This window comes from Magnolia sinica, chromosome 17, assembly GCF_029962835.1.
Source record: "Magnolia sinica isolate HGM2019 chromosome 17, MsV1, whole genome shotgun sequence".
Taxonomy (NCBI): domain Eukaryota; kingdom Viridiplantae; phylum Streptophyta; class Magnoliopsida; order Magnoliales; family Magnoliaceae; genus Magnolia; species Magnolia sinica.
The window spans coordinates 67,109,919-67,172,419 of NC_080589.1; the positions used below are offsets into that span (position 1 = coordinate 67,109,919).

The 62,501-nt window shown below is 40.7% G+C and overlaps 4 protein-coding genes across 5 annotated transcripts; all 4 read right to left on the minus strand.

Annotated features, from left to right (window-relative positions):
- Positions 1-3,592: 3,592 nt before the first annotated feature.
- LOC131230596 (uncharacterized) lies at positions 3,593-4,105 on the minus strand. The gene has a single exon (XM_058226497.1). The coding sequence runs from the start codon at positions 4,103-4,105 to the stop codon at positions 3,593-3,595; it is 513 nt and encodes a 170-aa protein (XP_058082480.1).
- A 16,235-nt stretch (positions 4,106-20,340) lies between these two features.
- On the minus strand, positions 20,341-21,051 carry LOC131230597 (uncharacterized). Its single transcript, XM_058226498.1, has one exon. The coding sequence runs from the start codon at positions 21,049-21,051 to the stop codon at positions 20,341-20,343; it is 711 nt and encodes a 236-aa protein (XP_058082481.1).
- A 3,092-nt stretch (positions 21,052-24,143) lies between these two features.
- LOC131230993 (uncharacterized) lies at positions 24,144-32,607 on the minus strand. The gene is made up of 10 exons (XM_058227039.1): positions 32,456-32,607; positions 30,586-31,072; positions 30,364-30,494; positions 29,247-29,291; positions 29,109-29,162; positions 28,411-28,515; positions 28,114-28,320; positions 27,612-27,697; positions 25,238-26,307; positions 24,144-24,577 (listed from the first exon to the last, which is right to left on the minus strand). The coding sequence occupies exons 2-10, from the start codon at positions 31,070-31,072 to the stop codon at positions 24,309-24,311; spliced, it is 2,454 nt and encodes an 817-aa protein (XP_058083022.1). The 5' UTR covers positions 32,456-32,607; the 3' UTR covers positions 24,144-24,308.
- Positions 32,608-52,435: 19,828 nt separating this feature from the next.
- On the minus strand, positions 52,436-57,740 carry LOC131231639 (uncharacterized). 2 transcript variants are annotated; one of them, XM_058227895.1, is made up of 9 exons: positions 56,781-57,740; positions 56,452-56,486; positions 55,747-56,185; positions 55,525-55,655; positions 54,376-54,420; positions 54,236-54,289; positions 53,537-53,641; positions 53,241-53,444; positions 52,436-52,788 (listed from the first exon to the last, which is right to left on the minus strand). In XM_058227895.1, the coding sequence occupies exons 1-9, from the start codon at positions 57,061-57,063 to the stop codon at positions 52,645-52,647; spliced, it is 1,440 nt and encodes a 479-aa protein (XP_058083878.1). In that variant the 5' UTR covers positions 57,064-57,740; the 3' UTR covers positions 52,436-52,644. The 2 variants fall into 2 exon arrangements, with proteins under 2 accessions (XP_058083878.1, XP_058083877.1); XM_058227894.1 differs by having other exon boundaries at positions 56,577-57,740.
- Positions 57,741-62,501: the final 4,761 nt, after the last annotated feature.

Here is a 62,501-nt window from a genome sequence, read left to right on the forward strand (position 1 = left end):
CACATGTTCTGGAGCTTCAATAGCAGGCAAGCCATGTACCATGCTTAATGAGGACAGAACTTTTAGGCCACTGAAATTTAGATGGCCAAAGCGAAGATGCCACATCCAAGAATCATTGTTTACTTTTCCATAAAAACACTTCTCAAGCATTGTGTTTATATAGAGAGGAAACATACGATTCTTTGTCATCTGGACTTTTACAATCAAACGTCCATGCATATCTCTTATGGGAAGAGAAGAGTTCTTCATGTGTATGATATTCCCTTTTTCGAGGAGTTGTCTGAGACTTAGTATATTACTTTTCATGTTAGGCACATAGTACACATTGGAGTTATAGTTTGGAACACCATTCTTCTGAAAGATTTTGATTTTACCTTTACCTTTCACTGGTGTTTTTGATGAGTCTCCAAACGTTACATCACCATGAACTCCAGTGAGTTTCACAAAGAGTTTCTTGTCGCCGCACATGTGATTACTTGCACCCGTGTCGAGATACCATACATCCTGTTGATTACTACCTTTCTCTTGTGCAAGGAGAAGTGTGGAGCTTTCTTGTTCATGGCTTGATGCTTCGGCATAGTTGGATAGCTCGTCTTGAGTCACCGGCTTACTCCGGCAATCAGATGCATAGTGGCCAAGCTTGTTGCAATCATAACATTGGATGTTCTTTGTACTTCCTCGTCCACGCATAAATCTACCTCTACCATTTTCTATTCCACGGAAAGTGGTATTTTTCTACTGGTTTTGGCCATGGCTTTGTTGGTATCCGCGGCCTCTGCCTCTTGCACGATTGTTAGCAAAATGTCCACCACGTTGTGAACTTCCACGTCCATCATTGTTATCATTCAGAGTCAATCTTGACTCCAAAGCTTGTTCCATCGGCATGGAACTGGCATTCTTCTGCATTCGTTGCTCATGAACTTGCAACGATCCTATCAACTCCTCAATGGAGAGTTTCTCAATATCTTTTGATTCTTCGATCGCCACAACCACATGCTCAAACTTGGTTGTGAGGGATCGAAGTATCTTTTCAATAATTCAGATATCTTCAATCTTCTCATTATTTCTTTTTAAATTATTGACAGTTACAAGCAAACGCGAAAAATAATCAGTAATATTCTCACATTCCTTCATGTGAGTCGCTTCGAACTTGGCTCTTAATGTTTGAAGGCGACCCCGCCCCCCTCGATCTACACCCTTGAAGATGGTGCCAAGGGTATCCCATGCTTGCTTGCTTGATGTTGCTTCGGCAATCTTTTCGAAGGTTGATTCATCTAACCCTTGATAGAGGAGGAACAAAGCCTTGTTGTCTCTCTTCCTTTGATTTTTTTAGAGCGGTCTTTTCTTCATTGGTGAAGGCGACTTCTTCTTCCATAGTGGGTTTTTCATACCCATCGGTGACGATCTCCCATAGTTCTTGCGACCCAAACAACGCCTTCATTTGAATGCACCATTTTTCATAGTTGTCCTTTGACAATTTAGGAACCTGCGGTGGATAGTGCTGGCCATCTTTTTTTTTTTTTTTTTAAGGAGAGAGGGATGAACTAAAAGAACAAATTTTTTTTAAAAAAAATCTTCTGAAATCTGATTTATTTTTATTTTTATTTTTTTGCTTAAAATATGATTTTTTGCTGAAAACAAACTGTTGGATTTTTTTCAAAACTGATTTTTTTTTTTTTTTTTGAAAACCGGGAGTGCAGGATCTGCCTCTTGCTGATGAGGCCCAAGGATCGTCGGCTGTGATACCAGTTTGTTGGGTTGTAAACCCAATCCTTTGCTGACGAGCTGCGGCTACCTCAAAACAGAAAATAAACTTTTAAAAAGAAACAATGATATGCTGCTGTGTTAGAATCGTGTTTAAACGGAGATGAATACACGGTGCTGTTATAGGCTTTTCTTGTTACGTGAAAAGACTAATCTATCCCTGTCCAGATACATCCCAGGGGCAGCTAGAGAAAGAAAAAAATCTAGAAAAAATCTACTGTATATCTTCTCTTAGCTAGCAGAGTAAACTTAGAAAAAAAATCTCAACAGCTAGAAAGATCACACAGCTAGGAATCTAATTTTAGAAAGGAAATCCAATCTCACAGCTAGCAAAGCTAGCTCAGACGATGCTCATACGGTTTTGGATTTGCACAAATCCATCACCGCTTCCAACAACAGCCGGGTCTTCTTTCCTCGCTATTGCAAATATTAAAAATAATGAAAAAATTGAATTCAAATATCAAATATTTCAAGAACCAGTCAGGTTCAGCGAACCCATGACCTATTAAAAACTACAAAGGCATTTTTATCATATATGATGGAGTGCGCTTAATGAACAGCCTAGATCTTGTAGACAAGTGAGTCGCTGAGCTAGGGCTTGGTTCTTGCATAACACCATCATGGGCTGGTTTTGACTATTGGGCCGAGCCTGGGCTTAAGTTCTACTTTGCAGGCCCGGCCAACACTCTGACCAGTAGAGGTTTTTTTTTTTAAAAAAAAAAAAAAAAAAAATTATTAGAAGAGCAGCAATCACGGATAAGAGCTGTACACAAGTCGAGTTAGCTTAGTCAGCTTGTTCGACTTGACTCGACTTGGCTCAAAATTGGATTCATACTGAGTTGAGCTAATTTTTTGAGGTCGGAAAAATTTTGAGCTGAGTTCGAGCTTGCCTGGGCTCGACTCGGCTCAGTTCGAACCTCAACTCAAATCGAATCGGCTCAGTGACTTGGTAATTTTGATGTTGATGCTGCTCGTATTTGATGAAATGACTCAACGAAGTTTTGTTTCGGGTGCGTACATTCTTTGCGGGATTGACTGGTGGCGGGGAAAGAATGGATGCAAAACAAATCACTACAAAAAAAAAAAAAAAAAATTTACATTATAAGATTGCTATCGTTCTTGATTTTGATGCTGCTCACCAAGTGTTTGATGAAATACCTGTAATGTACTGTTAATATTTTGCATTATGTAAGAAATTGAAGATGCACTCTATTTTTTAGAAAATGTCGCACAGGCTCAAACTCAGCTACAACCGGCCCAAGCTATTGACCGAACTAAGCCGAGCTGGTTAGTCAAGCTCGAGGAGCAAGCGGAGCCAAGTTCGAATTAGGGTTAGCTATTGGCCGAGCCAAGCCGGGCTGTGCCAAGCTCGACTCGGTTGGACTCATGTACATTGGAGAATGTCTTGTGCACCACTGGTTGGAGATGAAAAGGAACCATTTGCGTGTTAGAAAGACTTGTAGAAGTGATTGTATGGCGTCCAATCCATTTAATCCATTTAGCAGATTCATCTTCCGCACTAAAATCTGTCGCTATATTTCATAAATCTTGTAGTGTATATTTAAGTAAAACTAGAAAAAAGTACAGTTGTTATGATATAATAATGAATACATTTCAGTACCCAAATCATAATACAAAACAACAAAAATACACAAGATTTCAATCTTTTACCTTAGAATAATACTTTTTAAAAAACTCTTGGGAGATAGAAAGGCAACAAGAGCACGAACAGATTGAAAGACCAGGAGCAGATTTGCCACTGCCAGTCCCCACCCCACGTGAAATCTCATCTCCGATCCGTGTTCTTCTGCCTTCCTAATCTCTATCTTCAACCATTCGATGATAGTAAAGAGCCGCTTCGTGTTGTAGAAGACAGGCACGAATGCCTGGACGAGAAGCGACGGGAGAACGTCAGGCCTTCCATGAAGATTTGGGCAGCGAGGAGGAAGCCGAACGGGACGGCCGCTTTGATTCCTTCCTTATCTCGTTTGTAGATACCTTGGAAGATGTAGACGATCGGGAAGAAGAGGCTGATCAGGGCTGAGATAGCGATGTAGAGGCCTAGGAGACGGCTCTTGTTGAAGACGGGAGGTTCGAGTTGTGGGGTGAGGATGGGGAATGCGACTTTTGAGAGGAAGTATACGTAGAAGATGGAGAAGATTACGAAGGCGTAGTCTTCGATGGCAACCATGCCAGTGGCGGAGAAGACTGTGACAAGAGCGAGGGCTTTGAGCTGGCGGAACGTGATGAGGCGAAGGCGGTTGCAGTCTTGATCGATTGGATTCGGCTCGTGGTGTTGTTCTTCCTTTGGAGGAAGGATGTCGCTGCAGGTGGGGGCCATGCCGCCAAACTCTTTTTTTTTTAAAACAAAAAAGAGGTGTTTGGATGTGGGAAGGAGAGATTTGAATTGGGTTTTTTGGATGTGGGTAGAAGAGATTTGAATTGGGGTTTTGGGTTAGAGAGGGAAGGAAGGAAAGGGTGAGATTTGAGTGGGCTTGTTTTTTGTTATCTTCCTTTTTGTTTTTAACGGTTAGCTATAGAAGGAAAGCGAAGAGAAGTGAGAAGAATGGAAGGTTGGATTAAAGAGAGTGGTTGGAAATGGAAAAAAAAATGAGAATTGGGATGTAGGAAGGAGAGAGAGAGAGGCAGGAATTACCCGGGTAACACCTTAGTGGGTGTCACACTTACCGTGGGGCCCACTTTGATTATCCACTCCGTCCATCCGTCTTTCCGGACCATTATAGGACATGGTACGAAAATTCAAGCACATCCAAATCTCAGGTGGATTATACCAAAGGAAAATGTGGTAATTGAACGCCTACCATTACAAGCTTTCTAGGCGACGGTAGTGTTTATTTTCCATCCAATCCGCTGATAAGGTCAATAAGACTTGGATGTGGAGATGAGCAACGAGTCTCGTCGGATCGAGTTATGGCTGAACACACTTGATCCGGTTTAGATATAGGCTTGACTCGAATTCGACCCAACCTGGCATCGAGTCCAGCATGCCTAACCTGATCCGAATCTTAGTATGGCTTGGACTAATCCGGACAGAGTCCGACCCAAGCACGGTTACTGAGTCTGGTCAAGTTGGCACCGAATTAGGTCGGGTATCCACGGGCTAAAATCACAAATCAAAACCTAATTTCACTTGCCTGAATTTCAATCTCTCCATTGCAAGCTCTCAATTAACTCAAAAGCGAGTTTTATATATATATGGGAAAAGGTACTATGCGCTCGACCTCACGAGTCCGTCCCATGGGGTCGAGCTGTGTGGGCCCCACCATGATGCATTTCGAATATCTACCCCATCAGTCAGATGCACCATTCCATTGTGGGCCTAGGTCTCAAAAATCAAGTCAATCTCCCACACCACATACAGAAGTGAGGAGGGGCCGTGCACCATTAAAACATTCATAATCATTTTTTGGGCCCACCGAGATGTGGTTTGCAAATCCAGCCCATCCATTATGTGTGTCCCACTTGGATGAGGGTTCAAACCAAGTTTCAGTAGTAGCATTCAAAACTCAGGTGGGCCCCACGAAGTGTTTTTATATGTTTTAACGGTGTTTTCACATGATTTTAGAGGGTATGGCCTACCTGAGTTCCGTATACGATTGATTTTTGGGATATCCCATAATTTAGAGGGGACCCATCAAATGCATAGTGTTGATGGTCGACACGCATCACGGTGGGGCCCACACAACTCAACCTCATGGGAGCTTATCATGAGGTCGCGCGCATAGTACCTTTTCCATATATATATATATATATATATATATATATATATATATAAGTCGACTTTTGGATCGAGTCGAGTCCGTACCAAGTTGAATTTTGAGTCGAATTATTGGGTGACTTGAACTCGACTCGGTTTGATTTCGGATTGGATGAAGTCAACTCGATTAGGATCGATTCACCCATGCAAAGTTTTTAATGGTCATTCACCACCATTTCCAGTGACATGGTGCACCTGACATTTGGATATGCGTAAGTTTTGAGAGCACGTCCTAAAATCAGCCAGAAAATGGATGGATGGCATGGATATACAACACATTCATTAAGGTGGGCCCCACACGGTAAGGGTAACATCATTACCCAATAATGCTAATCCGATTAGAAGCATAAAGCCCAGACATAACATAGGAGACGCATGTTGGGATGAGGTATGTTGGGATGCCATTTCGATACTATCCTAGCCTGTTTCGATATCCAGAGAGGCTGGGGATATGTATGGGCTTTATCCACACCGTACATCCATAGTTTCATGTCATTTTATGTTATAAGCCTGAAAATTAGGTATATCTAAGGCTCAAATGAACTACAAAATAGGGGATTGAACTCTTATTGTTGAAAACTTCTTCGGGCCATATAAGTTTTGGATCAAGCTGATATTTGTTTATTTTCACTTCATGTAGGCCTATGTTATTTTATAAACATGTTGGATGTCATTAACACCTCTCCTTGCTATGCTACGGTCCACTTGATCTAACTCATTTTTGGGTTCATAATCTACAATGATACGTAGAAATGGATGAACGGTGTGGATAAAAGACATACATACATCAAAAAGACAGGAGGGCGTCTTCTGAGAGGGATACCATTGGAGCCCACCATTATGTATATACCTTATATCCATGCCCTTCATCTGTTTTGAGACGAAGCAAGTCCAAAAGGGCCCATAATATTAGGGTTGTACACAAACCAGGCTAGCCCGATTAACTTACTCGAGTCGGCCCGAAAAAGCTCGACTCGACTCGACCCAGAACTGAGTTCGGTCCAGGATGGGTCATTTTCTTTAGCTTGAAACTGAATTCGGGCTGAGTTCAAACAAGTCCCAATTCGACCCGACTCGGTCCGAAACTCGACTCAACTTGGCATTGCTTAGGCTAAAAACCTTTCCCAAAAATTAAGGCCGTTCAAGTTACTTGCCAAAGCTCTTCCTATGGAATAGATGGAGCAGAGTCAAAAAATCAAGGCCGTCCAAATCGTGGGTCCGAAACTCGCCCGAACTCGCCCGATTGCTGACCGGGCCAAGTTCGGGCTGGACATGTTGGCCCGGTGACCGGACCGGGCTAGGTTGAGCCTAGTTCTACTCGGTTCGGCCCGATGTACACCCCTACATAATATAAGAAACATTGATAATAGACCATTAAACACTTCTCGTGGGATACAAAATTTTGGATCAAGCTGATATTTGTATGGTCTCTTCATCCAGGTCTTAATTTGTGACCTTATCAACAGGTTGGATGGCAAAAAAAAAACATTCCAGTGGACCTGTGGAGCTTTTAATGGTGGGGATTCAATCATCACTGTTTCCTTTAATGTGGTCCAATTAAGATTTGGATCTACTTTATTTTTGGGATCATGCCCTAAAATGAGCTTTTCAAAATGGATGCACAGTGTGGATTTAAAGAACATGCATTACAGTGGGCTCCACAAGTAGAATCCATCGACCACCCAAACCGGTCGGAGCTCGAACAGGCTAGGACCTCTGAGGGCCTATCATGATGTATGGGTTCATCCATACCGTCCATCTGTTTTTCTAATAATTTTAAAGTACAATCCAAGAAATGAGACAATCCAGGGCTCAAGTGGACCACACAATGATGGATCATGCTGATATTTTTGTTTTGCATTCATCTAGGTTTACCTGACCTTATGAACATGATGGAAAATAAAAATCATGATAGGTGCTTGGAAGGTTTCAATGGTGTGTCATTAGCATCCAAGCTTCCAATGGTGTGGTCCATTGGAGCCTTGAATCTGACTCAATTTTAGCCCTATATGCTAAAATGATATTGGAAAATTGGATGGACGGTGTGGATAAACCTCTACATCAAGGTGGGCCCTTGAGAGGCCCAACCTTCGCCACTGAAGTGACTTCACCAAGTTCCGTAGGACCCACCATGATGTATGTGTTGTATCCACACTGTCCATCCATTTGGAGAGATCAATTTATTGTACGGGCCAAAGATTGAGTCAGATCCAAAGCTCGAGTGGACCCCACCACAGAAAACAGTGGAGAGAGTGATGCCACCGTTAAAAATTTATAAGGGCCACAAAAGTTTTGGATCAAGCTGAAATTTGTGTTTTCCCTTCTTTAATGTCTATCTTAACTTATGAACACGTTGGATCACAGATAAACATCATAGTGCAACTTAGGAAGGTTTCAACGCTGGGTGTCACTCTTCCCACTGTTTTCTGTGGTGGGGTCCACTCAAGATTTAGATTTAACTCATTCTTTGTCTCATTCCCTAAAATGATATCTCCAAATGGATGGATGGTGTGGATACAACACATACATCATCGTGGGTCCCACAGAACTTGGTGACGTCACTTCGGTCTCGCTACTCAACATGTCAGTATCCAATCTGCGTCCGTCTTATTACACCTTGAGGCGGATTGGATACTTACCCCTCGCCTGTTCCGAGCTTGGTACTGGCTGGGCTTCTTAAGCCACCGTGATGTATGGCTTTTATCCACACCGTCCATTCATTTTGCAATGTCAATTTAGATTATGAGCCCAAAAACTGAGGCAAATTCAAGGATCAAGTAGACCACACAACAGGAAGCAGCTGGGTTAATGATGCCCACTATTGAATTACCTTCCTTAGGCACACTGTAATATTTATTTGCCATCCAATCTGTTCATAAGTTCATATAGGAAAACACAAAAAAAGATAAGTCAGCTAAAGCCAGAACCTTTTGTGGCCCATTTATAGTCAATCACCATTATTTAGTATGTTGTATTTTGTTTCAAAATTTATATTAAAAATGAAATTTCAAATATTTCGGTTTTCCTCTGCATTTGAAATTTTTGGTACTTTTGAGTTGTAGGTTTTGTCCCACATCGAATTTAGCAAAGAAAAACATCTTATATATAAGATAGACTTTTTGCCCCACCCTGATCGATAGCTCAAGTGGTAGACTGAGTGAAAGATACTTCGTTTCAACACTTGAGGTCTTGGTATCAATCCCTAGTGGGGGTGGCTAACACTAAAGTGTCAACTGATAGTGGGGTGTACTAATAAGCTTTAAAAAAAAAAAAAAAGGCTTTTTGCCTTAGGGCTTGAGCGTCATTCAGTGAGCATGTGAATTTGGTCATGTGGGAGGGCTATGCCAATAACTCTGATTTATGTCATTAACCACACGAGCACGCGTGCCGAGCCGAGTCAGCGTGTGCGACAAGCTGGGCTAGGCATCGGTGCGGGTGTACTCGAGCGTGTGTGTGTATAGGTACTCACGGGACTTTATTTGCAAGAGTGTACTCGCACTTGTGCCTTTTCCATTCCAGTTTCAAACATACCAAAAATATTTTCTTCTGTTGTGAAAACAAGTTTTGGTTGCTGAGTTCGTCGCTAAATCAACTTAGCATTTTCAAGTTAAACTGGAATCAAGGGGAGCAAATTCGATTTCAAGCCGAGTGACTCACGTCATACCTCGACTCAATTTAATAAGTCTTCTTTCTCAAATTTTATTTTCTTTTTAGCTCTCGATTTTTAATAGTCTATTTGATTCAACCAAATATTCCAACATGGTATGGGATGGACCACTTAAGCATTGGATCTCTTTCATTGTTGGGCTCATGCCCTAAAATCATCACTATTTCATGGACCACGTGAGAATTGAACCTCCTTTGTCATTGGGCTCATGCCCTAAAATGATCTGGCAGAATGGATGGACAGCCTGTATATAGAGTACATGCATCAAAGTGAGCCCCACAATAAGGGCTGCACCATCTTGGTTGAGGCTAAGGTGACACCTAGTCAGCTCTCACAAATTCCTACGACTGAGATAGAGGCCATGCGAAAAAAGCTATGGGCCCTACTCCAATTTCTGTGTGGCATCTCTTCCTAGTTCCATGGGTTGCTTATATTAAGATGGCATCTCAAAAATTATCAGATTGAAACTCGAAGTGGACCACACCATAGGAAGTAGTGGGTTTGGGACGCTCACCACTAAAACACTGAAGTTTTGGATCATGCCAATATATTGGATTTTCCCTTCATATGAGACTCAGATTATCAACGGTCTTGATTGCATATAAACATCATGGCAAGCCCAAAAAGGGTGTGACCCACTTTGAGTTTGGAATCTAACTATAGTTTTGGCGATCCAGCTTATGTGGATCGCAATCCATGGCTGTGGAACTCACCGTCGATCCAAATCCAGATCTCAGGTAAGCCGCCCAAAAATTAAGTCAAACCAAATCCAAGTCTCAGGTAAGCTACATTATGTGAAGAAGTGGCGATTGAATAGCCACAATTAAAAACTTCATACGGCCACAAAAGTTTTAGATCTGAGCTAATATTTTTATTTTTCTCTCATCCAGGCCTGTCTTATTTAATCGGTGATAAATAAACAATACGGTGGACCCTAAGAACCTTTTAATTGTAAGCACCTAAAATTTATATCTACTTCATTTTTTGGCTCATACCCTAAAATAAGTTGGCAAAATGTGTAGATAGCACAACACATACATCAAGGTGTCCATGCCACTTCATTTTTTGGCTCATACCCTAAAATAAGTTGGCAAAATGTGTAGATAGCACAACACATACATCAAGGTGTCCATGCCACGTGTAATATGGATTTTCTATTTTTTTTTCATGCACCCCACACACCCAAGCACATGCACATGCCCCTGCACTAACACGGCAGGTATTTCACCACCTATGGATAGTTGAACCCAAGACTTAATGTTGAAACTCTAGAGAGTCTACCACCAAGGCAAGGACTCGAACCCCAACGGAGATTATTGTGCCTTTTTTTTAATTTATTTTTTTCACTTTTGAGTCTAAGCTAATAAATACGCACATAGGGATCCTTACTCATGCTCTGGTGGTAGACTCTCAGGAGTTTCAACACCCGGTGAAGGGTTCAAGTATCCATCGGTGGTGAAATCCCACTAAGGCGTGGGGTTGTGTGCCTGTGTAAAAAAAAAAAACATGCACATAGTGCTTTTTCATTGATGCTAGACGGGATGTGTTGCCGGACACAATTTATGTCCAATCACCCTCCATTTGCTTTTCTGCTACAAATTTTCTCCCATCCAGGTGTTTGATGAAATTTCATCCCCGTTGTGTATCACTGTGGAAGAAGTTGGTTCTTTATGTGATGATGAAATTCTTCCCACTCATTCTTCAACCTTCTTTCCTTCATTGGTTCTTCTCCCCCAAAGGTATGTTTGTGCTTGCCCACAAAATGCTTGTTGAAATGTCCCAATCAAGGGTGTATGTATATATATATGGAAAAGGTTCTATGCGAGCTCGAGTTGTGTGGGCCCACAGTGATGCGTGTCGAACATCTACCCCATCAGTCAGATGCACCATTCCATGGTGGGCCTAGGGCTTAAAGATAAAGTCAATCCGTGATTTGTGTGGACCCCACCACATACAAAAGTTGAGAGGGGTCACCCTCCCATTAAAACATTCATAATCATTTGTTGGGCCCATCGAGATGTGGTTCACAAATCCAGCCCATCCATTATGTGTGTCCCACTTGGATGAGGGATCAGACCAAGTTTCAGACGCATCCAAATTTCAGGTGGGCCCCACCAAGTTATTTTATATGTTTTAGGCATGTCTTCACATGATTTTAGATGGTATGGCCCACCTGAGTTCCGTATATGGCTGATTTTTGGGTTATCCCATAATTTAAAGGGGACCCATCAAATGCACAGTGTTGATGTTCGAGATACATCACGGTGGGGCCCACACAGCTCGACCTCATGGGAAGTTCCCATGAGCTCTACCGCATAGAACCCTAACCAATATGCCAAAAGCCTCAGGACCGATGGAATGTGTTGGGATCTTTAAACCAATTGGGATGGTAACCGAATAGACATCAACCATATTTCTGCACTACCCTCCTTCGGGATGATGATATAATTGATCAATCTTGGAGGGATTCTTTCAAACAAGATGCAAAATGAGCAATAGTTATGTAGTAAGAGATTGTCATTTTAGTTCACGATCATATGCATTTCAAAGTGGCCGGCCTGCTTAAGTGGAATCCAAAAATAGATTTGGAAAAGAGAATGCCACATTTAAGGATATCTATGAAAAAGAATTTCACTAAAGTTGTTTGTTTTAGTTGGAAATCTATGGAAAAGAATCCAACCAGGCCCATTGGTTTTAGCACGTGATTTGGAAGGTTCATTTGTCAAGAAGTGAAAATAGACTCTAAAAAAACATGAAAATCTACTCATATCTTCTTCTGTTTTTTTTTTTTTTAAAGGACATGGAAACCCACTGCATGACATCCACTCCATCCATCAATTGGGGCAGATCATTTTAGATCATGATCCTAAAGATTCAAAGCTGAAATGGACCACACCACATAAAACAGTGGAATGGAGATGCCCACTATTGAAATCTTCCTAGGATCCATCATGATTTTTATATGTCATCCAGGCAATTCATAAGGTGAGTCCCACTAGAATAAAGGGAAATGCAAATATTAGACTAATTCAAAACTTCGCTGGCCCCTGAAAGGTTTGGATCTACTTGATTTTTGGGCTCATGTTATAGAAGAAGATAGCTCAACTGATGAACAGAATGGATATTGCCATACATCTAGGTGGGCCCCACTGTCATTTTCTTGTTGGGTGCTACATACGAAGATGGTGTCCCGGACTCAATGTTGGAGGAGGCTAGACTTCTATGTAATATTCAGCCATTTAAATTGTGGGTCCCATTCTGGATGGAGCATATATTTAAAATCACACTTATCAAACAATCCTACCCATTCAAATTGTGGGTCTCATTTTAGATGGATCATATCTCTAAAATCATGTTGATCAAGCAATCATAACCATTCAAGTGATGGGTGCCAAATAGATGGTTAAAAGGAAAATATCAAATGATCCAAATTTGGAGGAGAATATAAGATCCAAAGAGGCTTCAATAAACAACAGAGAGCCGTCCTTGTCAGTTGACAGGCCCAAATAGAACAACAGCAGACAGGCCTTATCAGGATAATAAGACCAGGATAGGCTGTTTTTGGGCTTGAACTTATGCAGCTACCAAAGGAGCCTCTAGAGAAATCTTGATCACTGGATGAGTGTCATGTGGTACAATTCCAACCATGCATGTATGATTCTGATAGCTTCTTAGGTCTATATAAGGAGGGAGAGGCCTTCATTTGTAATTAAGTCAAGAAGAGTTGTAGTTTGAATGTGTTGGAAATTATACAGATTAATGTATTTCTGTATAATGTGGAAACCAAAAATTGTAAAATAATCAGAAATCAGGACAGGCTAAAGCACGTCTGAAACACTGTCCTTAAAGCGTTATTTGCCCCTACTCAAGTGAATTGAGTATGCTGATAGGTTATAGGCAAACAGCTTCTATGATACGACGAGCCTGGAGTGGGTCTACGTTCAGCAAACACGAAGGCCCACCAAATAGAACTCAATTACACACTTTCTGACAGTATTACAGTATAAAGGAAAAAATTCCAAGAGAAGAAGAAAAGAAGAGAAAAAATAGTTTCGATTTCTGCACAGGTCAGTTCAAATCTTCAGCCACTGGTTCAGTTGAACCGTCCTAGACCATATCGCTGGTCTGTTCTTCAAGCTAAGGTTTAAGCCTTGCTACGTTGCTGGAAACACTACAATATATGAGTGGAGAGAGGCTGGCTGTCTTAGTTCGTATGGGTTTGCTGGAGTGAGTTGAGATGGATTGGAAACCCATCCAGGTCCTCCTTTTATAGGCTATGGTGGCTAGGGGTTATAGTCCAGAGACTTAAATTTCATTAAGCCATTTCTGGCTGTTGGAAAACTAGCCGTTTTCTGACTATTGTGCATGGGCCATTAAGCTGCTGCATGCTGACTGTTGTGAGACAACAGCTAGCCGTTTTCTAGCTATTGGGCTAGCCATGCAGCAGTTACAGCTGGACCCTACACTAATGGCTAGCTGTTACAGTTTCTGCTGTAACAGCTCTTTTCAATCCCTCTATTTATACTGAGAGATTTCTCTCCTAGTCATTCAGTCTAGTCTCTCTGCTAACCAGCCACCCGCCATAGCCACTTAGTCGCACCACGACTCGCACACGTCTCGCTCCGGTTCGCTCAAGGTCGCGAATGAACGACACGATGCGGACGTGCGAAGTGCGTCACTAGCGTCTCTACAGCCACACTACCTCACATGCCCACGCCCTTGCACCGAGCCCGAGCCCGAGCCCGTGCCTGAGACCGAGACCGAGTCCGAGTCCGAGACCGTGCCCGTGCCGGAGCCCGAGCACGAGTGCGCGCAGGGGCACTGGAACACGCAAGGTCTATAGTCCACGGACTAGATAGGTAAATATTATAATACTCCACATCCTTCATATAAACCACAGTTTTTTCTCTTCTCTTTTCCATGTGGGACTATTCCCAAAAATCCACAGAAAAGTGTTTTTCAAAACAACTTTTTATATTATATATTATTTTATTATTGAAATATATTTTATTAAAATCAATATTTTTTGCAACAATCTCCCACTTGATTTTATAAAATTATTTTCTCGGTTAAACAATACTGCCAGAATAATCAGCTTATATGCATAAAGAAAGATATTTTTCGATTTTAATCTTTCCTTAGTATAAGTATTTCAAAACTCTGTTAAAATAACTGATAGCCGCAGCTTTGAACCAGTTATTCCAAGATAACAGAATTAAAAATACCACACACATATTCGCTATGTGTTTGTTAGAGTTCTCACAATCTTGCTTAGCATATTTAATGGTCATGTGCTTATCCTAATTCGTGAACGATCCCGAGAGAAAACTCCTAACTCTCATGAGAGACGGCACCATTTCTACGTTCATATAGGTGAAATCCTTCCAGTGTCTCCGTTACTATAAGATACTTGTCTTTATAGACTAAATTTCATTAAGAGTTCTAAGACTCAACCCTCTATCGTAACGCTCAGCACTTATCTATTATAGATGAGATTTTATAATTTAGTGCTGAAAACTTTCCACATATCAGTGACTTGTTCTTACCCATTAAACCCAAAATTAGAGATTTTCTGACTTTAGGTTGGGTTACCATCACTGGTGGAACTTTAGTTGAAGAGTTTCAACCCCATCCCTCTAGATGTAGCCTTTACTACCTCTCTCGGTAAAGGTTTAGTGAAAGGATCTACCAGGTTATTGCTTGATTTCACATAAGAAATAGCAATGATTCCATCTCGAATCAATTGTCTAACATAATCATGTCGAAGACTAATATGTCTATACTTACCATTATAAGTGCCGCTATAGGCTCTAGCTAAAGTGGCTTCACTATCACAATGTAGTAACACAGCCGATATAGGCTTTATACAGAAAGGAATTTCTAATAGAAGATCCCTTAGCCACTCAGTCTCTTTGTCTGTTGCAGTCAGGGCTATAAATTCAGACTCCATAGTCGAATGCGTTATGCAAGTCTGTTTCTTGGATCCCCAAGATACAGCTACACCTCCTAGGGTGAATATTCACCCTGTAGTAGATTTGTTGTCCCCTGCACTCGATATCCAGCTTGCATCGGTATATCCTTCCAATACGGCAAGAAACTCTGAATAAAATAGTCCTAAGTCTTTGGTTGCTTTTAAGTAACCAAAGACTCTACTTATTGCATTCCAGTGTTCAGTGCTGGGGTTACTAGTAAACCTACTAAGTTTACTTACAGCATATGCGATATCAGGTATAGTGCATTGCATAGCATACATAAGACTTCCTATAGCACTCGCATATTTTAATTGTGCAACTATTCTTCCAGTATTTTCTTTTAGTTTGATACTTGGATCGAATGGGGTTTTTGCTTCTTTTATATTTAGATGGTTAAACTTGTTTAGTATCTTCTTAATATAATGAGATTGACACAAAGCATAACCCCCACAATGTTCTTTAACTTTGATACCAAGAATGGTATCAACTTGTCCAAGATCCTTCATTTTAAATACGGAAGATAGAAACCTCTTTATTTCAGTTACACATTCCATTTTATTACTTATTATTAGCATGTCATCAACATATAAATAAATAATAACGATGTAACTACCATCTACTTTAGAATATATGGATTTGTCAGCTACATTATGCATGAAACCATGAGATAGTATTTTGGAATCAAACTTCTCATACCATTGTTTTGGTGTTTGTTTTAATCCATACAATGATTTGACTAATCTACATACTTTGTTTTCATTTCCTGGTAGAACGAATCCTTCAGGTTGTTGTATATATACCTCCTCGTTGAGGTCACCATTCAAGAATGCGGTCTTTACATCCATTTGGTGGATGTAAAGATGATGTATGGAAGCTAGCACAAATAATATCCTAATGGATATTATCCTAGCTACAGGAGAATATATGTCAAAGTAATCTATCCCTTCTTTTTGTCTAAAACCCTTAGCTACTAGTCGAGCTTTAAAGGTTTGGATAGTCCCATCAGTGTGATATTTCTTCCTAAATACCCACTTACAACCTATGGGTCTAGAACCTGGAGGTAAGTTAACTAGTTCCCATGTTTGATTTGATAGTATAGATTCCATTTCATCGTTTATAGCTTCTTTCCAGAAAGCTGAGTCTCTAAAGGATATGACATCTTTATATGTTTTAGGATCATCTTCTATAGTCATTACTATAAGTATTTTTCTTATAACATTTTCTCTATCTCCTTCTACAAGATGGAAAATGACACGTTGTGAGTCTATATAGTCATCTCCTAGACTCTTTTCTATTCTTGTCCTTTGACTCCTACGAGGCTCAATAGGAGCTTCCACTATCTGTGGAGCTGTGCTTTCTGGTTCTCTATTAGGAGTTTGGATTTCATTATCCTTTGACTCCAAGGATAGTGAGTTCTCAAAGAACTCAACATCTCTTGATTCTATTATTGTATTAGACTCTATGTCTAGAAGCCTATAAGTTTTATTATTTTGCGCATACCCTAAGAAGGCGCACTTAATAACTCTTGGTCCTAACTTAGTTCTTTTTGGATCAGGGGTTCTGCAATATGCAAGACACCCCCACACTTTTAGATATCCTAGGTTAGGTTTTCTACCTCCCCATGTTTCATATAGAGATATTTTATATTTTTTAGATGGAATTCTGTTTATTATATGGCATGCTACAAGCAGTGCCTCTCCGCATATACTTAGTGACAACTTTGCTCTTATCAGCATTGAGTCGTATGCCTGATCTTTCCAGAAGATCTCCAAAAACTAAGTTTCGCTTCATGTCTGGGACGTGCAGTACATTAGTTAAAATCACTTTCTTTCCAGAGGTGAATATCAGTTCGATAGTTCCTTTGCCGACGACCTTCGATCGGACTTCATTACCCATTTGGACTTCTTGACCATCGGTCAATTTCTCATAGGTTTTGAAGGCTGATTTGTCGTAGCACACATGTACAGTAGTGGCAATATCATACCACCAACCTGGAACTTTGCCTTGGATGGTAATTACCTCAATTATGATCATAGCCACGATATTGCCTTCTTCTACTGCACTTGCCTCGTTTTTAGATTTGCAATAGCGGCATACTTGAGCATAATGCCTGATTTTTCTATAGACATGGCATGGGCCCTTGAACTTTCCGTTCTTCTTTTAGGTGTTCTTCTTGAATTTCCCTTTATTAGGTTTCAGGGAATCGTCCTTTTCGGGATGTTTGTTATTAGTATTTTCTACAGCATTTACCTTGGACGAGGTATTCCCATTATCATTTTTTCTATCGCGGTTACGGGATTCTTCCTCAATCCTGAAGTGTTTCTGGATTTGTTCCAGTGTGTAGTCATCGATTTTATGCAGCAACTTCTTTCTATAGTCTTTCCACATCGGTGACAATTTGGCGATTATAGCCCCGACTTGGAATGATTCAGGAAGATCGATTTTTATTGCTTTTATTTTGTTTACTATTAGCTGCAGTTCTTGGATTTGGGGCAGCAACGGTTTATTATCTACCATGCTGAAGTCAAAATACTTGGCGATGAGAAACTTGTTGGTACCTTCTTCTTCAGCCTTGTATTTGAATTCTAGAGCGGCCCAGATCTCCTTTGCTGATGATGTCTGTTGGTACAGATCGTACAGGCGGTCGGAGAGAGAGTTCAGAATGTGTCCTCGATACAAGAGTTCATCTTCGGCTCTTTTGGTGCGAGCAGCTACTTGTCCAGGTGTGTCTTTATGAGATGCTTCAGGTAGTGCTTGCAAATTTGGATCTAATATGTAATAGATCTTCAGCGCCGTCAGAAGAAATTTCAGCTTGTCTTGTCATCTTGTAAAATTGGTTCCATCGAACCGATCAAGACGTATCAAGTCCTGATTCATCAACTTGATGGATGAAACACTGTCGGCTTCCATCAGTAAATAACGCTTTAAGATTGTTAGAAATTATACAGATTAATGTATTACTGTATAATGTGGAAACTGAAAATTACAAAATAATTAGAAATCAAGACAGGCTGAAGCAGTCTGAAACGTTGTCCTTAAAGCGTTATTTGCCCCTACTCAAGTGAATTGAGTATGTTGATAGGTTACAGGCAAACAGCTTCTAGGATACGACGAGCCTGGAGTGGGTCTGCGTTTAGCAAACACGAAGGCCCACCAAATAGAACTCAATTACACACTTCCTGGCAGTATTACAGTATAAAGGAAAAAATCCCAAGAGAAGAAGAAAAAGTAGTTTCGACTTCTGCACAGGTCAGTTCAAATCTTCAGCCACTAGTTCAGTTGAACCGTCCTAGACCACACCGCTGGTCTGTTCTTCAAGCTAAGGTTTAAGCCTTGCTACGTTGCTGGAAACACTAGAATATATGAGTGGAGAGAGGCTAGCTGTCTTAGCTTGTATGGGTTTGCTGGAGTGAGTTGAGATGGATTGGAAACTCATTCAGGTCCTCCTTTTATAGGCTATGGTAGCTAGGGGTTATGGTTCAGAGACTTAAATTCCATTAAGTCATTTCTGGCTGTTGGAAAACTAGCCGTTTTCTGACTGTTGTGCATGGGCCATTAAGCTGTTGCATGCTAACTGTTGTGAGACAACAACTAGCCGTTTTCTAGCTGTTGGGCTAGCCATGCAGCAGTTACAGCTGGACCCTTCAATAATGGCTCAGTTGTTACAGTTTCTGCTGCAACAGCTCTTTTCAGTCCCTCTATTTATATTGCGACACGATGTGGACATGCGAAGTGCAAAGTGCGCCACTAGCGCCTCTATAACCACACTGCCTCACATGCCCACGCCCTCGCACCGAGCCCGAGCCTGAGCGCCCGCGGGGGAACACGCAAGGTCCATAGTCCACGGACTAGGTAGGTAAATATTATAATACTCCACATCCTTCATATAAACCACAATTTTTTCTCTTCTCTTTTTCATGTGGGACTATTCCCAAAAACCCACAGAAAAGTGTTTTTCAAAACAACTTTTTATATTATATATTATTTTACTATTGAAATATATTTTATTAAAATCAATATTTTTTGCAACAGTATGTTCTAGTGATATATGAAGTGCTCTTTCATACACTTGGGTCCTTACTTTGAAGTGATTTTTGGTGCTTCCAACTTGAGAAAGGCCGTGACAATATGCTATTAATGAAGAGGGAGAGAAAATAGATCATTATTGAATTTAAAAAAAATTATATAAAAAGAGAGAAATTAAAGTGTGAGATAGCAAAGTGCATGGTTGCTACATCGCCACATCGCCACATCTAATAAATCTCTAGCTTTTTTATTTTATAATTAGATGACATGTCCTACCCACCTACAATTTATATAAAATAAGCCTTTTCAATGATTAGTAAAGTATTTAAAGAAAAAAAAAATCAAATACTATTAGCATACATGTAACATCAACCACGATGCATAGTAAGTATTAAGATCTATGGAGCTTGATCATCAAAGATGTACTATTCATCCAACCAGCACTTTTGCGGTTGAGCTCTATGCTAATCTTGTTGGGGTCACTTGGCGCAGTGCCTCCTTCCTTGGGGGATTGTGGGCGTAGCCCCCTGATTGAAGGGCAATTTTATAATTTTTCATAGAGTTTTATGTAAACCCTAGTTCGCTTGGGGTAACAATATAGTGTCGAGAGAGAGAGAGAGAGAGAGAGAGAGAGAGAGAGAGAGATCATTATACTGAGAGTTGCTTCTTCGTTTTTTGTCTTAGAGTATGGTAGATTGGTGTGAATCCATGGATGTACCAAAAAAGAACCACGTAAATCTTTGTATTGTGGTTCGCATCTTTTCTCAATTTTTAATTTTATTTTGATATTGTTGTATGTGTGGCCAAGAATGAATCCTTCTCCCAAGAGTGAGGGCACATTGAAAGTAATTCATCGCAATAATGGTGGAGCCCATCAGTAATAAAGGTTATTAGTTACCTGTTATCAAGTGGATTCCCTTCCCCAAATCAAGCCTTACTCAGGTGATAACAATGAAATATTCCCGAATCTACGGCGGGTCCTACGATCACTTGGTCGAGATAAAACCAGGATATATTAATTTAGTAAAGCTATGAAAAAGTACATTTCTCATTAGCTAAGAATAAATTCATTTTAGTACCCAAATCAAAAAACAGAACAACAAAAATTCATAGAAGAAAAAATTCAGAAAATTTCAATCTTTTACCTTAGGAGAATAATACTTCTGAAAAGCTTTTGGGAAGTAGACAGGCAGCAAGAACCCAAACAGATTGAAAGACCAGAACACCAGATTTGCCACTGCCAGTCCCTGCCCGACGTGCAATCTCATCGTCGATCCGTGCTCCTCTTCTGCCTTCCCAATCTCAGTCTTCAACCATTCGGCAATCGTGAAAAGCCGCTTCGTGTTGTAGAAGACAGGCACGAATGCCCGGATCGGCAACGAGAAGCGGTGGGAGAATGTCATGCCTTCCATGAAGATCTGGGCAGAGAGGAGGAAGACATGTGGAGCGGCTGCTTTGATGCCTTCCTTATCTCCTTCATAGATCCCTTCAAAGATGTATCCGATCGGGAGGAAGAGGCCGATCAGGGCCCCGATTGCGACGTAGACGCCTAGGAGGCGGCTCTTGCCGAAGACGGGCGGTTCGGCTCGTGGGGTTAGGGCAGGGAAGGCGGCTTTTGATAAGAAGTATATGTAGAAGAAGGAGAAGATTGCGAAAGCGCAGTCTTCGATTCCGACCATTCCAGTGGCGGAGAAGACAGTGACAACAGCGAGAGCGTTGAGCTGGCGGAACGTGAGGAGGCTTTGGCGGTCTTGGGAGGGGATTGGATTGATTGGATTAGGCTCCTGGTCTTGTTCTTCCTTTGGAAGAACGATATCGCTGGTGGGGCCTACGCCGCCTGACATTTGTATTTTATTTTATTTTCTCTGTTTTTTTTTTTTTTAAAGAGGTGTTTGGATTGGGCTTTTGGATGCGAGAAGGAGAGAATTGAATTGGGTTTTTTGGATGTGGGAAGAAGAGATTTGAATTGGGGTTTTGGGTTAGAGAGGGAAGGAAGGAAAGGGCGTGATTTGAGTTGGGTTTTTTCGTTCTGTTACCTTCTGTTTAAGGGTTGGCTATGGAAGGAAAGAAAAGAGAAGAGGGAAGAATGGAAGATTTGGGTTAGAGAGACTGGTTGGAAAAGGAAAAATGAGAATTTGGATTTAGGAGAGAGAGAGAGAGAGAGAGAGAGAGAGAGAGAGATTGGGTTTTCTTCAAACAGAGAGAGAGATAGAGGGAGAGAGAGAGATGCGTACGAGAGAGGGGGAGTTCGTTGGGGACAGTTGCGAGGCAGGAGGATTAAAGGGATAGGGCTCACACGCGGCGCAATAAGGAGGAACGGGAAACGGATTGGCTACTCCCCTGCCCCCAGCCAATGGCTGGTAGTCGGTCCTCTGTGGCCCCCACATGATGTATGTGTTTCATCCATGCCGTCCATCTATTTTTCTAGATCATTTCATAGTATGATACCAAAAATGAGGTATATCCCAATCTCAACTAGACCATATTACAGGAAACAGTGTTGAATTAACGTCAACCATTAAAAACTTTTTGGGGGCCACAAAAGTTTTGAATCAAGATGATCTTTGTTTTTTCCCTTCATCTTGGTTTGTATGACTCAATCAACAGATTGGATGTCAAATAAACAGTACAGTGGGCCTTAGGAGGATTTTAATGGTGGATATCCAATCACTGTTGTTTTCGTGTAGTGTGGTCCAACTGAGATTTATATCCTTCTCATTTTTGGAATAAAGACCTAAAATGATCTGTAAAAATGGATTAACGGAATGGATGAAACACATACATCATGGTAGGGCCCACAGATCACCGACCAGCAGCCACTGGGCAGTTGGCAGGGGAGTAGCCAATCCGTTTCCGGAGGAACGGAGGTCGGGAGACACACGTGTCGGGATGAAGTAGTCGTGTCTAACTGCACCTGGTCGCGGCTTCGGGGATTCCGGATCCACCGAGGTGGGTGGGATCCCTGACCGTGGGTCCCACCATGATGTATTTTCCTTATAGCCACGCCGTCCATCCGTTTTCAAAACTCATTTCAGGGCATTATCAGGTGGTCCACAATGAAGCAGATCCAAATATCAGGTGGTCCATAATACAGGAAACAGTGCTAATCGATCATTAAAAAGTTCTCATGGGTCACAAATGTTTTGGGCCAATCTAATATTTTTGCAGTATTTTCATCTCTTTGTGATATTGTCAACAGGTTGGATGGAAAATCAGCATCCCGGTGACCCCTATAAAGTTTTTAATGGTGGTGATTCAATCACGACTGTTTCTTGTGGTATGGGTCCACCTAATATTTTGGATCGACTTCATTTTTGGGTCCATGCCCTAAAATGAGCCTTCAAAATGGATGGACGGTGTGGATGTAACTAACATACATCACAGTGGGCCCCATAGTTGGAGATCCACCTAAACCACAACCACTGCACCTGCGCCAGCGTACTTAGTTACGGGTGCACATGCATGCACAGCACAGGAGGCGAATTCCTACAGCCCCTGTTTTATGGAGCCCGTGCAACAAAAACCTGTGGGACCCACCGAAATTTCAGTTTGGCATCCGTTCCTTCCTCCCTTGCTCATGTAAAAAAATTAATCAGATTCAAAACTCAAGTGGGCCACACCATAGGAAGCAATGGGTTTGGGACCCCAGGTTTTGGATCTGGCTGATGATATTTGTGTTTTCCATTCATCTCAGTGGGACTGGGATTTTGAATGGACTGGATTGGATGAAGGGCCCACAAAGATCTCTCAGGTTGGCCCTATTCACCAACGTTGGGCCTTTTTTTATTTGAACGTGGACCATTGGATTCACTATCTTCTGAGCCGTCAATTTTCTGTCCACAGTGAAGATTTTCTTATGAGGAGATTTTTTGGGCCTGGTCCATGTATACGGGAGCCCAATAGACCAACGGCTCCATCAATGAACATGGGCCCACTTAGACAAACTGAAAGCCTATTCACAGTATCATCGGTCCCATGGACAATGGTTTGGTAATCCAGGCAGTTGTTCCTGTGGCTGGGGATGGGGACTGTGTATTTTGTTCTCAATCCAACTATTTGCAGGCCATCCGTTCAAGGGTCAGGATCTTTTTAAATTAGTAGGATTTCTGGGGAATTTCCCATCATAGCGACCCAGTTGGCCATACTCTGGGCTCCACCCCGGGTTCATATACTCCCTCCTTTCTGAGCTAGATTGTCATTTAAGGGCAAAGGAAACAACTGTCGATCAAGCTCATGCATGTCATTCCCACACAAATCCAACCATTCATCAGGTGGGCCATAACCTATAGGTTCCATAGCTCAGATATTTGGAATCATGAATACATAATACTCATTGGAAAATCATAACGCCTGTTTGGGTTTTCAGTTTGCACAAATGAGGCCCATCGTTTGATCCAATCCATTGAAATGGACTTCGCCATGGATGGTCGATGCACCAAAATGATCCCCAGATCAAACGATTCCAGATGTTTAACATTGCTCAATCCACAATCCGGTCAGCTAACCACAGCCCACCACTTCTCATCCGCGCATCTTTAGGGTTCCAGCCCAAACCCAACCCATTTATTTAAATGGCCAGACCCACTTAATCAAGCCATCGAAACCATGGGGCCCACTTGTAAAAACAGAGAACCTTGGCATACTGAATGAATGTCAATGCATAAACACGGTTTATACATCAGGAAGAACAAGAAGGGCTTGCACTGACACTAAAAACCACATTATTACAGAATATTTTGAGAAACTACCAATCGGACAATCAGACCCAGAAAAAGAAAAAAAAAACATAATTCAAGTTGCAGTGTCTTGTCCGGGGTGCACACGGGCCTGTTGTGGATGGAGCATTTTCTGATCAGCGATTCCAACGTGACCACCTGATCAGTGTTTATAAAATAGACGGCTGTAAGAATCAGACACCGGAACTTTAAAAAAAAAAAAAAAAACTGCAATCTAGCCCATTAACATATATGCTGCCGATGCCTTTCTTTTTTCTGTTCTTTCACACAGAAGAGCTCTCTACTAAAACTGGAACCTCTGCTAAGAATGTATCTGGGGCTGGAACTGCACTTCTCTGATATCACATTAATTCCTACCCTTCTTCTCAGGCATTGCTTCTCTGCTTTGGGATGTATTTCAGCCTCCTACCTTTTTCCACCTTTGCTCCATGCTTGGACTTAATGGGGCCCATGGGCGCCCCAGAAAACTGGTTCTCTGCATTGCCAGGGGCAGTGCTCTGATCGCCATCCAGTGGTGATGGTGATGGTGGATTGGCATGATTGCCATCCAGGGTCTCAAGGCAATCAGGTGGTTTGGTTTCGGGGGATGGGAGGACCAGCTCCACATGATCTCCAGCCATAGCCTCCTTCCATCCTGCAAGAAATAATGAGGTTTTGGTCGAACTAGTCATTACAATATCGAGAAACACAAAGGTTATAGATATGAACTTAGATACTCGGGTAGAGCGATGGATGATGCACAGGCACTTGGAAATTACTTAGAAATTGCGCATTTGGCATACAAGTAATTCAAATTAAACCGTCCAAATCTTGGATCCCAGTTTAGATATATCATAAACGAGAAAGTGTAATAATTTGATTATCCAAGTATCAGATTGGTGGACATTTATTGGAATATTTTAAAAAAATCCACTGGTCCCATTTCACAAACAAGTGTCCACGAATTAGATGTTAAGATGGTTCAATCAATCCAATTTTGGGGCCATCTTAGCGATGTTGAGTTCCACAGTTTAGTCAGTTTAATATGCACATGTACAATTTATGAGTGCCTGTGTATCACACATCATAATCCGCCTGAGTAAAAAACAACCCCACAGGTCCACACATACAAGGGCAGGATGTCCAGTCATACTCTTCTGAAGTGTGCCACTGTGGCATGTGTATGAGATCTGGGCCCTTCACCAGGTAAGCCCCACTGTCTATTTCTAGAGGGGTTGGTATGGGTTGTAGTGTACAGTTGGCTGTGAGTGATCCGTCCTTTATGAAAAGCATGGGAGAAATAAGTAATTCTTACGCTGACTGAAAAAGGCCACTGCATCATGGCTTGAGAACAACCTCAGACCGGTTGGATCTCCACCTTCTGACACTGTTGAAGAGTCCTTGCATCGGAAGGAACTATCATCGCCTGTTGCACACTGAGCCAGAGACCTCTCATCTGACAAAGCTCGAACGGCAACCTCACCAGAAGCTTCATTGAGTCCAGCTTCTTCTCTTTTATCAATGTGATCTGCAGTCGGGCCACCAAATTCCTGCCGACTCACTGGCCTCCAGAGCTTCACTGTCGACCGGTTGGCCCCACTTTGAATGGGGTCCGTTTTCATGGGCTTCTCTGGTCTCAGAATTTGGAGGTCACCGGTGCATCGTTCGAGAGCCACAGCCGGCACATCATCTTGACTATTAGGATCTCCAAGCCTGACAGATATAGAACCAATCACGACCTGGCTGCTGTTGCCTTGATCTGATGGGTCTCTAGATTCTCTCTGTACTCTAATGTCCGAACCCTCCCCTACACACTCAAGCTTGGTCTTCCGAGTCCAGACCTTGTGGCCATTACTGGCTAAAGAAGAAACAGCCCTCTGATCCCTGTAGCTGTTGTGTTTCTGCACGACTGGCTTCGATGGTTGAACATGACTCAGATGGTAAGCATTTTGAGTGTTTCTCCACAGTTTCAGTGACACCGGCTGGGGAGCAATAGCTGGCAATAGCTGGTTGCTGTCCTGCTGCTGCATCCAGACTCGTGCGTCTACGCTATCACTACCAGCCAAGTTGGTATCTCCACAAACTGTGTCCATGCTGATATCACCATCTCTCAGGTGTCGGGGCCCACATGCTTCCACATCAACATCCAAAGATTGGACAGGCTCCAGATGCAGCTTGACAGGATCGGATGGTGCTTCTGTAGTGCTGGAATCAGATCCGGAGGAAGACCATGGGTAGGATGTTTCTGAAAGATATGGTGCACCCTCGACACCATCTGGTGAACCCTCCTTGAAATCTGCCTTCTCTCTGTCAGCTTGCTCCTTTGCTTTCTGCTCTTTCTGCTTCAATTTCTTCAACCGCTTCCTTTCCAATAGTTCAGCTTGTCTGCAGGAAATAAAAGAGGATAATGGACTTGGTCAAAGCATCAAGAACAGACCAGTAGAAATGAAGACAGCAAAACCACTGATCAGAGGTGAGGACCAGTCTCAGTTGGTGAATCGAATCTACATAGATACACCAGAACAAAACTCACCCCAACAAAATCCAGAGACGGTGCACACAAACTGTGAGTTCTAGCAGTTGATTATCCGTTCAAAAATACAAAGCCAAAAAGCTAGTCTATATATTACTTTGATACCAGAGGCACAGGAAGCAGCAGCAGCAGCAAGAAGTAGAAAACAGGTTATTTCAGGAACCAAAGGCATCTGGCAATAATTATACTGAACGCAATAATCATATTGAAAAGCAGGATATACGAGTGTTATCTCAAACAATGCAATGGTGTACAACAAAGAGAAATGCTCCAATGCTCTCAGAGCACTACGAGTTATAGTGCTCCTAGTTGCATTGGTTCACTTGGACAGTCCAATCCATTGATCTACACTGTTCATTAGGTTCACTACACATTTCACAGGCTACCATGCAAGCATACACCAATCTGACAAATAATAATATTTGATCAAATGGAACTTAATATGGACAATTGATATCATTTACACAAAAGTAGGTCCAATCAACAATTTGATCCATCTATTTGTTAGGGCATGTCATGGTTTGCATCGATCGTGATGCATAGTGATCTTAGAATGGAAATTAAAAAATAAAAATAAAAATGGATGCATGCAAGTTTGGACTGCTAAACATAATTACTACCCCCATAACAATCGCGGATGTCATCAAATTTTCAAGAATCACAATCCACCAGTTGCAGGTTTTCTTCGCATTTCTGCGAGCATCAAAGCTAGTTGCAGTGGAGCAGCAACCATGTATTCTAGTCTTGGGCTAGACTCCTATGGTAGTTTAGCACTACTTTGAACAAGTTGGTGACTCATCCACCTCAGACGTGGCACCAATGAACAGCTATCCAATCCATCCAAATGGTGAGTCATGCTGTGGATAGAGCATATCTCCAAGATCTCACTGATAAGGCAACCCTAACCATCCAATTAATGGCTATCAAATGGATGGTTAAAAGTAAAATATTGGGTGGTCCACATTCAAAGGGAAAATCAGATGGTTAACATTATCTTGTCTACTTTTTTGGCTATGCTCCATCCAGAGCTGGGTGAGCAATTGGGATTGCTATACGCGCATGCCAGATTGCCAGTGTATAGCTGCCACCACCATTTTTTAAATGGTGTTAAACTAACATGTGTCTAGCCCTTTATTAATCTGACCAGAAGAGGTACCTTTTCTGCGCAGCTTCCTCTTCTGCCACAAGCTGCTTCTCGCACCTTAGAGCTTCTTCATCCTTCTCAGCCAGCCACGCTTTAACCTATCAAGGATATAAGGTAAACCATGATTGGAGAACAGGTTTATATAATGAAGTATTTGAACTGGAGAAAATCTACATGTACATGTGGGACATTTGAGACAAACACCAGGTGGGCCCCATGTACAATGTGGACAACCTGACTCGGAAGTCAATCTGGTCAGCTTATTGCGTTCAAACACACAAAAACAATGTACGGTTAAAAAATGCCTACGGTCCACATTATCAGACCTGCCCTATTTTTGGGTCCATCATTGACAAGTCAGAGTCCACCAGATGTAGGGCTTGCACATCCACACTCATGGCTGTGTTCGGTGTGAGCATGGAGAGGTGCATGTGGGCTCACCAGAACTTTGAACATGGACCCGACATTCTAAATGTCCAGAAAATGAATAAATAAAGCATAATGAAAGCTTTACCAGTTTCTGTTCCACCAGAAAACTGGTGCAAGCAATAAGATTCTTCGTCTCAAGACCAATCTTCCCTGCTTCTCCGTCAAAAACAAATTTTTGCATGGATGCAGCCATTCCAGCACACAAGAATGTCTTCTCGCTTGCATCATCAAGTATACTGAATAATTCCTTGGAAGATATAGGAAATCTGGAAGGCATAGCTTGGACAACATCCTACCAAAGCGTGTAAGTAATTAATAACCTGAAACGAAACAAATAACTGGAAGATAAAGGAACTTCAGGTATATAGAGGTGTGGCCTCACCACAAGAGCTGCACCAGCCTTTATGTAAATTTGTGGCAGTGAACAAAACCCAGGTTTTCGGATAAATGACGTCAATGCTCTTATAATAGAAGATCCAGCAACTTCCTAAAATGCACTGCTTATTAGAAACATAATCAATGCAAAAACAATAATGACATTAAATCATTTTAATTTCTAAGAGACGTGGCCTGTTGGTTCTGATATCAAGATCTCAATCTAAACAATTTTCAATGTAGTTTCGGTTTTGCATAATATATTAAAGATCGACTACGAGACATGGTTGTAAATCTCACATTCTATATTACAGGTTAGCCATGAAGCTATTTGGCCAGACAAAGTTGCAGAACCTGGATGCACCAGTGATCTCAGGTCATTATATCTAGTGTTTATATTGGTCAACACCAGAAATGTTCGGAGAAAAAAAAAAAAACAGTTCATAGCTTCATGGTATGTGATATAGCCATAAGATTCAGGATTGAATAGCGCCAAAAATCATTCAGTGGAGCAATTCATGATCAAAGGTTTCTCTTTGGCGGCAACAAACAACTCTTTTTTTTTTTTTGGAAGATGAGCAACCAACAACTATGACATAATTTATCATCAAATGAGTGCATGCTATGGAGTTATACAAATGCATTTGCTCACAAGTAAGATAATATATAGGCCAGAGAAATAATGCTTAGATATTGGGTCATCACCTCAAGTGTCACACTCTTGAACGATACAATTTCCCTTGCTTCATCCGAAGAGAGCTAAAAAACATAAATAAGCAATCTCAGTGACAGCAATAAAGGGGGGAAATTTTACTCATACCAAAAGTGACAGATATGCATTACCTTGTCCCAGAATGCACCCAGGAAATCCCTGTTCGTGGGAGAGTCCTACAAATTCGATAAAAGCATAGCCAGGGAACATCAAAAGAGGCAAAATGAAGAAGAAAAATACAAACATTAACACGAAATTACAAACTACCTAGATCTCACCAAACCATCAAGATTGCTTAATTTTAAAAAAGGAGTGAAAATTAAAATGTCTAAATAAGTAGAAATGACTGGAATAGAATTCTGAACCAACATTTACAAACTTGCAAATACAGAGACATACACATATCTATAGTTCAAATTGCAAATTAGTACCGTTGGCTCAAATTATACACAACTAATATAATATGAAAGCTAAGCTAAGCAGGTTGCTAATCCATTCATGTAGCTAAAAGCCTAGAAATGCTAGAAAATTTCAGCTTGAGTCAACCGGCAAATAAAACAATGGAAACAAAAAATATCTTTGGTTGAAATAATAATGGAGTTAATAATTTGATTACAGTCACTAATTGCAGTCATGCAATAATAGTTTCCACTACAACAGCCAATATGGTGGCTGATGTGGTGAATGTGGCAACTGATGATCTTGCTCGGAAAAGGTGATCCCTGCCCTCCATAATTAAGGGAGTTTCCCTGTCCCTCTCACAATCTTTTCTCTTTTATGGGTTCTCTTTAATGAAGTATTTGGGAAAAATAAAAAATAAAACTCAACATATGATATAAAAGGAATCATAATTCTGTAGAAGGCCATAAATTACATTTGCTTTCCCATGGTATTAAAAAAATGTTTACGCAACAGTAATGGTGGGATTCGTTACGTCATGCAGGGCTGTAATGCCCATTCTGAGAAAAGAGCCCATAACAGGCCAGTATGGGGTTGTCATGGCCAATACGGGTCCGTGATGGTCCGATATGGGGACGATATGTTCCTACCCGCAAATTTTTTATTATCGTTACAGCTTCTATCATGATGGCCATCGGTTGTTGTGGCCATCATTACCGTTATTGAACACCTTGCTTCTCCACAAAGAAAAGCCCACCAAAAAAACTAGACATGCTTGGCTCTCCAAGAAAATATGTGGTGAAAAGTAAATGTTATATGAGATCATATGGAATTAGAAAGTACAAAAACCTTATCAATATTTAGTGAGCGTCGGTGAACACGTATGTGGCGCCTATAGTTAATGGACGAACAAAATTCTCGGGAGCACTTGTCACATTTTTGCACCTTAGGAGGCGCCAACAAGGGCCAACCTGGGAGACCTGCCACACAAAGGAAATGATAGCCAGTCAATAACATAGACCCACCGCTTCGACCTGAAGAAAACCTATGGCTAGCTAGAACCCGAAATACCTGCTTGTGACACTTGACATACATTATCAGGCTCACCATTGGCCTTAGCAGCGGCTTGCGCCAAGGCAACAACAGCTTCAGGAATTTTGAGAGTTTGCATTTGTTCAGAGGTGCTTTGTGTCCCCTTTATAGGGACTCCACTACACTTTTTAGAGGGAACAGATTCCTTTATACCATTCATCTTAGATACAAATGAGCTCATACCAGTGCCATGTTCTAGAGGTCGCTCCTTCCCTTCTATAGCATTATCAACCTTTGGACCCTTAGAAAGCTTGTTACCTCCTTGTGGATCTAAAGCCTGAAGTAATTGGATCCACTGAATTGGACTTTCACCAGGCCTTGAGAAAGAAAGAAAAGGATCTTTCCCTATTGCTTGCCTGATGAAAGTATCAAGGGAGTCATGTCCTTCCTTCTCTGCCTTCGCAGCCTTCTGCTCAGGCTTCATTGCGTCAGGAATGAAACTGGTTCTCAGTTTTGCAACTGACATCTACAAAATCACCAAAAACCAACAGCCGTGTGAAAAGGGCCCTGCTCAAAATAATAATAATAAAAGAGGATTAGGATCCATTGGCCACCTATCCTTCATGAATTGCCTTGACTACATTGCATCATATGATACATATGGCCATATATAGAATCCCCCATTCGGTTGGTAATATAGAAAGATAAATGCGCATTGGGAAGAGCATCCAAATTGCCAGTCCAGCAGAAACATTTCTGCCCAAATGATATGCAGAGTCTAGGAAATGTAGAAGTTGGAAAAAGACCACCCAATAGAAATATAATCCCGAATGCACCCTAAACTAAGACCATCATATTCCTAAATACCAATAAAAGTTCTTGAATCCATCTCTAATCCAGGATCAAGGAAAATACTAATTAAAAACCATAAATAAATACAACAGAAATCCATTCACACAATGAAGCCATTAAAATTTGAGAGAGATAGAGAGAGAGACTTGCCATCCAAATGCAATCAACAAGAAAAACAACCTGTACAATAAGTGCACCAAGAAAATCCTAGCCATTCAAAGCCACTTAAAAGCAATAGCAGATTCAACTCTAATGCAGTCTGACTCAACTGAACTAAAACGAAAGGAAACCCAGGTATCATACAGCTAAGACCCACATTCTGGTGATCCAAACCGTTCATTTAGTCTCTCCATTACGGACCACACCATAAACATCCCCCGACACTGTCTGATGGATGGACCCTGCAGATGGAAGAATATGATAGATCGTTTCCCTGGGATTTTCTGGTGGATGGGGGCTGATGTGGCTCAACCCATTCATGATCGACCCACCAAATGAAAGGTTTAGATAACTAGAATGTAGGCAACAACCCACACTGCTCATCCACCAATGGTCCACATTCAATGGCGAAGAGATGTACAGATGGCTCGATTAAAGATTTTCCAACCACGGAAACTTCTGTTACATAAAAACAGTTCACGATGATATAGAACAGTCCGGATGACGATAATGTGCGTCCACCAACAGAATGAAAACATCGATTTTCCCGGCCAACATCATCCATTTCCTCGGATCAAAACATAGGAAATGCCACAAACGGATCAAGAAACAAAGAGAAACACATCCATCGATCAAGAAACGTAGAATAACCAATCTAGGGCCGATCAGAAAACAGCAGCCATAGCCCGCTGCAATCCGAACCGCTTGATCGGTAAATTTACAAATATCAACAGCAAAACCAACAAATTACATATTTAAAATTCAAATTTTAAAAATGAAACTTAAAAACATATAGGGTTTTTTGACGTGCGATCTGAGATCGTTACACAAAAATAAATAAATAAATAATCGAAAAAATACCCCAAAAGAAAAAAGAGTGGAGTCGAGATTCATATACCAGTGGATTGAATCGAGAATCGAACAAGAGAATCGCGAAGATTTTAAGAGAGGTAGATGTAGAGAGAAAGAAAGGGATGAAAACCCTAGAAATCCGAGAATCGGAGTGAAAGAACTTCGATTTCCTTAGAAATTTCGATTGAGGAAATGAAAAAAAGGCAGAAAGGGGAAGACAAGTGTACGAGGGAGGGAAATATATAGACGAGAATTATTCTGTACGGTAGAGGTGTATGGAAATCCATACACATGCGCACATTAAATGTACACGTGGTATATATTCCTATCAATCTGAACCGTTAAAAATCATTCCTGATTGAGGGTGATGAATAATAAACCATATTACTCAAGTATTGATCCTAACCGTCCGAAACGTAAATTTTCAGTGTCCAAATTGGATTAGAACGTAGCCATTGATCTGAGGTTCAGATCATTCTATCCATCGGGGCAGGTGTTATGATGAGTGTGTACCCCTATATGGATGGCTACTATTAGGTATTTAAATTCCACGTGCTCAGTATCTATGTGTAGGTTGTGTGGATGCCGTACATTGATTTAACAGGGTAAGTGGAATGATCTCGACATGGGCAAGGAAGTTGGAACGCAGGTTGTGGAATGAGGCACTCACCACCTTTTACCATGGTGTAAAGACTCTGTGGGGCCCACTGTGATGTGTGTGTTTTATCCACGCCGTCCATTAGTTTTTCCAGATAGTTTTATGGCATGATACCAAATTTGAATCATATCCAAATCTCAGGTAGACCACATCACAGAAAAGAGTGGGGATAATGATATACACCGTTGAAACATTCCTACGGCCCTCATTGATATTTATTTGTCATCTAACCTGTTAATAAGGTCATACAGACATAGATGAAGGGAAAACACAAATATCCTCTTGAGTATAAACTTCTTTCACTTGCAGAAGTTTTCAACGGTTGGAATTCAATTTTCATTGTTTTCTGTGGTGTGGTCCACTTAAGTTTTGGGTACGCTTTAATTTCCCTATCATGACTCAAAACTAGCTTTAAAACGGATGGAAAGCGTGGATGAAGTACATACATCACAGCAGGTCCCACTAAGCCTTCACACCACGGTAAATGGTGGTGACTGCTTCACTACACAATTAGCATCCACGGCGTCCTTCAGTCGATGTAACATTGAATTCGGTCAGGCTGGGACCGTAGGGCCCACCTTGATTTATACGTTGTATATCGACTCCTTCAGTCGATCTCGTTTTTTCAGCTCATCTTATGTGTCTTTATGAACTCCAGAGGCACTCAACGGCTTGATTTCACTTTATAAATTTGTTCTTGCTTTTTATTTTTTCCATTATTTAATGTTAAGGGTGGCTGGCGTACATGCATATATCCAAATTGATAGCGGCAGACTTGACTACAGGAACACCAATCCCTGGTAATCAAGGAAGAGAAACAGGTGAGAAGTCACTGTTAATATCATTCAGCATTTTGTCGGTCCATTTAATAAAATGTCTTAAAAAATAATAATAATAAAGAACACTTAATGAATCTACGATATCCAACACTCACAAATTCCTGTATGTGTGTGTGTAAATATATATATAGTTTGTTAGTACACACCTTCCTGTAATTACACATGTTGGGAGAAAATGGAATAAGTCTAGAGACTCGGCTATGGAATGGACAACTCTACTGACATCGCCTGTGACCCCGAGGTAACAAGCTCGACTGAGGCAAGCATGTCAAAAGCCAAGAGGGACTTAGCTTGGATTGTGGGAAATGAATCCCGACCGAGACTTACAAAGTCTAGAGCTATAAGGCAAAGTATACGAGATGCATAAAGTTGACTCAGCAAACGAGGCAGCAACATCCAAAGAAGCCGACTAAGTCCCAACGCTCAGAAGCCACCCGACCGACCATAAAACCGACCCATCTTTAGGTCAGTTATAGAGTTGGCTATCGGATTAAAGAAAGTACACAGATTACGAATCAGTCTCATCTCATCCGACAGTAGGCAAATAGTCCTACCCTTTATAACAGGCTGAGACTTACTCATCACTAGAGTCGGCCTGGACCGATCCGAACAAGTTAGAAACGGTATCAAGTGAAATACCTTGCCAAAAATCTAGTAAAAAGATCCCCGATCTCAAAGATCTCGGGATCGACTGGAGTCCAAAAACGAATTGACACCGAATCTCCAAGATATCAGGAAGAGAATCTTGGTACGATGAAATCCTCCCCTTCCTATAAATACAAAAGACCTTCAAGATGAAAGGTACGTAAAAACATTATCCTTAAAACCCTTTTTGAACGATCCTAGCCTTGACTTTAACATCGGAGGGCCCCTGGCTTTAGCTAGGGTCTCCTTTGTTTCCTTCTCGTGCAGGTGTTAAGTTGGTGGAGGGGCGCATCAGGTTTTTTGCATCAACAGTTTGGCGCCGTCTGTGGGAAACGATACGAAAAGTCGTTTTCCTAGCTCTATCAAAAAGCTTCAAAAGATCTTCAATGGCAAGAACAAGGAGAACCACCCAAAACGAGCCTAATGAGGTTGTTGTCACTGGACCACCGGCAACAAAATGCCCGCGGGGTACGAACGGTGCCCAAGGGGCCCAGAACCGACCCGATAACCGATAGGGTTCTACGGCCCATCCGGCAACCTCTGTTTCAACCAGGCATACTCAGCGAAACTGGGAGAACGGTCGGTTAGATAGGGAGGTCCAAGAACTCAGGACCGACATTAACTTCATGAAGCAAATGTTGGAACAGATTCATTGCCAGCAAGTTCCACCCCAGCATGACGGTCAGACGAATGTCCCACAACATCGCCGACCCTCATCTCGTGGCTCCACGTTGTCCCTCAACAAAGTCAGCACCTGGGTCCACCTGAGCCAGCACCCTCTCATTCCGTGACCGCCCCGTTGCCTACCACTAATCTTCAACACGAAATAGATTGGAGAAGGCGCAGTAGGCCACCGGTTGAGGGTACAGCTAATAGTGATGAACCCTAAAAAGCCGACCTTCAGGACTTCAGGAGGAAACTACTGGAAGAGATTGCAAATATGAAGCAATGCCGCGACGTACATCAGACAAGGCCCGAGACAAAAGCATCCCTGTTTATAGAAGAGATTATGTAAGCTTGGCTACTAGAACGGTTCTGTCTTCCGCAAATTATGCCCTTCACCGACAAAACCAATCCAACCGAGCATATCGAATCCTCTCAGACGTATATGGAACTGCACGATGCCTTGGATGCCGTGGTGTGCCGAGCTTTCTCCCTCACTCTAGCTGATGTAGCTCGGCTTTGGTTCAAATAGTTAAAACCAAAGTCCATTAGATCGTTCACAGAGCTCAGCGATGCCTTCCTTACCAATTTCATCGATGGGAAGAAAAAGTTAAAGCCACCTGCCCACCTGAACAACATAGTTCAAAAGGAGGGAGAGCTGCTAAAGGATTATATCAAGCACTTCAATTTTAAGTCACTCCAAGTCCGGAAACATTCGGATGAAACGACAATTAACTCGATCATGCAGGGCGTTAGAGATAAGCCATTTCTGACACCATTGGACAAGAACCCACCTACTACTCTGACTGAATTCATGGCTCGGTTGGATAAATACGCAGATGCTAAAGAAACCCGAATCATGCGCGAAGCTGCCCAAAATGCAAAAGCCCCGGTCAAAGAGTCAGGAAAAAAGAAAGTTGACTCGGCCAGTAGAAAGAAACGTAAAGATAATCGGACTCGTGATGAGCGTAGGACAGGTAAGCGACCCGACCTCAAATTTTCGACGTACACCCCGCTCAATAAGCTACAAGAGCAGGTGTAACAACCCTAAATTTTGGTACATTATTAAAAACTAAATTAAATATTTAAAGATTTTATTTTTAAATAAAAAATAAAAATAAGTCAATAGTTGAGTTGATAGTGAAATTCTTAGTTGAGAGAGAGGTTTAGGGATCGATTCTTGAAGTGGTAATAATAAATTTTTTATTAAATATCATAAAAAAATTCAAATTCAGGATAAGGGAGGATGTGTTCATCCTATCTTATGAGAATTTTCTTTAAAAGAGATACGGAAGGTTTCTGCATTAAAAAAAAAGGAGATAGGAAGCCTAAAGTAAAAGGAAGAGGAAATTCTAAGAAGGCTCGATCAGGTAAGTTCTAATCGTTAGATCTTTTTAACTTTTTATTATGTTATTAATTTCTTCTTGATCTATACAATGGATGGCGTGGATCATCCACACCATCATTGTATAGGTGTGTAAAGTCAATTTTAATAAAGTGATGTTTTTATGATTTTAATCTAACTAGTAATATTTTAGGAATAAATTAAATGGATGGAATCTAATTGTGCTAAGATAGATCTGTATGGATCATATGATCCTTAAAGCCAAAATATACAAGGGCCATAATTTTTAGATCAATCTAACAATCAGATAGGCCACATTAGTCAGATCTAAAAGTGTTTAATAAAGGAATCTTAGATTTTTGCGTAAGTGTTGGTATCACTTAGCGTAGAAGGTCGAGATGGGCCATCGGTGTATGTATGGTTAGATCCACACCATCCATCTAATGTGTAGAGGCAAAACATGATAATACCTCAAGAATCTGAATGATCTGACTATCCGATGGACCACCCCAATTAAGTAATTATCATTCAATTTTATAATCTTAAAAAGGAGAAAAAATTGAATAGAAATTTTAATTATTTGATTATTTTGGATCTGGCCACCTAGGATGTTAATTAGAGGTGGGCCCCACCATGTAATAAAAACATATGAATAATAATGTTGTTGATATAACTGATAGAATTTCTGAATTCAAACCAACATAATTACCCTGTGGATTCTACACTACCAGACTCAGGTGAGTAACCCAACTTGTCTCATAATTCATTAAAATTAAAATAAATCATTGTGATTGTTTGATTGATTTACTGGTTTGAATATTTTGATATGACAATTGTACGATAAATTTATATGTAAATATTTTAATCGAGACAACTATACCAAATATGAAAAATATGCATTTACATATCATCCTTCATTCATTGCATTGCATAATGCATGGTCGATCTTAGGGGCCCTCCCTAGAAGATATGTCGATCCTAGTAGAGCGTTACCAGATGCGGGCTATGCCCAAGCCTACCGAAAGGTGGAAGCCTACCCAACGGGTGGATGCGGGTTGACGACTTCTAACCCAAGCAGATGGACGATCACCCCATCTGATGCATTCATACCCCATTTTACATTCATATCTTCGTACATGTATTTTTGTATTATTTTAATTGTTATGATTATGAACCATGCTGGGTTATATCACTAAGTCTGGCCAGCTTATATTTTTTATTGATGGAAAAACAGTACAGATGTGAATGAGGGTGGGCCGGTGGTTCAAAAATAGGAATATGTGGTCAAGCCAGAAAGGACTTAAGGAACACGTGACCCTACTTGACAAAAGAAGAAGTTGCAGCCTTAGACTAGTCATGATATTTTTACTTTAATTATATTTAATTTTCTGAGATTGTAAATTAATTCTTTCAAGTTGTTGGACATATTTATTTCATTTTATAAGATCCCAATTGAGAGGGTCTTTAGTTATGTTTATGATTAATTATTAGAATAAATGATCGTTTCTTATTTTTGAGATGTTGTTGAGTATGAATGAAATGTAAATCTACGGTAGAGCTATTAGGTAAATGAATAATTGTATAATTGAATGAAATTAGTACACTTAGTGTACGTGTCATGGGCCGAAACTCGGGTCTGAGGGTGCACACTCCGTACTCGAATTTCGGGGCGTGACAGCAGGTATTGATAGAGATTAAGGGCAAAAGGTTCGTTAACTGGCCAGATGGACTCCGAAGCAATCCGAACCAACAGAGCAAGAACAAAGACTGTCACTATCATCGCGATCATGGGCATAATACGAGTGACTGGTACCACTTGAAGAAGAAATCGAAAGACTCATCTGAGAAAGACATCTAAGAGAACATGTCGAGAGAACTGAGACAACAGAAGAACGCCCAGGTGACAGCCGACCCATGGAAGAAATCCAAACTATTTTCGGTGGTCCCCGTGGCGAGGGCGACTCAAACAATACTCGGAAAAATCACGCCAGGAGCATCAGGCGGCCTGAGTCCGAGATTTTGATTTTAGTTCGGCTTTCAAAAGAAAGAAAAAATGAAAAAAATTGTATATTGTTTACTGATGAAGATGCTCGAGGTATTCATCATCCGCATGATGACGCATTAGTCGTCACCCTTACTATAGCAAACCGCAAGGTGTTCCATATCCTTGTCGATACAGGGTTGTCCGCAGATGTATTGTTTACCCAAGCATTTGATAAAATGGGCCCCGAACGATCGGTATTATGGCCAGTTTACACCCCATTAATCGGATTCTCGGGTGGACAAATCCTTCCTTAAGGAATGATCTCGCTGCCACTCACTGCCGAAAATTCTCCACATCAGGCGACAGTAATGATTGATGTTCTGATAGTTGACAAACCATCTATTTACAATGTCATACTTGGCCGGCCCTCTCTATGCCTTCTCCAAGTTGTAGTATCGACGTACCATCTCTCCATGAAATTCCCAACTGAGTCGGGAGTAGGAGTCATTAAAGGTGACCATCTCTGCACTTGTTCTTTCAACTTCATTCCTTCTCCACTTGGTTTTCTTGAATCTTTGGACCACGGAATCTTTAATCTTTGTCTCCTAAGATCTATTCTTTACCTTAGTGACCTTTTTTCCAATCCAAGCTCTCAAATTCACCTTGCAACATAAACATGAGTCAAATAGGACATTAAGCAGTATCATGTTCATAGAACCAAGATATGAATGGGGTTCAATATACAATATTTAACCCTCAACAGTAGCCACCCCACTATGGAATCGATACCAGGACCTCAGTGTTGAAATGAGGTATCTTCACTCAATTTACCACTTGAGCTACGGATCAGGGTGTAGTATATATGTATTTCCCATTCTTTACTGGTGAGAAAAAAATGTTTAGAATCCATAGTTGATTAGAACGGTAGATTTGTGATTAAGGGAATAAAAAAATTCCTCATCTCGACTAACTCATGTGGCTTGATTTGTGTCGTAGATTTTAGATAAAGTATCTGTTCAGGAAAATGAAGGGAAGACATTTTTTCCGCTCACACAATGTGTAGTCTCTATTATATTAAGTTTATTGATTTTTTTTTGAATGAAAGTTTAACAATACCGTATCCAACCTTACTGCATACTTCGTATGAGCAAAAGTAAACAAAAAAATGAAATGGAAAAATATAGATAGGAGAGACATATTACAATGAATAAAAATAAAAGGGCGCATAGTGAGTTATTGGTGTCTTTAGAATATTTACAGTGGGACGAAGGTTAACTTTAAGATATAGGAGAAGAAAAAATCAGACATCATTTTTTCTACAAATGATATAATAAGATGTTTCGTATTCCAACCCTACTCATCTATTAATAGTTTTGATGGTGGGTGTTTTCGAAGTCTAACAAAATGTTAACACAATCATGAGCTTGCAAGACATCATACACACTGTCGGTGGAATAAAATGGTATTGAATTGTATTAGATGGGATTAACATGTTGTTGCACAATGATTGTATATTTCGAAATACCATGATATTTTAGCCATCGAATCCCATGTTTGGGATAAAATTCTTGTTCTAGAAAATATTGGATTAAGCAAAATCATGTTTTGTGGACTATGGAATTGTAATCAACAGACCAAAATTACAATGAATGTCTTTTACTTGTACATATATTGTAGTGTCCTGTCTAACTAGAACAGTGTCCTGATACATCCACGTAGGATTTGCCGTATGACCGTTCACTTAAACCACTCGTGTGTGGGTACCACAAATAAATTAACCCAGGATTAACCCATCAAGGTGGACCGGTCTGGTTATAATCAGACCATGTGTAGGCCGTCAAGCCAGATAAGCTATTTATGCTTGGCAACAACCTGTGCGGGCCGTACAACAGCCGAGGAAGGTCAGAAAAATCTAAAATCTGGGGAAACCTCAGATCTCGCTAGGCTTGTGGTCCATCGCGGACCACGGGCTTAGTAGACGCCTAGAAATTTACTATCCACGCCGTCCTAATAGCACTTGCCAAACACAACTCACCCCAGCCTCGACCCAAGGGCTAGAATTGAAATCTGGCACTTGTAATTAAAACTGAGATATTAGGCTTTGCAGACGTCGGATCTCTTCTACATTTATGGTGAAGGCCTAACGTATTTTTCTATGCCCATCCACAAAATCTGGAACCTGATCGTGAAACAGTGACCATTGATCGCAAATCAAACTCATACGGTAAAACGCCGCGTCCTTTGCCTTCAAATTTTACACGGCCCTTCATCGGGCTATGAAACACCTATCCTATAAATTTCATAGCCAGGGGGTCATCAGAACCGCCCCAACAGCTAGAATGGACCCCATAGGGCCATTTATAGATCGGAACCGTACGATCAAACCTCACATCCGATCGCTCCCAAAATTTGCACAGCCCCTCATTGAGCCATGAGACACCTACTCACCAAATTTGGTGGCCAAAGGGGTGACAAGGCTGCCACAAAGTAAAAAAGGAGCCCTCATAGGGCCATTGAGGGCAATTGTTGAAACTTAAGGCCAATAGGCCCAAACCTAGGAAATAAAGTCCTAAGGCTCTTTCTCTCATAACTCACACCATTACTCCAACAACTAAAGAGAGTAAAGAGAGAGCAAGGAGAGTAAAGAGAGAAGAAAGAGGGTGAAGGAGAGAGTGAAGGTGGACCATAGCTCAAGTGAGGCCCAAAGGAGTCCGATTCTTGCAACTCCTCACCTCTTCCTCAACGAATCCCTCACCACAACCGGAAGAACCCCTCTCCACCGATTGGGTAGGTAATCCCTCATTTTTTCTTGAAACCCCCTTATGTTGAGAAGGGATTTGCATGGAATTCTAACATGTAAAAGCTTTGCCTCAGGGATTCCGCCCAATCGACCACAAAATCCACACTCCTAGGTCTTCCCAAGATCTCAACGATTCATAGGTATGGACTATTATTCTTAGGTGGCCTACCACCAATTTTAATATGAATCTAATGATTTTACTTGTTGGGTGATGTATTTGGGCAATCTAGAGAAACCTATACAAGACTTTATACTTTAGGTCCTCCCCAAATTAATATGGAATGATTATGGAATGTTTGATGTTTCTCAATATGATTGGGTATGTATTTGATGATTGCTTGTACATTCCTTGCTCGATTCTTGTATGATGTTTCCTCATAACATGTTGGATGCACTGACCCTTGTGTATTTTTTGTGCTATGAGATATATGAAATGTTTGGCTTCCTCACTGACCCACACAATACACATGCACCTTTATTTCATAATATTGTTAGTATTTGCTTGTAGAAAAATTTAAATTTTTATGTTTGGAAATATGAATGCATGATATCGCTTGTGTTAGTAGATAAGCTTTGATTGTTGAAGTGTTATTGAATATCATCAAACCCCTGAGTTGGTCAGGAATTTGAGGTGAGAGACGGTAGTCCCATTGGTAGGACTATCCTGAGACTAAACCCGTGAAATTGAGCAAGTGCGCATGAGCGACAGTAGTTGGACTACATGGGTCGCTTGTACCCGATGTCGTTTGTCACGTACTCGCCTGAACTCGTGCAGTCTAGTCTACTCACTGACCAACCATGTTCGTTAACCATGTCTGCTCACGCCTGTATGGAACCTGGAATAGCTTTCAACCATTAAAGCCCATTATTAACCGATTGAAATCGATCCATTGACTCGAGAGCCGGTCATGGTGGAATGGGATTCTGTGTCCGAGCTGTCGGCCTACGCTGGGTTGAAGAGCCTCCCCGTAGTGACCGCGGGCGATCTCTCTGCTCAGCACTCCCCGTATGCTTAAAGTCGGGGATGGGGAACCTGACGGGATCAATGATCGCGGGGTCTTGGCCTCACACGTTGGGGGGCCTTGGCCTCACAACCAGTTTAGGGCATTGACATCGCGGGGTGTACTAGTTTCCCCAATCTGTTGTTTGAATGGACTTAATTAAAAACCCGGCTAACACGATCATGACCGCATCGCACTAGTTAGGTTGGCGACTCGACAGTCGAGATCACAATGAGGGTGGTTGGTCATACACGATCGTTAGATGGAGTCGCTCGGGGGAGTATTGTTGCGAGGGCATGCATCATATCATTTATCATGCACCTGCATTAACAAGATTAGTTAGGTGTTTATGAATGTTTGTCTTTCATTAAATTCATAATATAATTAATATTTATTACAACTTAAGACTAATAGCACCCACTGAGTTGATCACTCACTCCCACTCTGGGACGGTGTTTTAAAACACCAACCAGACTCTCTAGTAGTTGTAGGTGACGCAGAGTACGAGGAGCCTGGCGGTGCGAGTCTTAATGAGGAGGACGAGCTATCCTACTTCCAGCTGATGGGCAGTTCTCCATCGGCCTAGTAGACAAATTTGGATCGTTGAGTAGGGGACTCAGCACATTGTTCTTTTTGGACATATTATTTTTGTAATTTTGTTGGGCAACGCCTTATGCGACCCATAGTTATATTTTTGGACTTGTATATCTTTAGTCATTCCCACTTCAGTGGACTAGTTGTGAATTTTAATTCATGTTTCAAGTAATTTCATATTGCGCATTTTTCTAATTAAACATAAATTAGTAAAATTGGATATAAGTGATACCCGGGAACTTGGGAGTCGAGCGTATGCACGACCCTCAATTTTCAAGGCGTTATACATATATAACTAGAATGTCACATGTAAACGGTATATATGGATGGACGGCATGGATAAATGTGTGTATCAATGTGGGGCCCACATGTGTAGTGGATTTCAAAATCCACGGAACCTTAACAGGTCCAAATGAAATTCCATGGGACTGCAATTCCTTCCCACCTATTCCCAACCTTTCTTATCCTCCCCAAACATTGGATGTAATTTGCATGTGACCAAATGTAATTCTATCCCATCTGATACCCTGGACCAAACCCCCCTTAGGGAATCCTTCATTTTGACATTAATCTTCTCTTGCAGTCCTCTTATGACATCTTATCTCAACTGCCGACCTCTCTTGAGGCTTGCTATGATGCGGTTTAATCACCTATAGGCTTATTGGCTAACCTTCTGGCCATTATCAGTCCTAGTAGTCAAAGAGGGTAGCCTATGCAAGGGCAGCTATATGGAAGGTGGTCCTTGAATGATATCCTAATAGATTTTGCCTTTTTAAATGTGTTGGCTGTCATTTAGGGAAGATTTCTAAAACCTTCTGAGCCATGATGTACAACTATGATTCGTGTTTCACTTGATTTAGTAGTTTTCTCTAGTAGGTGTTGGGGACCTCATCGATCTAATTTGTCTTAGCTTTGTTACAATTGGGAGTCCAAGAAATGTGGCTTGAAGGTATGTGCAGCTCAATCTTTTATATAATATCAATCATTATTTGGTTTCCATGAGTTATGGGCCCACCAATCCCAGCCATTGGTTAACCCTTTCCTACCAATTTTACTAAACTTTGATTCTTCTACAATAGTTAGAAGTGATTTTATCAAAATAATGTACGTTCTTGACTGTTCGAAAGGTCTAGGTAGCTTGATCAAGATCATATAGACTAGGCCTCTGATCTATCATTTTAGTCCGTTAGTTGTTTTCAAGGCTGTCCCAACAGTATTTTATCCTACTCACGTGGTCTTTGAATAACTTTCAGCCTATTCGCGAAACGTTTTCATCACAACTTAACCAAAAGTTGGGTCTTTACTCTTACTTCATTGGTAGACTCTCAAGAGTTTCAACACCCGGTCAAGGGTTCGAGTACCCATCGGTGGTGAAATCCCACTACGGTGTGAGTGTATGGGGTTGTGAAAAAAACAAAAAACACAAAAGTCAAAAGAATAAGGCCATGTTTGTTAACGCTGAATTTTTGCACTTAACACGGAATGGGGAAACTTTTCCGTGTTTAGTGGTGTTTGTTAATGCGTTATTAACGCGGAAGACAGAAAGCGCTAAGTGGTTTTTCACTGAATTCTTTCCGTGATAAGAGTTTGGCTTAATGGTGAACGCGGAATGCGCTCTGTAATTTTTTATTAAACAAAAATTTTTTGCTTCCAAAAGTAACCCTTTTCAAGTTACTACGAAAATTAAATTGTTTGCGCAATACAAAATCAACCTTTAACTTATGAAACTTCTTTATGCCCCACCATGATTTATGTGTTTGATCCACACCGTCCATCAACTTTTTCAGATAATTTAAGGTGTGATCCAATAAAAGAAGCAGGTCCAGTGATTAATTGGACCATAAGGTGGGGATTGAATGTCCACTGTTAAAAACTTCTTGAGAGCTGGAGAAGTTTCAGATCAAGCTGATATTTGTGTTTTCACTTCATCCATGTATACATGACCTAATGAATAGGTTGGATGGTAAAAAAACATCACAGTGGCCCTTAGAAAGGTTTCAACGATGGATGTATATCCTGCTGCTATTTTTAGTGTGGTCCACTTGAGCGTTGGATCTGCATCATTTTTGTATTCATGCCTTAAAATAATATGAGAAAAGGGATTGATGGTTTAGATGTACAGATACATCATGGTGGACCCACCCACAGAATTGCCTGTTCAGAGTTAGGGACGGGCGGGGCAGTACACAATCCGTGTCCTTCTACAACTCCGCGCTTGATGCGGATTTCCTGCGAAAGCCTTCCGCAGGAGGTTCCTGCGCTGGAAACCTGGGTGGGGCCCAACGTGATGTTTTTGAGAAATCCACCTCGGCCATCCATTTTCCGAGATATTTTTAGGATAACAGGCCAAAAATGAGCCATAACTAATACTCAAGTGGACCTAAAATGTGAGTATTGAACTACACAGTTGAAATATTCGTGGGCCACAGAAGTTTTGAATCAGGCTAATATTTGTGTTTTCAGTTCATCCAAGTAGGAATGACGTTATTAACAGTATGAATGTCATGTAAACATCACTTTCTACCCCAGAAAGTTTTCAATGATAGGAATTTTCCTACCCACCCTTTACTCTAGTGCGCCCCACTTGAGTCTTGGAATCTTTTCAATTTTGGTCTCAGGTCCTAAAATGAGCTCAAAAAATGGATGTATGGGGTGGATTTCTTAAAAATATCACATTGGGCCCCACCCACTTTTCCAGCGCAGGAACTTCCTGCGAAAGCCTTTCGCAGGAAATCTGCGTCCCCCTCGTCCTGGACAGAAGACAAGAACGGATTGGCTTCCCACTGCCACCGGCTAATGGCTGGTGGTCGGTGCTCTGTGGGCTCTACCATGATGTATGTGTTTCATCCATGCCATCCATCTATTTTTTCAGATCATTTCATGGTATGGGACAAAAAATTAGGTATATCAAAATCTCAAGTGGGCCACATTACAGGAAACAGTGTTGAATGAGCGTCAACCATTAAAAACCTTTTGGGGGCCATAAAAGTTTTGGATCAAGATGATCTTTGTTTTTTCCCTTCATCTGGGCTTGTATGACCTAATAAAAAGATTGGATGTCAAATAAATAGTACAGTGGGCCTTATGAGGATTTTAATGGTGCATATCCAATCATTATTGTTTTCCTATGGTGTGGTCCACCTGAGATTTATATCCCTCTAAATTTTAGAGTGAAGCACTAGAATGATCTGTAAAAATGGATGAATGGAATGGATGAAACACATACATCATGGAGGGGCTAACAGAGCACCGACCACGGTGGCTGGGGGAGTAGCCAATTCGTTTCCGTCTTCGACGCGGATCTCCCGCGAAAGCCTTTCGCAGGAAGTTCCAGCGGTGGAAACGCAGGTGGCCACTGGGATGTTTGTGAGAAATCCTCACCGTCCATCCATTTTGTGACTTAATTTTAGGACATGAGGCCAAAGATGAACCGTATCCAATGCTCAGGTGGGCCGAAAACGTGATAACTAAACGTCCACAGTTGAAATATTCGTGAGGCCACTGAAGTTTTGAATCATGCTAATATTTGTGTTTTCAGTTCATTCCAGTAGGAATGACATTATGAATGGTATGGATGGCATGTAAACATCACCGTCGAATCAGGAAGGTTTCAATGGTAAGAATTTCCCTAAATACCTTTTCCTTTAGTATAGCCCACTTGAGTCTTGGATCCTGTTCAATTTTGGTCTAATTTTTTAAAATTAGCTCACAAAATGGATGGACGGAGTGGATTCCTGAAAAACATTACGGTGGGTCCCACATAAGTTCCCTACGAAAGGCTTTAGCAGGAAATCTGCGTCCGCTCCTCTTTGCACGAAGTTCCTGCTTTGGAAGCCTATATGGGGCTCATCAAGCTCAAGTTGTACGAATGGTTTTAAGGAGATCAAAGTTGGCTGGAAATCATCTGGTGTAGTACCAATTCACGTTTATTTTTTTCTAAAATACAATCGGCTTCTCATTCACTTCTCTATTGCATCGTCAATTATTTTTTCAGCATCTTTATAAAAATTATAAATATTTCTCTTCGACAGATAGTACAGTCTCTCTATCTTTGAAGATTGACTTGATTTTCTTGACTTTTTGTCTTTTCTATTTATTTTAATCAAGTAAATTTATTAAAATTGCAAGTAAATTTATTAAAAGATTTTTACCCAATTGTTCTTCTTTAAACAATTCTCAGTTTATACTAGACTATTGTAGCAATGAATATAGAATCAAAGAATGATATGCCTGAAGTGGAAGGAGTATTTGGAAACTGTGAACAAACTATTATGTCCAATATACGAGAAGAAATTGCCGCGACACTTATACATGCAAATCATTGTTTTTATGAATAATGATATTTTAATTTTCTATTAAGTAGTTTATAGTTTATTTGAATTAAATAGAATAATTTTATTTTCATTTAATAAAAAATAATTTCTTTATAATGTAAAACATTTCCAAACAGGAGATAGATGGGGGCAAATGTGTCAAATTAACATATTTCAGACATTTCAGGTGTTTGTTAACAAAAAGATTGTTTCAAATTTAGTACTTAATTTTCAGACTTCAATCATAGTTATCAAACAAGTTTTTTAACTTCAGATTTCAGATTCAGGCTTCAGATTTCAAATTCTGGCTTTAGACTTTAGATTTAACAAACGGGGCCTAAGTGCTCTTTTCCATTCATCACTAGGAATCTTTTAATGGTAGGCGTTCAATCATTAATGATGTTCCTTTAGGTGGTCTACTTGAGATTTGTATTTGCTTCACTTTTGGGACCACGCCCTAAATTGATAGGAGAAAACGGATGGACGGCATGGATACACAACACGTCCATTAATGTGGACCCCGGTTATAGCCAGACTGTCTGTGAATGGACAGGAGCTTTGAGTGGTCACCGTGATGTATGGGTCTTATCCATACCATCCTTTCATTTTTTTTTTCCTATCATTATAGGGTATGAGCCCAAAAATGAGACAGATCCAAGGTTCAAGTGGACTACACATTGGGGATTAAACTCTTACAGTTGAAAACTTCCTGGGGGCCTCATAAGTTTTGGATGGAGCTGATATTTGTGTTTTCTTTTCATCCAGGACTGTAAGTTTATGAATAGGTTGGATGGAAAATAAACATCATTGTGGGCCCTAGAAAAGTTTCAACGGTGAGAATCATTATCACCGCTACTTTCTGTGGTGTGGTCCACTTGAGCCTTGGATTTGCCTAATTTTTGGAATTATACCATAAAATGATACGAAAAAAATGGATGGACGGTGTGGATGAGACCCATACATCACAGTGGCCACTCAAAGCTCCTACCTGTTCCCGGCTGGAGATGGGTGAGGTAGAGCTAAGAAGAATCCGACCCAATCCAACAGGTCTAACCCGATTCGATTCGAACCGAAGGCCAGGATCTGGTCAGTTCGAGTAGGCACACTCAAATCCAAATGTGCATCAAGTCAGGTTCGGATCAATGGCCAATTCAGACCGATCCGATCTGATCCGATTGAATACTATATAATTGATATTTACTTTTTTATTACCCACCTCGCCCGAACGAAGCCCTAATCCATCCCTTCACTTTCTCTACCCGAACGAGCGGCACCGCACCCACCCATCTCGATCCAGCCACTCAGCGGCTCGGCACCCATCATCATCGTTCATCTTCCTCCATTGATCAAGTAGGTATCGTAAGTTTCATTTTATTTTTTTATTTTTTATTTTGCCATCTAACCAAGAAGCTAAAGATTTTATTTTGAAATTCGGACAGTCAGAAAATTCCATGGATGAGCGAAAACCCATGGTTTTTGGCATATAGAATATTCACGGTGCATCCTACCTAATGAATGGCCTGGATGTCTGAAATGTATGATATATGCCCGGATATTTAACACATATCGGCCACGGAAGGCCCGATCTGAACCGTACCCAATCTGATGCGAGTTGTTTTCCTTAACTGAGTCGGACTCGGTTCGGATCATGCCAGCATTACTTCGGATCGGATCGAGTTAGATGACCCGGAATAGGTCCCAGATATGATCAAGTTCAGTCACCGCATGAAAAATTTGGGACCGAGTTGAGTTAGACCTAATCCGATACAACTCTGACTCGATGCCCACCTAGGGCGGGGTAGGACGCAATCCGCGTCCGTGCGTGCAATCTTAAACCGGGTCAGGCTGGAGTACGCCCTAGTCCATTTGTAAGGGGATCATCAAGGGCAATGATCACATACAGCAGCTGTATAAGAACTTACAATACATTCACTTTTTTCCAGCCAGGGTATCACACGTGTAAAATGTCCCATCTACGAAAAGCGTGTGGCATAGCATGGGAATCACCTGCTATGAAAATCAGGCCTACCCACTGATCATTCGCACGTATCGTCAGTGTCATTGGACGGCCGATGGTACGACTCAAGTGTACTCGCGTGACCCACCAATAAATTGATCGGTCTGATTTTCATACCAGGTTATCATCATGATGTGTCCCACCTTTTTCATAGATTAGATATTTTACACGTATGACAAACTTGCAGAAAAAAATCAGCTGTATGTGAAAGTTCACGTACAGCCGCTGCATGCGATCATTTCTCGTCACGATGGCGCAAGGTAGCAAATTCTGCTCATTTTTAACTTTGGATAGGTGAGACCCATTGTTCAACGGTCCACATGGTAGTATATGATGGGCCTCATCAGATGGGAAGATCGCAGCAGTTTGACCGTCTATTTTCAGTAGCCGTTTTCTTAACCGTCTATTTCTTGATCTGTATTGGTGGGTCAGGATTCTTCCAATCTGAGAGAGTTTTGGTGAGTGGGCTATCCACAGTGAATACTGTACATCTCAGCTCGAGTATGGGCTGGGCCCACAGTACAAAAGTTGTTGAGTTTTGGCCTTTTTGGCAGAAAATCAGGTCCAGTCCATGTATACAGACCCTTGAATGATACGCGAGTCAAGCCCGTGGAGGACTAGGCCCGAGAGCCCAATGGGCACTGCAGCCCATTGCCAGCACTAATCCTAACCGTTGGTGTTCTTTGGCTAAGTGCAGAGAGCTGCTGGATTTTCGCTACTGATCATCCAGTGGTAGGCAATCCATCACCCATCGGGTTCTTATCAGAACAATTACGACAGTTGGAGCAGTCATGTTAATCACACCAAATGAACGGTTCTAACCGGCGTGCTTGGGGGCCTTTTGCTGAATGTGACCGTTGATAAGGCATCCTATGGTGGGAACCTCCTGACGAAAGGCTTGGATCTCATAAACATTTACAAGGTTGCAGCATTCATAGAGTAACTTTATGCTACACCTCCACACGCGGATACACATGCCAACTCGGTGCACACGTATCATGAACCAGGTGGGGCTTGATGGGTGTATTCTGTATCCCTGCCGTCCATTCATTTTTCTGGATAATTTTAGGGCATGATCCAAAAAATGAAGAAGATCCAATTATCAGGTGGACCATACTCTAGGAAACAGCTGGTGATTGGCTATTGATGGACCACAAAAGTTCTGGATCAAACTTATATTTGTTTTTTTGAAAAAAAAATAAAAATAATTTTTTAAATTTTCCTTTCATCGATGCTTATGTGGATGGCAAATAAACAATATGGAAACATTAAGGTGGGCCATAAGAAGTTTTTAATGGTAAGCTGTTCAATCATAACGGTTTCCTAGAGTATGGTCCACCTGATAATTGGATCTTCTTCGCTTTTGGGATGATGCCCTTAAAATGATATGGAGAAATGGATGGACGGGTTGGATACAAAATATACACATCAAGGTGGTCATCATTATCTGTTTCAAATTATTTGTTTAAACATAAATTATGGGTTGTAAATAGAGAGTCATATACTTTTAAAAGAAAAAAAAGATAAAGAAAATTATAATTTTTTTTAATATTATAAATTAATAAATTCATCATTCAGTCAAATGTAAGTGATGTCATCACACAATTAGATACATATTCATTACCCATTTTCAACCATTTGCTATTGTACTTGGAAAACCAAACACCCTCAAAATCCCACAAGGCTTATATAAGATGCTATGTTGGCTTGACTTAGCAACACATGGCGTTTGCTCAACCCTAGTCCAACCCAAGGTTCCTATACCTCAATCCTAACCCAACCCAACCTTTGGTTAGGAATTCTCAACCCAAGCGGGCTCAGTCAGGTTGGTTGGGTTGGTCGGGTGGATATATGCTAACATTTTCATTATTACATTAGTCTATTATATTTCCAATACAGGTCTTATTTTTTGTACCTATGATTTTATTAATTAAATATATACTTATTTATAGTAAAGAAGTTCATTTTTTCTAAACAAACAAGCTAAATTACAAGACAACTACTTTGAAAGTCATGTTGTGTAGCACATCTATTTGGGAGAGAAATCCGGCGTATCTTGTTAGCTTGAGTCATCGAAAATGACATGGACCAATGAAACCCAACGACATTAGAATTTCTTGTGCCTTCAACACAAACAATCAGCACTCAATTATAATTTATAAGGAACTTGTATATCAATCGGGTTGGATTGAGCAACCCGAAAGCTCAACCCGAGCCCAACCCAAGTTTTATCGGGTTGGTGTTTGTATAGCCCAAGCCCCAGACCGAACCCAATACATCATGCCCAAGGTCAGTCAGGTTGAACCCGCCCAACTTTCAGCCCTATTATTTATATACTAATTGTACATTTTTTTCCTTGGCTTCAATCGATTTGACCAGCTTAGCATGGTTTGTTAAACCTTGTCTAGATCTAATTTATCTTTAGCAAAATTTAAAGATAAGGAATGTACTTTTTAAGTGGAGCTCAAATGCCATTGAATGCGCATTCAACATGTACAATTTCCTATTTTGTTCCTCTTTCTATTCTTCCTAAGACTCTTTAATAAAAAAATTTACCTTAAAAAAAATAAAAAAATAAGTGAAGATAGTGATAGCCTGTTTTAGTACATATCACCGCATTTTGAATTAATGAGGTGCTAAGTGGATTGTGAAACAGAAGATGAAAAAAATGGTGATGGAAAAAAATGTCATGGAATTATAATAATGGTTAGTATCATTTACAGGTTTACCATGTCGACGGGGTTTTATATCACAATCGTTTCGATCATTAAATGGTGGACTGCTAAACATAATTACTACCTCCATAATAATTGAGGATGTCATCAAAAAATTTTCAAGAATCACAATCCACCACTTACAGGTTTTCTTTGCATTTCTGTGAGAGCATCAAAGCCAGTTTGCAGTGGAGCAGTAAGCATGTATATTCTAGTCTTGGGCTAGACCCATATGCTAGTTTAGCACCACTACACCTCAGACATTGCGAGTCATGCTGTGGATGGAGCATAACTCTACTATCTCACTGATAAGGCAACCCTAACCATCCAATTAATGGCTATCAAATGGATGATTAAAAGTAAAATATTGACTGATCCAAATTCAAAGGAAAAATCAGATGGTTAATATCATCTTCATCTTAGAAGACAGAAAGGCAAATGCTGCCCTTCATCTTTCATGATGTTATTTCTCTTTTCTGCTTTGTATTCTTTTCCCGCTTCGCAGGCTTTATAATAAATTGTTGTTTCCTCTCAAAAATAAAAATATAAAATATAAAATATTATCTTCTGTATAATTTTTTGGCTATGCTCGATCCACAGCTAGGTGAGCAATTTGGATTGCCATACACGTATACCGGTGTATAGTTGGCACCACCATTTTTTTAAATGGTTTTAAACTGACAAGAGTCGCTGTTTATTAATCTGGAACAGAAGAGACACCTTTTCCGTGCAGCTTCCTTTTCCGCCATGAGCAGCTTCTTTAACCTTAGAATTTCTTCATCCTTATCAGCCAGCCACGCTTTAACCTATCGAGGATATAAAGTATACCATGATTACAAGACAGGTTTATACAATGAAGTAGGCATTTGGACTGGAGAAAATCCACATGGAATGACATGTGTGGGACATTTGAGACAAGCACCAGGTGGGCCCCACACACAATGTGGACAACCTAACTCAGAAGTCAATCTGGTCAGCTCATTGCTTTCATACACACAAAAACAATGTACGGTTTTAAAATACCTAAGTCCACATTGAGTGTAGATGTGCAGCCCACCTGATGATCAGACCTGCCTGGTTTTTGAGTCAGTCATTGACAAGTCAGGGTACACCTGATGTAGGGCTTGCATATCCATACTCATGGCTGTGTTGGGTGTGAGTGTGAAGAGGTGCATGTGGGCCCACCAGAACTTTGAATATGGACCCTACATTCTAAATGTCCAGAAAATGAATAAATAAAGTATAATAAAAGCCTAACCAGTTTCTGTTCCACCAGAAAACTGGTGCAAGCAATAAGATTCTTCGTCTCAAGACCAATCTTCCCTGCTTCATCAAAAACAAAATTTTGAATGGATGCATCTGTTCCAGCACATAAGAAGGTCTTCTCACTAGCATCATCAAGTATACTGAATAATTCCTTAGAAGATATAGGAAATCTGGAAGGGCTAGCTTGGACAACATCCTACAAAAGCACATTTAGTAATTAATATCAGGAAATAAAACAAATAACTGGAAGATAAAAGAACTTCGGGTGTATAGAGGTGTGTGCCTTACCAAAAGAGCTGCACCAGCCTTTACGTAAATTTGTGGCACTGAACAAGACCCCGGTCTTCGGATGAATGACATCAATGCTCTTATGATAGAAGATCCAGCAACTTCCTAAAATGCACTGCTTATTAGAAACATATCCAATGCAAAAACAATAATGACATTAAATCATTTTAATTTCTAAGAGAGGCGTGGCTTGTTGGTTCTGATATCAAGATCTCAATCTAAATAATTTTCAATTTAGTTTCGGTTTTGCATAATATATAAAAGATCAACTGCAAGACACGGTTGTAAATCTCACATTCTATATTACAGGTTAGCCATGAAGCTATTTGGCCGGACAAAGTTGCAGGAACTGGGACGCACCAATGATTAAAGATCATTATATCCAGTGTTTATATTGGTCAGCACCCAGAAATGTTTGGAAAGAAATAAAAACAGTTCTTAGCTTCATGGTATGTGATGTAGCCATAAGATTCAGGATTCAATAGCGAGAAAAATCATTCAATGGAGCAATTCATGATAAAAGGTTTCTCTTGGCAGCAACCAACGGCTTTTTTTTTATTTTTGGAAAATGAGCAACCAACAACGATGAGATAGTTTATTATCAAATGAGTGCATGCTAAGGAGTTATATAAATGCATTTTCTCACAACTAAGACAACATGTAGGCCAGAGAAATAATGCTTAGATATTGGATCATCACCTCAAGTTTCACACTCTTGAATGATACAATTTCCCTTGCTTCATCCAAAGAGAGCTAAAAAACATAAATGAGCAATCTCAGTGACAGCAATAAAGGGGATAAAATTTTTACTCATACCAAAAGTGACAGATATGCATTACCTTGTCCCAAAATGCACCCAGGGAATCTCTGTTCTTCAGAGAGTCCTACAAATTCGTTAAAAGCATAGCAAGGGAATGTCAAAAGAGGCAAATTGAAGAAATAAAATACAAACGTTGATACAAAATTACAAACCAACTAAATCTCACCAAACCATCAAGATTGCTTAATTTGAAGAAAAAAAAGAGTTAAAATGTCTAAATATGTAGAAATGACTGGAATAGAATTCTGAACCAACATTTACAAACTTGAAAATACAGGCACATTCACATATCTATAGTTCAAATTGCAAATTAGTACTGTTCGCTCAAATTATACACGACTAATATAATATGAAAGCTAAGCAGGTTGGTAATCCATTCATATAGCTAAAGGACTGAAAATGCTAGAAAATTTCAACTTGAGTCAACTGACGATTAAACAATGAAAAAAAAAAAAATCAGTTTTCTTTTGTTGAAATGATAATGGAGCCAATAATTTGATTACAGTCACTAGTTGCAGTCATGCAATAATAGTTTCAACTATCAACAGCCAATATGGTGGCTGATGTGGTGAATGTGGCAGCTGATGCTCTTGCTAGGAAAGGGTGCTCCCTGCCTGTGTTATTGAGAGAGCTTCCATGTCCCTCTTTTATGGGTTCTCTTTAATGAAGTATCTACTCTTCGGGAAAGGAAAAAAAAAAACAAACTTACAGACGATATAAAAGGAATCACCATTCGATAGAAGGCCATCAATTACATGTGCTTTCCCATGGTACCAAAAAATGGTTACTTAACAGCCATAGCAGTAATGGTGGGACCCGTTACACAATACAGAGCTGTAACACCCGTTTTAAGAAAAAGGTCCCATAACAGGCCAATATGGAGGTGTGACAGGCCAATACAGGCCTGTAATGGTCTGATATAGGGCGATATAGTTTCTACCTTCAATTTAAGTTTTAAACCATTATAAGACCGTAACGGCCATTACGGCTTGTATCATAACAGGCATAAGGTGTTGCAGCCATCATTACCGTTATTGAATACCTTGCTTTGTCCGCAAAGAAAAGCCTACCAAAAAACTAGACATACTTGGGTCTCCAAGAAAATATGTGGTGAAAAGTACATGTTATCTGATATATGAGATTATATGGAATTAGAAGGCACAAAAACCTCATTGATATTCAATGATTGTCGGTGAACACATATGTGGCGCTTATAGTTGATGGACGAGCAAAATTCTCGGAAGCACTTATCACACTTTTGCACCTTAGGAGGTGACAACAAAGGCCAGCCTGGGAGACCTGCCACACAAAGGAAATGATAGCCAGTCAATAACATAGACCCACTGCTTCAACCTGAAGAAAACCTATGGCTGGCTAAAACCCAAAATACCTGCTTTTGACACTTGACACGCATTTTCAGGCTCAACATTGGCCTTAGCAGCGGCTTGGGCCAAGGCAACAACAGCTTCGGGAATTTTGAGAGTTTGCATTTGTTCAGAGGTGCTTTGTGTCCCCTTGATGGGGACTCCACTACACTTTTTAGAGGGAGCAGATTCCTTTACGCCCTTCATCTCAGATACAAATGAGCTCATACCATTGCCATGTTCTAGAGGTCGCTCCTTCCCTTGTGGATCTAAAGTCTGAAGTAACTGGATCCACTGAATTGGACTTTCACGATCCCTTGAGAAAGAAAGAAAAGGAACTTTCCCTATTGCTTGCCCGATGAAAGTATCAAGGGAGTCATCTACTTCCTTCTCTGCCTTCGCAGTCTTCTGCTCAGGCTTCATTGCATCAGGAATTAAACTGGTTCTCAGTTTTGCATCTGACATCTACAAAATCACCAAAAACCCACAGCCGTGTGAAAAGGGCCCTGCACAAAAAATAATAATAATGATTTTATTTTTTATTTTTTTTTAAAGATGATTGGGATCCATGGGCCACCTATCCTTCTTTTTGAAACATTAAGCGAAATGGATGAATTGCCTTGACTACATTGCATCATATAATACCCATAGCCATATATAAAATCCCACATTCAGTTGGTAATATAGAAAGATAAATGTGCATTGGGAAAAGCATTATCACACTTTTTCACCTTAGGAGGAGACAACAAAGGCCAGCCTGGGAGACCTGCAACACAAAGGAAATGATAGCCAGTCAATAACATAGACCCGCCACTTGACCTGAAGAAAACCTATGGCTAGCTAGAACCCGAAATACCTGCTTGTGACACTTGACACACATTTTCAGGCTCAACATTGACCTTAGCAGCAGCTTGCGCCAAGGCAACAACAGCCTCAGGAATTTTGAGAGTTTGCATTTGTTTAGAGGTGCTTTGTGTCCCCTTTATAGGGACTCCACTACACTTTTTAGAGGGAACCGATTCCTTTACACCATTCATCTTAGATACATATGAGTTCATACCACTGCCATGTTCTAGAGGTCGTTCCTTCCCTTCTATAGTGTTATTAACCCTTGGACCTTTAGAAAGCTTGTTAGCTCCTTGTGGATCTAAAGTCTGAAGTAACTGGATCCACTGAATTGGACTTTCACGATCCCTTGAGAAAGAAAGAAAAGGAACTTTCCCTATTGCTTGCCCAATGAAAGTATCAAGGGAGTCATCTACTTCCTTCTCTGCCTTCGCAGTCTTCTGCTCAGACTTCATTGCATCAGGAATCAAACTGGTTCTCAGTTTTGCATCTGACATCTACAAAATCACCAAAAACCCATAGCCATGTGTAAAGGGCCCTGTGCAAAAAATAATAATAATGATAAATAAATAAATAAAAGATGATTGGGATCCACGGACCACCTATCTTCTTTTTGAAATACTACGCGAGATGCATGAATTGCCTTGACTACATTGCATCATATAATACCCATAGCCATATATAAAATCCCCCATTCAGTTGGTAATATAGAAAGGTAAACGTGCATTGGGAAAAGCATCCAAATTGCCAGTCCAGCAGAAACAGTTCTGCCCAAATGATATGCAGAGTCTAGGAAATGTAGAAGTTGGAAAAAGACCCATCCCACTCAATAGAAATATAATCCCAAATGCACCCTAAGCTAAGACCATCAAATTCCTAAATGCTGATAAAAGTTCTCTAATCCATTTCTAACCAAGGATCAAGGAAAATACATCTAATCAAAAACCATAAATAAATACAACAGAAATCAATTCACACAATGAAGCCATTAAAATTTTTAAAAATAAAAATAAAGATAAAAATTTAAAGACTTACCATCCGAATGCAATCAAATCAACAAGAAAAACAATCCATGCAAAAAGTGCACCAAGAAAATCCCACCACATTCGAAGCTACTTAAAAGCAATAGCAGATTCAACTCTAATGCAGTCTCACCGGACTGAATAAAAAGGAACAGAAACCCCAGCTATTGTACAGCGAGGACGAGTAAGTAGTAAATGATTTACTAGCAAATCATTTATTACTTGTGTTTGGATGCTCTAATTTGCTGGTAAATCATTTACTAGAAAAGCCCCCTTCTCATTAACCAGGAAAAAGCCCCAGCCGCACACCCCCCCGCTCTCTCTCTCTCTCTCTCTCTCTCTCTCTCTCTCTCTCTCTCTCTCTCTCTCTCTCTCTCTCTCTCTATATATATATATATATATATATATATATATCATTTACAGCCTTCAAGTGATTTACTAGTAAATCATTTACAACGTAAACCATTTACCACTAGAGATGGGCATGGGACGACTCAACTCATCCAACTCGTTCAGACCCAACTCAACCCAAACCGTCCAAATCTAGTAGACTTCGTCCAATTCAAACTCAAACCAATTTGAGTTCGGCTCACCCAGTAACTTGACTTGTCTGACTCGTTCAGACCCGACTCTGACTCGTTCAGACCCGACTCAACCTGAACCGAATGGGTGAGTCGATCCAAATCAAGTAGACTTTGTCCAATTCAAACTCAAACCGAGTGGAGTTTGGGTCACCCAGTAACTTCCAGCTCAACCCGAACCGAGTGGGTGAGGTGATCCAAATTGACTAGACTTCGTCCAATTCAAACTCAAACCAAGTTGAGTTCGGGTAATCCAGTAACTCGACTTGACCCGAAATCCAACTCGGTACTCACTCAATTCAATCCAAAACCTGACTCATACATATATAAAAATAATAATTCTATGTTTGACGTTTCAGATTTGAGATGCCGTGTAGCTGATGGAGAGCCTGCAATTCTGACAGATGCATCTAGGTTCTGAGTTGTGATTTCAGCCCACGGATCCCCACTGCACCCGACCCGACCCTAACTCAGTCCGACTCGACTCGATGCCCAGCTCTATAATTACCACCACACAAACGACCCCTTATATAACAAGAATGAAGGTGCAATCCACGCCGCTCATCTAATGGGCGACGCATTGAGACAATCTTAACTGTCCAATCCTACTGATGGCCCACTTCAGCCAATGGTCCACATCCAATGAGGAAGAGATGGACAGATAGCTCGACTAAAGATTTTCCAACGACAGAAACTTCTGTTGGATAACAACAGTTCACGATGATATAGAACAGTCCAGATGACGGTAATGTGCGCCCACCAATATTTAAAAAAAAATAAAAAAGAAAAAATACTTCTAAAAAAAAGAGAGTAAAAACACCGATTTTCCCAGCCAAACATCATACATTTACTCAGATCAAAACATAGGAAACGCCACAAACGGATCAAGAAACGTAGAAAAACCGATCAAGGTCCGATCAAAAATAGTAACCATAGCCCGCTGCGTCCAAACCGCTCTCGATCGGTAAATTTACAAATTTCAAAAGTAAAACAAACAAATTACATATTTAAAATTCAAATTTTAACTATAAACAGTAACTTACAAAAATCTAGGGTTTTTTATAACGTGCGATCTGAGATCGTTACCAAAAATATCGGTGGAAAAAAAAAAAGAAAAAAAAAAGAGTAGAGTAGATATTTACGTACCAGTGGATTGAATCGAGAATCGATTTGAAGAGAGAGATAAAGAGATAGAAAGGGATAAAAACTCTAGAAATCTGAGAATCAGAGCGAAAGAACTTTGATTTGATTGAAATTTTGATTGAGGGAGTTTCAGGGAGGGAAATATATAGGGACGCGGATTTCCTGCAAAAGCCTTTGGCGAGAAGTTCCTGCGCTGAAAATCTAGGTGGGGCCCGCCATGATGTTTGTGAGAAATCCACACCGTCCATCCGTTTTGTGAGCTCATTTTAGGACTCGAGTGAAAAATGTGCCGGATCCAATACTAAAGTGGGCCGAAAACGTGAGGATTTAACGTCGACGGTTGAAATATTCGCAGGGCCACGGAAGTTTTGAATCATGCATATCTGTGTTTTCAGTTCATCCTTATGAACGGTACGAATGGCATGCAAAACATGCCACTGTCGACTCCACTTGAGTCTTGGATCCTTCTCACTTTTGGTCTCATTTCCTAGAATCAGCACAAACGGTGTGGATTTCTAACAAACATCAATGTTGCCCCACTTAAGTTTCCAACGCAACTTCCCGCTAGAGGGCCAGAGGTGTACGCGAGTTGAACCCAGTCGATCTTGGCTCGGCCACTAGCTGAGCTAGCTTAAACTCAATTCGGCTTGGCTCGGGCTCCGAGCTTGGCTGGCCAGCTCAACTCAATTCCGTCAACAACTCGGGCTAGTTTGAGTGGAGCTTAAGCCAAGGTCATGCCTTTGCTGCATTTACACAAATACATGGAGTGTACTTTCAATTTCTTATTATAGGTAAAATATTAGTAATTTTCAAGTATTTCTTTAAACACCTTATAGGTAACATTAAAATATATTTTTTAAAAGAAATGATATACATATCTTCTTCGCTACCAGCCGACACTTTGTTGAATCATTTAATCGTACACTTGATTAGCAACATCAATATCAAAGTAACTGAATTACTGAACGAGTTTAGTCTGAGTTCGATTCAAATTGGGGTTTGACCTAGGTTGAGTCAAGCTCGGACAAGCTTGAACCCAGTTTGAAAATTTTTTTGAGATAAAAAAATCAACTTAACTTGGCTTGAATTCACATTCGAGGTGTGCCGAATCAAGCTTTTTCGAGTCGAGTCAAGCGAGCTAACTCGGTTAATGTACAGCCCACCGGTGAATTCGCACGGTAGCCTCTTGCAAGAAGTTACTTCACTGAATGCTAGGTGGGGCCACAGTTAAGTTTGTAATAAATCCACTCCGTCCATCCGTTTTCTCGGATCATTTGAATAGGAGAGACCAAAAATCAGGTGGATCCAAAACTCAAGGCGTCCACACGTGTATGGAAATCCATACATATATGCACATAAGATGCACACGTGAATATATTCCTCTCAATCTGAACCGTTAAAAATCATTTCCTGATTGTGGGTGAAGAATAAAAAGACGTTTTCACTCAATGGATAATCCTAACCGTCCGAAACAGAAATTTTCATTATCTAAATTTGATGAGTCATTAATCCGAGTTTCGGATCATTCTGTCCATCCGGGTAAGGGTTGTGATGAGTGTGGCCCACGATCTGGACGGTTGATTTTAGGTGTTTAAGTTCCACGTGCACATGTGAATCCCTGGAGTGGGAAACCGATTGGCTACTCCCCTTGCTACCGGAAACGGACTGGCTACTCCCCCTGACACCTGCCAATGGCTGATGGTCGGTGCTCTGTGGGGCCCTCCATGATGTATGTGTTTCATCCATTCTTTCCATCTATTTTTACAGATAATTTCACGGAATGAGACCAAAGATGAGGTATATTCCAATCTCAAATGGACCACATTACAGGAAACAGTGTTGAATGAGTGCTGACCATTAAAAACATTTTGGGGGCCATACAAGTTTTAGATCAAGATGTTTTTTGTTTTTTCCCTTCATCTGGGCCTGTATGACCTAATCAACAGATTGGATGTAAAATAAACAGTACAGTGGGCCTTCGGAGGATTTTAATGGTGGATATTCAATATCTATTGTTTTCATGTGGTGTGGCCACCTGAGATGTATATACTTCTCATTTTTTTGGATAAAGCCCTAAAATGATCTTTAAAAATGAATGAACAGAATAGATGAAACACAAGCTGTAAAATGATCTTTAAAAATGAATGAACGGAATAGATGAAACACATACATCATAGTGGGGCCCACGTCACACTAACCATCAGCCCCAGGGCTGGTGTCAGGGGGAGTAGCCAATCCGTTCCCCCTGCTACTGTCCAATGGCTGATGGTCGGTGCTCCGTGGGCCCCACCATGATGTATGTGTTTCATCCATGTCGTATATCTATTTTTCTAGATCATTTTTTGGTATGATACGAAAAATGAGATATATCCAAATCTCAAGTGGACCACATTAAAGGAAACAATGTTAAATGAACGCCAACCATTAAAAAAATTTTGGGAGCCATATTGGGAGCCATAAAAGTTTTGGATCAAGCTGATCTTTTTTTTCTTTTTTTTTTATTTTAAATTCCCTTTATCTGAGTCTGTATGACCTAATCAACAAATTGGATGTCAAATAAACAGTACAATGACCCTTAGGATGATTTTAATGGTGGATATCTAATAACTATTGTTTTCCTATGGTGTGGTACACCTGAGATTTATATCCCTCTCAAATTTTGGATCAACCCTAAAATTATCTTTAAAAATGGATGAACGGCATGGATGAAACACTTACATCATTCGTGGGGCCCACACAGCACCGACCACCGGCCACGGACTAGTGGCAGGGGAAGTAGCAAATCTGTTTCCTGTGGAGTGAGGCGCTCACCACCTCTGAGGGGCCATCATGATGTTCGTGTTTTATCCACGCCGTCCATTCATTTTTCCACCAAAATTGAAGCGTATCAAAAGCTCAAGTGGACTACACCACAAAAAACAAAAAGATAATGATGTCCACATTGAAACCTTCTTAGGGCCCACAGTAATGTTATTTATCACAAAGCCATAGAAACCTGAATGAAAGGAAAACACAAATATCATTTTAATCCAAAACTTCTATAAGCCCTACCAAGTTTCAATGGCTGGCGTTAATTTCCACTGTTTTCAGTGGTGTGGTCCACTTGAACTTTAAAAATGCTTCATTTTTTTTTGTCTGTCCTTAAATGAGTTGAGGAACCGATGGACGGCATGGATAAAACACATACTT

What these genes read in the sequence shown, in the direction of transcription:
- LOC131230993 (XM_058227039.1), bottom strand. Translation starts at nt 31,072, where the DNA reads ATGTCAGTTGCAAAACTGAGAACCAGTTTCATTCCTGACGCAATGAAG. An exon ending in TGGGTGCATTCTGGGACAAG is followed by an intron (nt 29,163 to 29,246) that starts GTAATGCATATC and finishes TATGTTTTTTAG; the next exon opens with CTCTCTTCGGATGAAGCAAG. An exon ending in TCAAGAGTGTGACACTTGAG is followed by an intron (nt 28,516 to 29,108) that starts GTGATGACCCAA and finishes AGTGCATTTTAG; the next exon opens with GAAGTTGCTGGATCTTCTAT.
- LOC131230597 (XM_058226498.1), bottom strand. Translation starts at nt 21,051, where the DNA reads ATGTCAGGCGGCGTAGGCCCCACCAGCGATATCGTTCTTCCAAAGGAA.
- LOC131231639 (XM_058227894.1), bottom strand. Translation starts at nt 57,063, where the DNA reads ATGTCAGATGCAAAACTGAGAACCAGTTTGATTCCTGATGCAATGAAG. An exon ending in CTTTGTTGTCTCCTCCTAAG is followed by an intron (nt 56,186 to 56,451) that starts GTGAAAAAGTGT and finishes GTGATTTTGTAG; the next exon opens with ATGTCAGATGCAAAACTGAG. An exon ending in AGGCTGGTGCAGCTCTTTTG is followed by an intron (nt 53,445 to 53,536) that starts GTAAGGCACACA and finishes GTGCTTTTGTAG; the next exon opens with GATGTTGTCCAAGCTAGCCC.
- LOC131230596 (XM_058226497.1), bottom strand. Translation starts at nt 4,105, where the DNA reads ATGGCCCCCACCTGCAGCGACATCCTTCCTCCAAAGGAAGAACAACAC.